This window comes from Hemiscyllium ocellatum, chromosome 32, assembly GCF_020745735.1.
Source record: "Hemiscyllium ocellatum isolate sHemOce1 chromosome 32, sHemOce1.pat.X.cur, whole genome shotgun sequence".
Lineage (NCBI taxonomy): Eukaryota > Metazoa > Chordata > Chondrichthyes > Orectolobiformes > Hemiscylliidae > Hemiscyllium > Hemiscyllium ocellatum.
In genome coordinates, this window is record NC_083432.1 from 37,700,673 (window position 1) to 37,772,761 (window position 72,089).

Sequence of the window (72,089 nt, forward strand, 5' to 3'; positions counted from 1 at the left end):
GGGATCCGTGTTGGGACCGCAGCTTTTTACAATATATGTTAATGATATAGAAGATGGTATCAGCAATAACATTAGCAAATTTGCTGATGATACAAAGCTGGGTGGCAGGGTGAAATGTGATGAGGATGTTAGGAGATTACAAGGTGACCTGGACAGGTTAGGTGAGTGGGCAGATGCATGGCAGATGCAGTTTAATGTGGATAAATGTATGGCTATCCACTTTGGTGGCAAGAACAGGAAGGCAGATTACTACCTCAATGGAATTAATTTAGGTAAAGGGGCAGTACAGAGAGATCTGGGTGTTCTTGTACACCAGTCAATGAAGGTAAACATGCAAGTACAGCAGGTAGTGAAGGAGGCTAATAGCATGCTGGCCTTCATAACCAGAGGGATTGAGTACAGAAGCAAAGAGGTGCTTCTGCAGCTGTACAGGGCCCTGGTGAGACCACACCTGGAGTACTGTGTGCAGTTCTGGTCTCCAAATTTGAGGAAAGACATTCTGGCTATTGAGGGAGCGCAGCGTAGGTTCACAAGGTCAATTCCTGGAATGGAGGGATTACCTTACACTGAAAGACTGAAGCGACTAGCTTGTATACCCTTGAGTTTAGAAGACTGAGAGGGGATTTGATTGAGACATATAAGATTATGAAAGGATTGGACACTCTGGCAGCAGGAAACATGTTTCCGCTGATGGGTGAGTGCCGAACCAGAGGACACAGCTTAAAAATATGGGGTAGACCATTTAGGACAGAGATGAGGAGAAACCTCTTCACCCAGAGAGTGGTGACTGTGTGGAATGCTCTGCCCCAGAGGGCAGTGGAGGCCCAGTCTCTGGATTCATTTAAGAAAGGGTTGGATAGAGCTCTCAAAGATAGTGGAATCAAGGGTTATGGAGATAAGGCAGGAAGCGGATACTGATTAGGAATGATCAGCCATGATCATATTGAATGGCGGTGCAGGCTCGAAGGGCTGAATGGCCTACTCCTGCACCTATTGTCTATTGTCTAATCCACTAAATTTATAGAAGCCATCAGCAATAAATGTGATGCATGTAAAAGATATCACAGCCCATAATGAGCCTCCCATTAGCAAAAGATGTTAATGGTGGCAATGGACTTAGAGGAGAAATGTGGAAAGCAAATTCATCTTGCACTTCATAGACAATGCAACTAGATTTAGTCTATCTACAATAATATGTAATAAAGAGAAAGAAATAATAATGGTCAAGATAATGGGGAGACGAATAAGGATTGGAATGAAGAACTGGCTAATATTTATCTGACAATGGGGGATTTTGCTCTTGATGAATTTAGAGGTTTCTATGAAAATTTGAACATTGTGACAATGAACAGCAGCACCAAATCCCTTCTGTACAAGAGTCCATGAAAGAAATCACATGGTAATAGATGAGGAGCTCCATAAAATCCTGGGGAACCAACCACATGGACAGTCCGTGTGAAGAACTCAATCCAAGTGGATGGGGCTACAGCCCAAGATTTCCTTCACAAATTAGTGATCACCCCTCAGTTTGGGAATCAATTACAGCTGGCTCCACTTTTTCCTGAACACTTGAATGCTGCAGGTGGAGAGAAAGGCATTCTTTCAGCCTGCGGATACTGGGAATATCCAGTGAGACCTATTGCATTGTAGAAGCCATTTAAAAACAAAACAATAAGCCAGTGGACATTGTATATCACAAATTAGAAAGACAGAAAAAGTAAAAATGTTCAGGAAAGGATAATAAATGGCAAAAAAATCAAGTAACTTACAATATGTTAAACAAATTTAGCTTCTCCAGAGGCTCTTAGTATCACAGATGACAGTGATATCACTCATATGACATCAAGAAACTGGGGCAGGCATTGGATGCTGGAAAGGCTATGAATGTTGACAAACTCTGGCAATCGTATTGAGGACCATGCTTCAGAACTTGTCATGTCCCTGTCCAAGCTATTACCCAGTAGCTGTCACCAATCTATTCACTAATGTGGAAAATTGCACAAACATGTCCTGTGTTCAAAATGCAGGACAAATGCAACCCAGGCTTTACTGCCACATCAATCTACTCTTGATTACCAGCAAAGTGATGGAAGGTGTCATCAACAGTACTATCAAGCAGCACCGACTTAGCAATAACCTGCCCAGTGATGTGCACTGTTCCTGACATCATTACAAACATTGTGCAAACATGAGTAGAAGGGCTGAATTCCAGAGGTGAGATGAGAGTGACAGCCTTTGACTCCAAGAACACATTTAACAGAAGGATGTGGCATCAAGGAGTCCTGGCTGAACTGGAGTCAATGAGAACGAGGAGGAAAACACTCCACTGATTGGTGTCATATTTGGCGCAAAGGAAAATTATTCTCCTTGCAGGAGTTTAGTCATCTCAGCTCCGTAACAGTGAGAATCCCACCACATCGCTTGTGAAACATGTAAAACCTGGGGCTGAGATGATCTCAACATTGAAATCTGCCTTGCCGGACCTCTGTCCCAATTCTGCAACACGTTTACTTTACCGAAAAAGTAATGCCTGGCTTTCTCTGATACATCTGTTGTTTTGACTACAAGAGTTTAGGTTGCAAGGTTTTCTATTGTGCAAACCAGGATCAGATTAAATATGATTCAATCATATTACAGGGCAATCTGTACTAGCTCAGATTATACCACGGGCTCCATCATCAAAGGCTGCATTGTATCGACATTTAAAGAAAGAAAACAACAGTCAAATGCCTTCAAGGAAGCATGTTATTTTTGAAAGTATCAATTTCATTTTCAATACGTTTTGACAGCATCGCAATGGAACGGCTGTTTAAAAATAAAATGGACAAAATGTGATTCCGCTCAGCTTTTCCCCATCCGCACTGGAAGGCTTGCTATTTTTGATTGCAACGACACAGCTCTCTTGAGTCCCCTGCTGGCTCTCAGGGTCGCAATGCCATAAGCAGCTATGTGTGAAATCCGTCACCTTTCCTTAAATCAGCTCCTTGTCTCGACATGGGCTGAAATTATAGTTGCTTTGAAACAAATGACAGATTGTTCAGTGGAATGAGTCTCGGGTTTAATCAGTTTTAGGCACTGAAGTCATTCATGTTTTGAAAGGTTTATGTGTTGCCTTTCGGTTCTTTATTCTTCTGAACCTTGACCACCCACCCATTTTTTAGGTTCTGTGCTTGAGGTAAAATCTGTAAACGATGCCATGAAGCTTACTGGATGCAAGCTTCTCCAATGGCGAGGCTGTCGTGACTCAAGTGTACTGAGAGGTTCGACACAAGACTAAACCTGCCTAGCGAATTCCTCACCTTGGTTCAGCCACAGTCTAAAGGATTCGTGAGAGGGACCTATGATTAGTCTTCTACAGTACCTCATACGGTTATAGCACAGATGTCCATTTTATGACCATTCTATCCCCCTATTTAGCAAACCACACCCCAAAGGCCTGGTAGATCCTTTGGAACTGTGTTGATAATTATTTCTCTTCTGTCTTCTTGAGATTTTATTGGAGTTGTAGATTTGTTCTTTGTTTTCATCTTTTGTGGATCATTCCTAACGCAGAACAATAAAACAATGCAGTGACAGAAACCTGAGGGGAGAGGGCTTTGACTTGGGTGTCACACCCATCCCCTCCATCCACTCCCAGACCATTGTGTGTTTGCAGAGGCTCCTCACTCCATTGCTTAGTGGCACAGTTAAGACAGAGCAACTTGGACAGCTCCAGTTATGAAAGGTTTGCAGCTCCTGACATTTTCCTTCAGGATAGTCAAGCTAAAGATAAGGAAACAAGTAGATTAAATATTTAGAAAAATGGTTCAATATAAACTTGTCTGAATGTGCTGGTGACTATTGCATTGCTCATGATGCCTGGGAAGCTTCATTGAACACTATAATAACAATCGTAATTACCTCTGCTTTCAAACAGAGGAATGGAATTTTTGATCTTGACACACAAAAGGACTTGATGTGTGCAAGGGAGTTAAATGTTCACATCATTAAATATTTACTTGTTGAATGTTATTATAGCTATGCTTTTATGCCATTAACTGCTTTTAGTGCCTTGATTATGCTCTGGTCTTTTAAAATTAACAGCATTTGTGTTAATGCAGATTCAGTTAAATTGCATGGAATATGCATAAAGGATAAGGAACTCTTTGATCATTTATCTTCCAGAATAATTTGGTGTTCCCTGAGACCTTGTACTGCGATTTGATATCCTCAAAGGGTCACAGATCACTTTGAATTAAACCATAGCGTCACAAAGACAGATTTGTGCAGCTTAAAACAAAGTGAGAAAATTAGACTTCTTTACAGTCGTTGGATTATATGCAGCCAAATGACAAAATTAAGTGACAATTTGAGATATAGTCAGTTCTGCTATAACGCGGAAGTTCTGATCTAGTGCAATCCTGTGTTATAAGAAAATTGTGCAGTAGCTGCACCATTTAAACCAGTGGAGTCAGAACCAATACACATTTTAAAAGTTTGTGCTTTAGAAAGTGTCCCCAATTCATCAACTGCTTTCCAGCGAATTTGAATTAATGAAACGCGTTAGAGCAGAATGACTTGTGCAAAGGACAACAGCACATCAGGAAACTTCGTAAAAGTATGGTGATGAGGTAAATCAAGATGATTGGTGCAACTTTGTGTTTTAATTTGGAAGTTGTTCAGCTTGAATTTGTATGTCTGTCAGAGTGGGAGAAAGTGGGGACTGCAGATGCTGGAGAGCAGAGTCGAAAAGTGTGGTGCTGGCTCTTCATCAGGTGCTCGAAACGTCAACTCTCCTGCTCCTCGGATGCTGTCTATCGGAGCCGTGTGAATGCTGAGTTTGGATGTTCACAACTATCCTCTGTACAGTAATGAAGAACTAATTTTTGTGGTACTCAACCATTTTGTCGAATGAGATCTAACACAGTTGCAAATCTAACTTGTTGAGGAAAGTGAAGAATTTGCCAAAGATAATTTATTGATCAGGTACTTTGCATTCAGAAGGCTAAACTTCTAGTTTCATACCTGTCAAGCTATATTCCGGAAAACTGTGGAGGCAGTTTTAGTTTGTCCCATGGGAGCTCCATGAATCTTGACTGATTCCTTGGTTACTTGAAAGTCAGAGGAAGATGATCAACAAAATCTGAAGCAGTTTTCAAGTGTTTACTCAGAGATGATCCCCAATTAAAGAAGTCCAAATGCGCAGAGCAGAATTTAAGTACTTGTTTTCTTATAGACCCTAGTCATTGCTCAGTAGCACTCTCACGTCTTAGTTACAAGGTCCCAGACTCAGTTCCATTCCAGGGTTTGAATCCAACAATCGAAGTTGACATGACCAAGGAAGTGTCTGAGGTGCCAGCCTTGGATGGGATATTAAAGCTGAGGTCTAACCTGCTTGGTGGATGTTAATCATCACTCTGCCCTTTCAAATTTTACAAAGATTACTTGGTAGACATTACTTGTTTCATTGTGGGAGTTGACTCTGCAATTGACAACTCATTTTCCTCTGTTAGAAAAGTAACTACACTTCAACAGCACCTCGTCAGTTGGAAACTGCTTTCAGCTATTTGACAGTTGGGGAAAATAACACTGTATTAGATTAGATTCCCTACAGTTGGAAACAGGGCCTTTGGCCCAACAAGTCCACACTGACCCTCCGAAGAGTAAACCACCCTCCTCTGACTAATGCACCTAGCACTATGGACAATTTAGCACGGCCAATTCACCTAACCTGCACATCTTTGGACTGTTGGAGGAAACTGGAGCACCCAAAGGAAACCTAAGCAGACACTGGGAGAATGTGCAAACTCCACACAGACAGTTGCCCGAAGCTGGAATCGAACCTGAGACCCTCGTGCTGTGGGGCAGCAGTGCTAAGCACTGAATCACCGTGCCACCCAAAATGTACATTTTACGTTTTACATTCTTAGCACTTTTGGTGCTTGATTGTCAAAAATGGTTTCAGTGAACAATACCGATTCTAATAAGTTCTGACTCAGTCACTTGGCTTAGTCAAAGGATAGCCAACGATTAACACAATCTCATTCCAAACGTCTCGATGGTCACCTATTTGTTGTGAGGATGTTTTGTAGAGTTCATGAACTGACAGGAGTGGAAAGACTGTCAGTATAACTTCAGACCTACACAGACGGTGGTTTGCGTGTGGAATGAACTTTCTGAGGAAGTGATGGATGGGGCCACAATTACAATATTTAAAAGACATTTGGATAAGTACATGAATAGGAAAGGTTTGGAGGGATATGACTCAGAAGCAGGCAGTGGGACTAGATTAGTTTGGGATTATGTTCGACATGAACTGGTTGGACAGAAGGGTCTGTTTCTGTGCTGTATGACTCTATGACACTACATACCTCTTTGGACTTTGTTCTGTGCTGCTTATTGAAGGACTTTTGGCTTTCATATTCTCAGAGAACTAAGGAATAGGTATATGAGTTTACATGAGAATTCAACATAATTCAACAGTCTACTTATGAGAGTGACAATCAAAGGCCAAATATTAATGCAGTTTATTATTTGTCTCCCTCATAAGATCAGATTGAGGCATTGCTGAAGATTTATTTGTTTTTTTATTGAATAGGTGAAAATCACAAACTGTTCTTGTAATATGTGTCCCTATACTATCCGATGTTACATATTACATAGTGAATACTGATTAAGTTATAATCATTAGAAAGGATGCAGAAGGTCGTCATTTGGTCCATCATGTTCGTGCTAGCTCTCTGAAAAAAGAAGTCATTTATTCCTTCTCCCCTTTCCTCTCCTTGGTAATTCTGCAAGCATTTCCTTTTCAGGCACTTATCCAATTCCTTTTTTGAAAGCTGCAGCTGAATGTTCTGGACCACAACCTGGGGCAATGAATTTCAGACCCTCACCGCTTGCTGACTGAAAGAAAGGGTTTCCTCATATCATTCTTGGCTGTTTTGATATTCACCATGTATCGGTGCCTTCCGATTGTCAATCTCTCTGCAGGCAGGTGGGAGTAGATAGTTTGCGATTATGGTTAGTATGAACCAGTTGGTTCGAAGGGTCTGTTTCTGTGCTCTATGACTTGATTTTAAAAGCCTTCATATTTTAGGAAGAAGATAAACAAATAAAGACAAATAAGGAGTTTGAGGTCCCGCAAAATTATAGGTTTCAGTCAGATATGGGTGATGAATGAATGAAGGATAGAAAAAGAATGGAAAATATGAAATTTAGAGGGAGTGAGAGAGGAATACAAACTAATGTTACATTGAGAAAGTGGGAAAAGATTGTAGTCTGGAGGAGAGTGAAGGATTGCCTATTTTATTTACAATCTGAGAGTGTCAAAAGGTGTGATAATAACTTTACAAAAATATAGTAGTGTTTAAGACTCGGATGAACTTGAAACTCCTCAGAGAGTGAGTATAAAGCTTTCCTCTCGTGGGTCACAAATGATATCTCAAGCCTCGACTGAAAGACCGCCTTGTAATCCACAAACAACCATTATGCTTTAATGTTACAATTAGAATTTCCCACTGCTAAGCTGCGGATTACTGAACAACAAATCTGCAGTGCTGGCATCGTGCTTACTTATACACTTGTGTAAACATTATTGTGCAACTAGGAGAAGGTCAACCTGGCCATTTGCATTAACACCACAATGGTTGCAGCCAGTACAGGAATAAAACTTAGCTTCCTTTAGCATGTATCATGTCTCTGAGAAATATCTGAACTGCTTTATTGCTATTGAAAGTCTGTGACTTAAGTAGGCAAATGCTGTCAGCATTTTGCTACGTTCAAGAGCCTGCAATAGCATCATGTGTGTCATAGAAGAGGTCATTCAGCCCATTGAGTCGATACTAGAAGAGAGGAATGGTAAAAATAATCTGGTTAAGTATCTCTTCAGGAACTTGACAGTTTATATATAAAATCAATAATTAATACCATAGAGAAATTACAGGCCAGTTACCTGAATTTGGGGTTCAGTTAAATGTCATGTACTGCTCACTTAAATCACAACACAATTCAAATTTTTTGGGTAAGAATAGACCTTGAATTTGGTTATTGCCTATCCATTGTTCTCCAGATATTCCTCCTGAGTATCTGTGACTGTCAATGCAAGTCACCTCAGTATTCATCCTGACAGATGAGACGATGCAGTTAAAAAAACAAATTTACACAATAAAGACTTTTTTTCTCCCTTTTTGCAGCCTGGTCACAAAATGCCAAGATCTCTTAAGTGCTCTGAGAAAGTAGCAAAGTGCAACAATCAATTGACATAACATTTTATTGATCAATAAACAATTACTGTTTAGATCTGAAACAATTTAAGTGAAATTGGTGAAAAGTTTGTGAAGTATTTTAACTTTTCTGTTTACATTTGGTCTATTTATACCATACTGCCATAAGTTTTAAAATTCTAAACATTTCTCTCTGGTAACAAGAATTCTAATTGTACCTTTACTTCAACATTTTATTGAGTTTATGCTGTATATTGGAAGTGTCTTAGGTTTGTCTTCAGCTTGTAAAATATCATCTAACCCCTCAATTCCAAATGTTACCCTAATTTGGATTGATCTACATACATACTGTAGATACAGTTGAAATTGTAAGTGTATAGGCATTTCTGAATATCAGGCACAATCTTAAACTTTTACCCCATCCACTACCAACTCACAGTGGCAACAGTGTGTGTACCATCTACAGGATAGCACATTCCAAACCCGTGAACTCTTGTGTGCCCTAATGAAAAAGGGCAATAGATTAATGAGAATATTAACACCTGGCAGTCTCCATCCAAGTCACACACCACCTCAACTCAGACCCATATAACTGACATGAGGTCAAAATCCTGGAAATCACTCCCTAACTGAGTGTACCCATACCACATAGACTGCAGCAGTTAAAAATGCAGCTTATCACTATATTGTTAAGCAATTAGCAATGGGTGATACGTACTAGCCTTCATAGTGAGCCTTTCATTTTAAGGAAACATTTAATTTAAAATAGGCATGTGGACATTACATGATACATAATGATAAACAGAGTACTGTATGAAGATTTTCTTCTGACGAACAGCAACTATGACATTGAGCCAGTTAACCATTGTGGAATAGTATTGTCACTTAGCCAAATCTGGGGATTACAGATCAAAAGAGTGGTCCATACATCAGGAACCTTGGGAAATACGTGATCATTGGGACATCTTAGTTTTGGTTTTGAGAGTTTGTCCAGTGCCATATATTTCCATTGCTCAATAGAATTTTACAAGTTCTGACAAATCATCTGTGAAAGAGACAATTGAAAGAGCATGATGTCTAAACAAATTTGCAGTTTAGTCGGCAGGTTTAAGCCAAAATGGCCAAGCCAGTTTCAGAAATGTTCTACCTGAGAAAGAACACGTTGATTCAAAATATTTTCCACAATTGACAGCAAGGAATAAGCAAGGAACAAGATATTCCCTGCAAAACTCCAGATCATTCACAGACTGTATAAGCTGTTTTTATGAATTGAATAACATCCTTGTGTACTTTTTCTGTGGCTTACTTGTATTGTCTGAAAAACCTATTGCCATCTATCACAGGGTTAGGAAATTAAATATTTACAAATCATTGCCCAATTAGAGTAAACTCCAGCATTCCATTGTGTGCTGTAATGCTGCATTATAGGCTTATGAAGGAGCTTTTATGTGTTATAAAATTGTTTTTACTGTAGGTTGCAAATTATGATTAGTGCCATTGACTAGTATTACAATGCGCAAGTTCTAGCCTCTAAAGACTAAGGTTTTTAAGCTAACTGAGTTGAAAGCTATCATAGATGAATCTGTACATATAGTAAGCAGTACTCATCAGGTTAAAGCAATAACTTGAATAGTTCAATAATGTCCCCAGCTTTTGACATCAAGTACTGTACTGAAATGTTGTTCATTTCGTGACCTTCAGCAATGGGAGTTTTAGCTCACCACTGGAGTCCTACAGTCAATATTTGTTGATCCACTATGAATAAACAGTACAGTTTAAAATCAGTCTAAATCCTCAGAATCAATGGAGATCAGAGTGGCTTCAGTTAAATATAGACCATTAACAATTTCAATTTTGGCTAGAAAAGTTGATTTATTGACTTATTTCTGACTGCTTTTCTCTCACTATGTCTCCGTCTTCCATGCAAAACATTATTGTTAAGTTGAGCTGATGCTGTTATAGAGTTGGAGGATTGGAGATCATCGATTGAGATGCTACGTGTTGATTTTCTGACTTTCTCTCTGTTTCTGTGCCTCACTACCATCTGTGTGCACGAGTGTTAGTGTAGGGTGACTGGCAGCTATAGTATTGAATTAAGTTCCATTCCTCAGTGTGAACATCCTTCAAATTGAGCAGAAACATTTCTAATCAATATAGATTAGTTTAAAGAAAAAGGAGGGTAATATATCTAATAAAAGGTTTTAGACCCTCTTTTCCTTTTCCATTCTCCCTGGTCATCTACATGAATCCTGAAGAGAGTCAAATGGCCATAACCAAGCCTTGACGCAGTGCCTTTTTCCAACAAATTACTTGATCATACATATTCAAACTGGTCCAAAGGATCTCAATCCAAGTCAACTTTGAATGGCTGCACAGCTGAATTGAAGCTACTTCATTTCACCCTGGTGCCCAGTCAATGTATCCTGAATCTTGATCATGATTGACAGCAAAACAAAGAGAACTGAGGCACTCAGCAACAGAGAGTTGCATTTCACTTTGTATCAGATTTGGTTCCAATCATGATGCAGAAATCTGCTATTGATGCAGAACTAAACTTGCTTTGCTCCATTGGTCACCTTTATTCAATCAATTCTCTACGGCGTCACTGAGATTGAGGTTGTGATGCAATGGCATACATGCAGTGTTCAACCGATGTGGAATCACCTGTATCTACTCTGTAAAGTGGTTAGAGAGATGGAAAGGGGCTAGGGATTGCATATTACATTAGACTGAGTTTAAATTGCTTACCCTTTGAAACTGGGAGCTCAGAAGGCATTTCTGCTTCTTTCTTTATTTCTCTCTCTAACTTCTTTAGCCTTCTAAAAAGATGATTTTGAGTAGATCACAATATGTCGTCATCAATCAACTGTTGGAAGAGAATGATCCTTTCTAGGGTATGCTCTCCCAGTTAAATGCACTTAGACACAAACAGCCAAAGATCTTCAAAGAGTGCAATGCTTACTGTTCAATCTGACTGACCAATAGCATTTTTTTCCAAAAAGAAATTAAAATAATGAAATATTAGCACTCAGTCAATGCTGAGATTTGGAAACCAGAGATATTTCTCTTATTGATATAGTTTTGGAACATTTCAATTGTCGCATGGGACTTTATTCATTTTCAGCATAAATTCAATTTTCATACATTCTTACATATCAAGGCTTTTTTAAAAAAATGCTCATACAAATGTTATCAAAACCCAAAATGAATAGCTAATGCAAATGTTATAAATTGAATCCTTGAGGAAGCTTGTGTGACAAGATTTTGATACGAACAAATGACTGGATTACTGTTCACTTACTGATTTAACGTGTAGACGCACAACTGGAATTTCAAATCACGAGCAGGGCTATGTGAAATGTTCTCAGCATGCTTTGTGCAAGTCTAGTTTACTTGAAATTTACTTTGTCCCCTTGAACTATTTTCCACTATGATTGCTGTAATGATATTACACATGCTGCATTAGTACTCTTGCCTCTTAGTAATATAGTTCTAAGTTAATTCCTGATGAAGGGCTTTTGCCTGAAACATCAATTCACCTGCTCCTTGGATGCTACCTGACCTGCTGTGCTTTTCCAGCACCACACTCTCAACTCTAATCTCCAGCATCTGCGGTCCTCACTTTCACCTGGTTATAGGTTAAAGTCTGGCCATATTAGATTCCAGTGCTTCAGCATTAAAAATCACGCCTGATACTCCACCTTAGTACTGATGGGATCTTGCACTTTCATTGGTTCCATTTGTTGGATGAGATGTTAAATCAAGTGCCTATCTATTTCTCTGAATGCATGTTAAAATGAAAAATACACTGCCTTGTTTCAAAGGAGTAAAGGGGAGTTATCCCAATGCCTTCCCTCAATCAACATCGCAACAGCAGGTTATCTAGTCATTATCACATTGCTGGTGATGGGAGTTCACTTTGTTTCTTACATTACTGCAATTACTACACCTCAAAAACACTTCATTGGCAGTAAATAGCTTTATGACATCAGGTGGTCATGAAAATATAAATGCAGGCTTTTATTTCTTTTCTATCTTTCTTCAACTTGTATCTTCCATTAAACAGACAACAAAAGTCTGAATGAATTGGGTCAAACAGAGTCAAACTTGTAATTATCAATACTCGTGCGTGAAGTGTCTGTCATAGTGTAGGTTTATTAATGACGATTGCTGTAGCCTAACTATGTTCCACTCCCATAAATGAGTAGAAACATGGCAGTATATCATTTTATCACTTTGTCTGTCAGCACACAATCATGATTTTGTTCTGTTGTGAACATCTGAACAAGGAACAAGAGTAGGCCACTTGGCCCTTCGAGCTTGCTTCGTCATTCAATAAGGTCACAGCTGTTCTGATTTTAACCTCAACTCTACATTCCAGCATACCCCCAATAATCTTTCTTTCACTTGGTAATTAGGAATCTGTCTACCTCAGCCTTAAAAATACTCAAACATTTTGCATCTATTGCCTTTTGAGTAAAGGAATTCCAACAACTCTCAACTTTTTGAGAGAAATACATTTTCCTCATCTCTGTCTTAAATGGGTGCACCTTATTTTTAAAATAACAGCCCTTGTTCTAGATTATCCCAGAAGAGGAAATGTCCTTTCAATATCCATCTTCTCAGGATTTTGTATATTTCAATTAAGTCACCTCTGACTCTTCTGAACTCCAGAGGATACAAGCCTAGCCTGTCTAGCCTATTCTCATAAGACAGTCTGTTCATTCTAATTATTAGTTGAGTAAAGCTTTTATGAACTGCTTCCAACACATTAACATCCTTCCATAAGTGCAATGACCAGTACTGTACATAATACTGCAGACACAGTCTTGCCAATACTCTGTGTAACTGAAGCATAACCTCCCCACTCTAGTATTCAATTCCCCTCACAATAAAACATAACATTCTATTAGCTTTCCTGTTGGAATCTTTGAATAGTTTAAATCTAAAATGGAGCCATTATTTGCTACATCATTGATGTCTTGCTTTAGTAAAAGGAAAACAGATGATGCAACACAGTGAAAAAGTAACACAATGCTGTTCATTCGGCCTTCCCACCTTCAGCTGCTTCCATTACCCTCCCACCATTATAAGGTCATTATTGCACAATGATCAATGCCATTTCTCACTCTACAGATACTGAACAAGTCCACGGCTAAATACAGCAAGACTTAGACAACATCCAGGCTTGGGCTGAACAGTGGGCAAGTAAAATTTGTACCAGGCAATAACCATCTCCATGACAAAATTCAACCATTGCTCTTTGACATTCAATGGCATTACTATTGCTGAACCCTACTATGAACATCCTATGGGTTACCATTGACCAAAAGCTGAACTGGAAAATCCAGACAAATACTATGGCCACATGAGCAGCTTAGAAGCTGGGAATTCTGTGGAGAGTAGCAAACTATTTGACAGCTCAAAGCCTGTCCACAATCTGCAAGGTCCATGTGAGGAATGTGATGGAATGCTCTCCACTTGCCTGGATGAATGCATCTTCGAGAACACTCAAGTTGCTCAACACCATCCAGAATAAATCAGCCCATTTGATTCGCACAACATCTATTACCTTCAATATTCACACTCTCCACCCAAAATGCACAGTGGCAGCAGTGTGTACGATTAACAAGATTCACTGCAACAACTCACCAAGGGTCTTACAGCTTTCCAAATCCATGATTCTACCAACTTTGAAGTACAAGGGCAGGAGATGCATGGGAACAGCAGCATCTACAAGTTCCCTTCAAGCCACACATCATTCTGACTTGAAACTATATCATCATTCCTTCTGTATCTCTGTATCAAAATCCTGGAACTTGCTCACTAGCAGCACAGTGAGTGTTCCAACCCAAAATGACTGCAGTAGTTCAAGAAGATAGCTCTCCAAGAATTTCTCAAGGTCAATTAGGAATGAACAATAAATAGTGGCCGAGCCAGCAAAGTCCACGTCCCATAAATTAATTAAATAAAAAGTAATTCATCCTTTTGCACAGGATGAGTTACCTATCTTCACCTGGCTGTTGGAGGGACTATAGATTGATGGAAATTCTAATACATTGGCAGAGAGAAGTAACAGTGGGTGTTTCAGAATCAACTTAAGAATATTGCTCATTTCGAACCTAATTTCTCAAGCAATGCTTTGCTAGAGAGAGTACAGGTCAAGAAAAGACAAGTATGAGAAGACCAGGCAATTTATTAATAGCTCTTGGCACATTGATAGCAATTCTGCCAGATTAAAGTATCTTTGTTTAGATTTGTATCGCATGTGCTCTCAAGTACAGAAGTGCAGGAGTATAATGGAAAGTGTATAACATCGCCACACATGGTGCTACCTGAGGTACCAAGGTATGAAAAAAAGCTTGGATACAGAATAGTAAGAGAAATAAGAGTTAAAAAGTCAAGCATTACCTCGGAGCGCAGTAGAAAAGACATTGGTAATAGTTTGAATTAAAGTCTTTTGTAGTTTAAACTAGAACAATAAAGGAAAAAGTTAAAAGTACAAAAGTCTTTGGTGAATCTTTCACTCATCTTGCTCTGCTGCCTGTTTTAGAAGTCACTGCAGCTGAACCTGCTGCCTCTCAGATCTCTCCCGGTACCACAGGAATAAACTTGCACGCCAAATCAAGACACTGCCATGAGCCGCCGAGAGACCACCCAACACACCGTCAAGAGACCAGGCCAACATACCGCTGATAGACCAGCCAATATACCGCCGAGAGACCAGGCCAACATACCGCTGAGAGACCAGGACAACATTCCACTGAGAGACCAGGCTAACATACCGCCGAGAGACCAGGCCAACATACCACCGAGAGACCAGGCTAATACAGCGCCGGGAGACCAGGCCAATATACCACCGAGAGACCAGGACAACATACCGCTGAGAGACGAGGCCAACATACCGCCGAGATACCAGGCCAACATACCGCCGAGAGACCGGCCAACAGATCGCTGAGAGACCAGGCCAATATGCTGCCAAGAGACGAGGCCAACATACCACCGAAAAACCAGTTCAACATACTGCTAATAGACAGGCCAAAGTACCGCCACGAGACCAGGAAAACGTACCCGCTGATAGACCGGCCAACATACTGCCGAGAGACCAGGCCAACATACCGCCGAGAGACCAGGCCAATATACTGCCGAGAGACCAGGCCAATATAGCGCCAGGAGACCAGGACAACATACCACCGAGAGACCAGGTCAACATACCGCCGAGAGACCAGGCCAATATACTGCCGAGAGACTGGCCAACATACTGCCGAGTGACCAGCCAACATACCACCGAGAGACCAGGGCAACATACTGCCGAGAGACCAGGCCAACATACCACGAGAGACCAGGGCAACATACCGCCGAGAGACCAGGCCAATATAGCGCTGGAAGACTAGGACAACATACCACTGAGAGACCAGGCCAACATACCGCCGAGAGACCAGGCCAACATACTGCCGAGAGACCAGGCCAATATACTGCCGAGAGACCAGGACAACATACCGCCGAGAGACCAGGCCAACATACCGCTGATAGACCAGGCCAACATACCGCTGATAGACTGGCCAACATATCGCCGAGAGACCATGTCAACATACCGCTGAGAGAGCAGGCCAACATACCGCTGAGAGACCAGGCCAATATGCCACCAAGAGATGAGGCCAACATACCACCGAGAGATCAGGTCAACATACTGCTGATAGACCGGTCAACGTACCGCCGCGAGACCAGGCCAACGTACCCACTGATAGACCGGCCAACATACCGCCGAGAGACCAGGTCAACATACCGCCGAGAGACCAGGCTAATATACCACCGAGAGACCAGGCCAACAAATCGCCAAGAGACCAGGCCAACATGCCGCCGAGAGACCAGGCCAACATACCGCCGAGAGACCAGGCTAATATACTGCCGAGAGACCAGGCCAATATACTGCCGAGAGACCAGGCCAATGTAGCGCCAGGAGACCAGGACAACATACCGCCGAGACACCAGGCCAACATACCGCCACGAGACCAGGCCAACATACGCACTGATAGATCAGCCAACATACCGCCGAGAGACCAGGTCAACATACTGCCGAGAGACAAGGCTAATATACCACCGAGAGACCAGGCAAACATACCGCCGAGAGACCAGGCCAACATACTACCGAGAGACCAGGGCAACATACCGCCAAGAGACCAGGCCAATTTACCACTGAGAGACCAGGCCAATATACCGCTGAGAGACCTGGGCAACATACCGCTGATAGACTGGCCAACATTCCGCCGAGTGACCAGTCAACATACCGCCGAGAGACCAGTCAACTTACCACCGAGAGACCAGGGCAACATGCCACCGAGAGACCAGGCCAACATACCGCCGAGTGACCAGTCAACATACCACCGAGACACCAGTCAACATACCGTCGAGAGACCAGGGCAAAATACCGCCGAGAGACCAGGGCAACATACCGCCGAGAGACCAGTCAACATACCACTGAGAGACCAGGCCAACATTCCACCGAGAGACCAGGCCAACATACCACCGAGAGACCAGGCCAACATACCACCGAGAGACCAGGCCAACATACCACCGAGAGACCAGGCCAACATACTTCCGAGAGACCAGGCCAATATACCGGCAAGAGACCAGTCAACATATCGCCGAGGGACCAGGCCAACATACCGCTGACAGACTCGGCCATGACCCACCATGAGATGCGGGGGGGACCAGGTCATGAACCAGAATGAGCCTCTGGGACAGCAGGCCGTGACCCAGCACAAAATGCTGAGAGACCAGACTGAGAACATCTGAGAGACCAAAGAGAGAAGAAAGGAGAAAGAAAAGGGGAAAAAAGAGAAGGAAACAGAAGGTGCGGAGGAGCTCTAGTTGGAGCATCCTACTCCATCGTCACCTTGATACAATACAATCCCTAGGTGAAAGTGAGGACTGCAGATGCTGGAGATCAGAGTATAGATTAGAGTGGTGCTGGAAAACACAGCAGGTCAGGCAGCATTTGAGGAGCAGAAAAATCCGACATTTCGTGCAAAAGCCCTTCATCAATAAAATCCCTGTGAGGCTCACATTGATTTCAATAGTTGATAATGTCAGATCTGAACCCTAACAGTGATATTGAGAGTAGATCATTTCTGCTGGATCAATGTGACATTTCCTTAATTACTTCAGTTTCAATTTGGATGCTTTCTATGGCTGGCTGAAGTGGGGCGGTCATTGTCAATTATACCATTCAAGTATTTGAAACTGCAATGTAAGGACAATAGCTTTGAGAAGGGAAATTTTAATCCAAGTTGTGTCTCTGGGGCATCCGGAATAAACATAAATGGGGAAGACTATTCATCCCATCCCTCCAAATAAATGTACAACTCCCCCAGCTACAATATCCAGTGCTTGCTAGGTCTTTGACTCTATCAGCCTACCTGAAATCCATTGTGAGCACTGAGCAGTCTTTGTCTGAGAATGAAGCAGCTGATCTCAATTGAAACCGTATCTTTCAGTAGTTTGAACCTGTCCCTTTTTTCATTCTGTCCATGGTGTAAGTTGTGTCAAAGCCCCAGAGTGTTATTTTTCATATCATTTCTTTATATATCCTGTAAATGTCTTGTACATCTCCCTTAGGTTCCCGAGCCAAAGTTTCCTCATTGTTTCCAAGTCAGAATACTAGAGCAAATAATGCAATGCAGAGTCAAACTTCAACATTTCAATCATGATCCCCATCGTAAGGTTAGGGCTCGAACCTTGTGCATTCTTTCAGAAAAACAGCATAGCTAAAATGAATAGCTACTGTTGCAAATAAACTTTAGATCGTTGAGGTTTTTTTTAATGATAACTGATATTAAAAACCATCATAAATTATAGTCAGGGATGTTTTCTGTATGAATCTATTCTGTAAAGAGCAGATGATATTAATACATTAGTCTTATTAAAAGGGAAGAATATTCAGAGATTGCAACAAGGTCTAATGTCTAAGTGGAGAAAATCATTTTGTATGTCCAAGGACTAACCAGAAACTATTGATTCAGAAACTCCAAACTAGATTCATTAAAAGATTTACTATTTATTAATCCCAAGATCCTAACCAAAGGAGACCCTCTTGGCCACTTCATTATTATAATGAGGAAATGCTACTTGCAGCATGTAATGGGAGCTACAGCTGCAGTGCAGCCTGGAGGCGTCTGATTTATAGAACCTTCTAATTCTGGTTAAACATTCAATGTTTATTTTTATGTTTAATTTAACAGTCAATGAATTCTGTTCTCTAAAGTTTCTACTCTATGACCCACCTCCATACTGTCGCCTCCCCCTCCCACCCCCATGCCCTCCACTCAAGACTTGAAACTGATCATTTTTTTACCTAATGACAACATTTCAGGAATATTTCCATAATTTGTTTGATTACACAGTAATCTTAGGGTATAACATTCAGCAAAACAGTTTGCCCTTTGATTTTCCCTTTCTTTATTAAGTGAAAAATTGTTCCTAACTGTAATTCAGAAAGCGTTCCTGATCAGTACCGAACAATTCACAACAATGTTGATGTGTCTTTATTGTTTCCAGGTCTCTGTAGCAAATTGTCACGTTTTCATCTAATGGATGTTCTAATGTATTAAAAGTGTATGTTGCAAATTCTGCTTGTTAAGTGTTGACATTCTTCATTAATGACATTTGCTAACAATTATGGTTGCAAGTAATTTTGTTACGTTCAGAAAGTTTACTGTGAAACAAAATGAAAAGTGAGTCATGAAAATGGCGATTACTGGGTAGTTTTCTGCTGTGAGTCTATTCTCACCAGGAAGAGATTGAAACTGAATAACCCTACTTAACATAGAAGTTAGTAAAGAGTGAATTCATCTCAATAATCTAAATTGCATTTGAACCTGAATCCTAAAGAAAAATGCAGTTTATTAACTCAAGTATCATTCAGAAATAATGTTGTCTACCCCAAATTATGTTTTTTTTCCATTAATTTCTCCTCAGTTGAAGATACTGGGATGGGATTCTGTTTGTCATACTTAATGCAGAAACCTACACGATGAGTGTGGTAACCTGATTGACGAAGGAAATCTAAAACCTATCCTCACACAATATCCTCGTGTATATACATTGAACCAGGATTTACCAAATTGCAACAGAGCACTGGCTTATTTTCTTTTGTTGTGTCCTTTCTTATCTATAGTTAAAGCTTCTACCTTAATTGCATTAATATTTCACAATCTTTATTTCACTTTCTGTAAGTGCTGTTCATAAATAAAAGGTAATCAGTGCATCTTACCCAACTGCTTTACTCTCTTTGAGAATACCTTTAAATGATTGGTTGTTTACTCTGCTAGATGACATTGTTGTTGTTGGATATTGGGAGATCCACTTAGTTTGGCTCCAGATTCAAATCACAGTTGGGAAAGGGAAGATCAAGGGCTGGATTAGTATGGGCAGTTTATACAAAGATCAACAGTGAACACATTCACCTCTGATCACAATATCTGGGCTGACATTTAAGATTAATGAAATGTCTTGTAGTATTTTCAAACTAGTTGGCTTTCTGTGCCATTTAAATACATTTCACTATCAATAAATGAAGATGTAACATTTAACTCTACACAAAAAATGTATAGGAGCTGCCAAGTTAAAATATCGGTCAGATCAAAAATATAAAATATTGATGTATATTAAGATGTGAATTATTTGAGTCTGAGGTTAAGTAAAAGAATGTTACATTTATTCAAACTCAGCTAACAAAACACAGCCAAAAGCCAGCTCATCTTTTCAAGAATTTGATTTTTTTTTAGCACACTTGAGGGACTCATGGACTCGATCACTTTCTGGTTGGCAGAATGCAATACAGAATGAGAACTCAGCTGTCCAGCTGTGTTTGTCAGTGAATAAAGTTTTAAGAGGAAGGGGTGAAAAGATAGAGAAAGGAGAGAAACAAATCACATGGGAAAAGTCTTCCACTCCCTTAGCAGTTTTCAGGCAGCCTCCCTCGGCCACAATATTTGCCTCCTCTCTTGACAAGCTCGTAGCTGAAATCTTGCTGAGTTGAAATTCTCTTCTTTTACATGTTTAAGATTATGAAAGCTCCCTTTTCGGGAGATTATGAGGACTGAGTGATTAAATCTAAACATTTGGAAGGTTCACAAGTGTTTCTGATGTTTGAGCTCCCATCTGCACGCACTTTTATAGTTGATACAGTAAAGGCAAAATTCCACTTCAATACATTATCTCAAATCAGGCTAGCAAAATGAAGACAATGAATGGGCATAGAAGGCAGCAAATTCTGGCAAGATTGAACTACACCATAAGTTAGCAATAGCCAGACTTTGGCAACCAATTTACGTTATTGTTTGTCTCACGTAAATAGCAATTCATGGACAGAAACCCCATTACTACTAAGAACCTCTGGGTTTGCACAGTAAACTTAAATCAAACTTGCCACAGAAACTATAGGTTTGTACTTATAACAATGTGACCATTGTTAATGCAATGCCAGTCAAACTCTTTAATCTATATTCTTGAATCTCATTGCTGCAGATAATAAATTCTTCTTAGAGATATTTAAAAATCATTATTGGGGTGGCACAGTGGCTCAGTGGTTAGCACTGCTGCCTCACTGCACCAGGGTCCCAGGTTCAATTTCAGCCTCTGGTGACTGTCTGTGTGGAGTTTACACATTCTCCCCGTGTCTGCGTGGGTTTCCTCCAGGTGCTCCAGTTTCCTCCCACAGTCCAAAGATGTGCAGGTCAGGTGAATTGGCCATGCTAAATTGCCCATAGTGTTAGGTGTATTAGAGAGAAATGGGTCTGGGTGGGTTACTCTTCGCAGGGTCTGTGTGGACTTGTTGAGCCAAAGGGCCTGTTTTCACACTGTAGGGAATCTAATTATTATTATTAAATTTTTGACCTTTTTGTTTTATCTTTTTCTTTCCAGCTTTCTGTTCTCTCTTTTAATCCAATTATTCTTTCCTTCTCTTTCTTTGTCTTTCTGACCTTGATCTGACACTCATTGACCATCTTTCTTTATTGTTCCTCTTTTCTTTCTCAGTCCTTAAATTAAGATTCTGGATGTGACGTTTTCTTCGCTGTGCTGTCAGCTCCTACTTCCAGCAACTTAAAGGGCAAAAGGTTTTCAAACTGGAGGATGGAGGCAAAGGTCAAACTAATGGCACATGCTGTGAGATGTCCAACTTCAGTAAGCTTTAACGGACTGTTCTTAACTATTTTACGGTGGGATTGTTGTAAAAGTCACTCAAATTACGACAGAATTTTCCAATTTCTTCGTGCCTTTTGAGGTCTTGCCAGGTTGCTGCACCAGCAATTCAGACATTTATCCATTTTAATGTGTGTGCACCATGAAGGGAAATGGAAACTTTAAACTGCACTTGTGATGGAAATTGGAATTCTAGCTAGACTTCCAAACAACAGAGAAATCTGTGACCTTTAAAGATATGGACTGGCTCAGAAATCTTAGTTCATAGTCTGACTATATCAAGTCAGTCTTGGACAATCAAAACTGTTAATAATTGTCAGCTGGTTGACAACAAATGGACAGAAAAATGGCATTATTTGTACTTTCGTAATCTTGTGCAACTACCAAGTGACTAATGAAAGTTTAAATCAACATTGAAATATTCAACTTGATAACCAAAACCACAAAACATACAATTACAATGGATGTAAGTTTGCTCGCTGAGCTGGAAGGTTCGTTTTCAGACATTCCGTCACCGTACTAGGTAACATCATCAATGAGCCTCTGGTGAAGCACTGGTGTTACCGGCCCACTTTCTATTAATGTATTTAGGTTTCTCTAAACTCGTTAATACAATTACAAATTGTGTATACAAAACATAAAACATACAAGCATGGTACAATTGTAAGGCAAAGAAAATGTCATTTAGCCCATTGTGTCTGCTCCCCGTCTCTGAAAAAGATAACTGCTTATGGAAAAGAAAATGCCCTTTGGATCTCTAAACACTGGCATCAGGCTCAAATCATGAATATCAGGGGAAAGGTGTTGAGAAAGTCATTAGAAATAAATGTTGACAAGACCACAGGTCCTGATAGACTTTGTCCAATAGTTTCAAAAGAAGTGGCTGTTTAAATGTTAGTCCATTGGTTTTAATTTTACAAAATTCTGGAATCTAGACTCAGGAACACTCCCATGACATCAGAAAATAGCAAATGCAACTTGTCTATTCAAGAAAGAGGAGGACAAGCAGGAAACTACAGACTATTTAACACTGACATTGGGAAAGTGCATGGGAGGCTGTAACAGGTACTTCAAAAACCTCAATGCAATCAGATAGAGTTAACAAGATTTTGTGAAAGGGAAATCAAGTTTGACTAATGTATTAAACTTCTTTAAACTTTGATCTTTGAAGTAACTAGCAACATAAATAACAAGGATCCTGTATTGTATTTCAAGAAAACATTTGAGAAGCTACCACATCACGTTACTCCACAAAATAAGAGCTCATGTGGAAGTAATATATTAACATGGATAGTGAGTTAGGTAACAGGAAACAGTATAAAGATAAGTGGATCACTTTCTGGTTGGCAAGGTGTATAGTTGGTGTATACAAAGATTAGTGCCGTGTTCTCAGTGGTTGTTATGGATTAGGCCAGACCCCCTCAAAGCATTTCAAAAAATTAGCACAGACCCTAACTTTGCTAATTGTTTTAAGCAGGTGTAATGTGGATATTCCAGGAGGGTTGCAGCTGGTCAAACCACTTCGTTTTAAACAAAACAGAATTTATTTACAAGACTACTGAATGAAACACAAACAAAAGAGAACAGAATACCAAATAACTGACCTGCCCAAAAACCCAACGGAATATCCCAACTAAATGATGCTGTTCCAAATAATTGCAACAATCCCCATAAACACCCCTTGGCACAAAAGGTAAAATCAAACACAGGGTCTTACAGGAGAGATGTCAGAGAGACAGGATCTGCATGAACCTGTTTCTTTGAATCGGAGTGTCATAGAGATGTAAAGCATGGTAACAGACCCTTCGGTTCAACTGGTCCATGCTGACCAGATATGCCAACCCAATCTAGTCCCACCTGCCAGCACCCAGCCCATATCCCTTCAAACCCTTCCTATTCATGTACCTATTCAGATGCCTTTTAGATGTTGCAATCATATTAGTCTCCACCACTTCCTCTGGCAGTTCATTCCATACACGTACCACCCTCTCCCCTCTCACCCTAAACCTATGCCATCTAGTTCAGGAGTCCCCAACCCCAGGGAAGAGACAGTCACCTCAGAGCTCTTTTGTGTCACCTGACTTTGATCAATTCACCCTATCTTGAGGACATTAAATGGCTTATTGTCCTTTAAAACTTTAATTGTGATGAAATTTCAATTAACTGACAGATTTTTTTTATTCAGACTCCTAAAATTTTGTCGAATCATCTCTCAGTCCCATGTTTTAACTGACACTTGACAAACAGCAGAGTTGCTCTTTAGTTCTTTTACAAAATTTTGAAAATATCTCTCTTCCTGTTAGTGTGTCTGCTACTGCCTGCTATAGTGGGTAAATGGGGGAGAGTTCTTTCAAAAGGAGAGCCTGAGGCCCAGTAACTAACTGAGCCACTGACTGCCACCAGCTGTCTACATCCAGGAAGGTAAATTGTCCCCAGCCTCCAGCCCACTGGAAAATCTCAGTCAGCTTCTAACAATCATCTCCATGTAGCCATTAACTCGCTGAGTTGGCTACCCACCCCTCCCACCCCAACTTGGATGCAGACAGCCTTGCTCTCATAAACACTACCTATCCCTCCCATCCCACTGACAGCATTGCAACAGTGGCTCTGCATTTAGATGGAGCCTGCAGACTGGTGAGTCAAAACTCTGCTTTTACCCAAGGTCCTGGGAGAGCCTTAAAATCTGCCTCTAGAACACACTCTCCAGGCAGCCTTTTAAAAAATTGTTCATTTTCATACATTAATATGTTTTTCTTTTATTTTGTATTATTATGTATACCTATTTGACTAATCTTTCTGGGAGGGCTTGACACATCATAACAAATTATTAGGCAAATAAAATCCTCATATGCTTTTTGTTCTTTTGACAATCTGAAAGTAATGCTGCTTCTTTATTGACTCACTGACTAGTGAAAAGAGTTAGATCCTACAGACCTTATCAAATCTCTTCATAACATTGTTAAAAAAAATGGATGAGCCAAATTACAAAGACAATAATGTAACTGCAGTTCACTTCAAGTACATTAAATATTGTTCAACCCATAATAATTAAGTTGGCTTAGAAAGAATTATGTTGCCCTCATATTTAGTTTCAAAATGATATTTTCATTTGTATCTGTGGGGATAATTATTGTTTACAATCCACATTTCAAGACTAATGAGCCTACTGGTATTAATCATTCAAAGCTTTTCCCTTATCCTATGATGAGAGCAAAATAGAGGACATTGTGTTGCTATTGTTCTGATTGACTGCACTGATAATTGAGAAACAGGAGACTTATTCTGGAAAAAATATCAGATGGTGTTAGGGAGATTTAACTTTGTGGAAACCAGGTTTGTGGCAGTGCAAAAGAGGAGGAGATTTAATCACATGACCTGTTCCCATCAACGATATTAACTTACATGTACCAAACACCCTTGTCCACAACCAGCTCATTGCTCTTTTGTTTGCACAGTTCTGGTAATTTCCAACCATTTTAACATGAACCTTTGTTTATTCTCCCATGAGATATGGGTTTTGATGAGTCCAGCATTTGTTACCTATCCCTCCATGCCCTTAAACTAAGCACTAATCCAGGCCATTTTAGAGCTTGGTTCAGAGTCAGCCATGGTGCTATGGATCTGAAGTCACATGTAGGCTATACTGGGTAAGGATGACAGATTTCCTTCCCTAAAGTACATTAAAAAGTAATCAATGATGATTGTCATGGCTGAGACCAGCTTGATGTTCCAAATTGATTAATTGAATTTAATTCTACCAACTACTATTGCAGGATTTGAGTCCATTTCTGCAGAGCATGAGACAAGGCCTCTGGATTACTAGTCCACTGACATTACCACTTGGCTGCCATGTTCCTGCTATTCTGTAGCATGCTCAATGTTATTCACTGGGTGAAGAGTTCATATATGTAAATATGATCCACACTGAGTGTAGTGATTGTAATGAGGTCAACCAGGTGGACCTCACAGAATATGAGTTCCCTGACTGGGACTGTTAACCTGGTCCAATCAGGGAGCACTGGATGACAGATGTATACAGGAGTGTCAGAGATTCTGTTTACCCTGGGGGCTGTCCTTCACAAAGCTGGATATGAGACATGCATATTTGCAATTGCAGATGCATTGAGCTACCTCCTGCTGGCAGATACTCCACTGGTAGTAACGCCACCTGAAGAGTCCATAATGGTTTTAAATTTTCAGGACACACTTCCAGCCACAGCCAATAATATTAGACTTTGGATGCAGAAAGATCTGGTCCTGGCGAAACTCAAATAGCTGGTAGTGATGGGGAAAATCAAAGGACCATCACAACCTGAATTGAAACCTTTTTGAACCCAGAGAGACCAGGGCATATTATTATGGGGGGGAAGAGTGATTGTCCTGAGCAAGGTTTGCTGTCAGGTATTGGCTAAACCTCACGAGAGTCATCCAGGGGTTTCCAAGATGATGATGTTGCCAAGGGAATATGTCTGATGGCCAGGATTGGATGCTGACCTAGCTGCATTGGTGGGGCAGTGCCCAGAGTGCCAACAAAGACTGAAATAACCACCAGCAGCTCCCCCATATTCATTGGAATGGCCAGGTAAACTCTGGCCTCAGTTACAACATTAACTATGCAAAGGCTCAATGTTCTTAGTCATTGTGGATGCCCATTCAAAGTGGCTGGATGTGGGTAGAGTTCATTCATCAAACACAGGGACAATGGTAGAAAAGCTGTGAGGTCCTTTTGCAAAACACAGACTCCCAGAAGTGTTGGTCACAGAAAATGGGCCATTGTTTACCAACAGAGAATTTGAGTATTTCCTAATGTCGAATGGTACTTGACATATAAGGATAACTCCATACCATCCATCATCCAATGGTCTGGCAGGAAAATCAGTCCAAAATGGTCACCTTAAAGAAACATTCTACAGTTTCCTTCGATACCAAACTGTTTTGGTTTCAATTTGATTATTGGGCCATCCCTAGTGCAACTACAGGGATAGCTTCCGCAGAGTTGCTAATGGGGAGAAGAAGCCACATCAGGTTAAATCTGATCTTCCCAAACCTGGGTGGGGTGAGGGTGAAAGGACATCAGGATTGCCAATGCTGGACACAAGATACCGCTAAGCGAGAGAGACAGTTTACTTCAGGGGACCAAGTTTGGTGTAGGAACAATGGGATTGGCCCTGCATGGGTAAGAGACATGGTTGAGGGGAGGTCAGGTCCAGTGATGTATAACGTTTAGTTAGATGCGATGGTTCTGAACAAGCACGTGGGCCATATGAAAGCTACAAACAGGGTGGAACAAAACTTCTCTGCTTGACTGTCTTTCGGACTGTTCCAGAACTTGTGGGTTCTGGAACTTTCCATCAAGCGTTGAAGATACCTCAGAATCTGAGATGGATATTGTGGCCTTGACACCTCTGCTGCCTGAAGAGGAGAATGAATTTCTTCTGAGATACTCCAGGCACAATAGGTGAGTTACTGTGTATTGCATGCTGCCGTATGCAAAGTACAGTGAGAGGAACCTGATCCGGTCTAAAATATCCCGGGAGGAGCAATGAGAAAAAAGATCTATATCCTTGGATTCAGAGGGGAGGGATGTAGTGATTGTAATGAGGTCAGCCAGGCAGACCTCATAGAATATCAGTTCTCTGATTGCACCAGGATACCAGCTACAATCAGGGAGCCCTGGCTGACAGATATATACTGGAGTCTCAGAGTTCTCTTTATTCTGAGAGTTGGCTCTGAGGGAGTTGGATCAGTGTCGAGGTCTCTCCACATGTGAATGAACCGTGACTGTGGGATGGTAGACTGGCCTCTGTGGAGTTATTTCACTGTGCTCCAGGATAAATAGACCTTACAAAGATGATGCCGGCCTCCCTCCTCCTAACCTCCCTTTCATGCCTGGAAGTGAAAGTTTCTTCCCAACTCTCACCCTTCATGGAAAAGTCATGATGTGGAGGAGCCGGTGTTGGACTGGTATGGACCAAGTCAAAAATCACATAACACCAGGTTATAGTCTACGTCAGGTGGTTGATGAAGAAGCAGCGCTTTGAAAGCTAGTGCTTCCAAATAAACCTGTTTGATTATAACCTGGTGTTATATGATTGTTAACTTCATGGAAAAGCAAGGTGATACTTTACCAAGCTAAGTATGGTAGTGTAGTATAACCCAGGTGTTTTAGAACTTCAATGCAAGTCATCAAAAGGCATGGTTCTTAAATTGGAGCAGATGTGTTAATATTCCTTGGTTAGTTGATGACAGATTTGCCTCTGGATTACACTGGAGCTCCATATCAGATCTGAACTCACTACAACGCTGCACATGGACTGTGTCCTTCAGTTTGACATTCCATCTGCCTGTTGTCACAGCTGCACGTTAAATGTCTTACAGCACTACTTGAAGAGCAATGGGTTTATCCTGTCCCCAAGTCAACAGGCTACACATATCGAATACCAACAAAAGCTACTTCAGCTTGTTACTGTTTGTGGCATATTTCTGGAGAAGAATGCTTCTGCATTTTCCTGCGTAATACAATGTCATTCCTCCTCTAAAGGAATTCATTATTTGTTTAGTTTTTGGTCGAATGCAGTAGGGTCATGCCCTTTAAGATCGTCTTTGTTCAAGCATCTAGTCACCTATCCTAATGCTTTTCTTTGGCTCATTGCCAAAAGTTCCAAACCACAGGATTGTTATGGCCTGTGGAAGCTGTTCGGCCCCTCGTATCTGTGCAGTCTCTTCAAACTAACAACACTCCTGACGCTATTCCCTTGTCTCCTCCCTGTAACCCTACACATTCTTCCTTTTCAGATAATAATCCAAACTTATCTTAACTGAATCTGCCTCCACTACGCGCTCAGGCAGCGCATTCAATATTTTAACCAGTGTTCATAGAATTCCTACAGCCATTCATTCCATCAAGTCCACACTGCCCCTCCAAAAAGCATTCCACCCAGACCCACCCCTGTGGCCTAACTCTGTAACTCTGCATTTCCTATGTCCAACATCCCTAGCCTGCACGTCCCAGGACACTATGGGCAATTTAGCATGGCCAATCCACCTAACCTACACAACTTTGGAAGCACTAGCTTTCGGAGCACCACTCCTTCATCAGGTGGTTGAAGGAGCAGCGCTCCGAAAGCTAGCACTTCCAATTAAACCTGCGGACTATAACCTGGTGTTGTGTGATTTGTAACGTTGTCCACCCCAGTCCAACACCGGCATCTCCAAATCATGCCTACACAACTTTGGACTGTGGGAGGAAATCCACGCAGGCACAGGGAGAATGTGCAAACTCCACCGAGACAATCTCCTGAGGCTGGGAATCGAACCTGCGTCCTTAGTGCAGTGAGGCAGCAGTGCTGATCAGCGGCCACTGTGCTGCCCCTCGATGCATGAAGGATTTCTCATTATGTCCTTTTGTCAATCACTTTTATATTTGTGCCCTCTATGACCAATGAAAATGGTATTTCCCATCACCTCTGCTCAGACCCCTCATGATTTTGACTGCATCCATCAAACCTCCTCCCAACTCTTTCTTCTCCAAGGAACTCAGTCTCAACGTCTCTTATCTATCAGTGTAATTGAAGCTCCTCGTCCTTGGAATAATTATGTGAACCTTTGTTGCTCTCTCTCCTCTGTACCTTCACATCTTAGTCTGACAATAAAGTATTTGGGGATATTTTACTCACAGGTCCAGTTCAAAGACAAGTGTTTGTTGTTGTTTTACCAGTTGACCTGAGCTAGAGCTGTAGCCACTTTCAATAGAAGCATGCAATAAAAGTCATTTGAATTCAATGCAACTAACATGATGCCACTGTTGAAGAATCTAATGTTCTGAATTATCATGTGTATTGACAAAAGCTATATCGGTGTAAAGTATTGACAATTTTATTGTCTGACACTTTTTAAACCTGTTTTTAATGGATTCTAAAAGCACTGAGAGCATTCTAGCTTTCAAGTCGTAAACTGTTTCCTGGTAGCGGGGCAGGCTGTTTCTTGTTTGTTTAGTTTGCTCAGTCTTTTTAACTTTTATTAGAACAAAGAATTGGCCTTTTTTTCACACCTTTCCAAAATATTTGCAACTGTTCTGTCTGAATTTCAGCCAGGTCAGAGCTCACCTCCCTTTTAATTCGAGTAACCTTACACTTGTGTGTAGAATCACTGTAACCCACTTGCAAAGGTCAATGAGCGGGATTTTTCTGAGGTTCAGAATGATTGACAGCGATAATCCTCAGATACAGCATCATTCTCCTATTCAGGATAGCTCAGACAGATGGGACTAAATCCCCTGATGTTAAAAAAAGGACTTGCAGTTTGCTTATTCAGTTGTTTTCCAATCTTGTTAACAGTTTCTTGGTACATCTAACAACTTTCCTAATTATCTGGTTGGCTTATCTGCACCCTGTAGCCTGCCTAATTCTGCATGAGAACAAAATTGACAGTATGCCATCAGTTTCGCACACAGATCCTGGTTGTTTTGATCCCATAACTGTTGTGCGGTTCCATTATCAAAGAGTACAACAGACATAAACTCTGAACAGAAATGTTGAAAAAGGTCAGAGTTTTTTATGAACTGAAGCTGGAATGCTAAACATCACATCCAAACATGAATATTACGCCATGAAATATGAATAAAGTTGTTACTTCTGGCCCTCATCCACAAAGAATTTTTCAATTCATTTCCAATTACCTTACTTTCTCAATTTGGGAATTAGACAGGGAACTGCTCCCATGCCAATATTAAACTTGAACCAGTCCATCTATTAATAACTCAAGTGTAATCCATTGATTTCTAGAACAGACACAATGAGGTCATTGCATTGCCAGTTTTGAAAAGAACTTGATCAGCCTATTGAATGAATAATTCAGTGTGTAGAATTTGGGGATTTTTCCAGTGTTTTGTACATCATAATTCAAGATTCCAGTTGAATTTATTTGAAACCTCTCACTATTGGTCTCACTTAGATCTCTAATCCCTACAGTGAGTGATTATTCTAATTTTTATTCCAGGATCTTTACCAAATTTGCATTTTACAGAGTCTTTCATCAGAGACAGACACATTTAAGAATTTATCAGCATCTTTGGCAAGAGCTGAGCCAGCATGACGGGTGGAATGGCTAACTAAAGGATGCTACATTACTAGCTTATAATTTTTCAGTTCTCTGAGCAAAGAGAATAACACTATGACCCCTACTGTGAGTAAAGCAAGAGGGTGGAGGCCATGAGCCCAATGCAGAGAGAACACGGATTGAACCCTATGCATTTGGCACCAATCTTATCCAGGCTGGTCATAAAGCCAACCAAACCAAATTCCCCCAGACTGCTTCCTCCAAGTGTACTGTGTCAACACATACTTAAACACACATATTGTAGTCTGCAGCAATGGAAAGGGGCTACGACTTCCTTTCCATTACGTGCCTGGTGAGCAATCTCTCCCTCTCTTTCCAGCTGCCACTGAGCTGTGCTGGAAAGCTTTGCAGGTGTTTCTCAGCCTTTTCATTGCATTATCCATCAGGTCCTGGAGTTGGCCCAAACCCAGAGCTTCTAGCTCAGAGACAGAGACGCTACCCAACTGTAACACAAGACTTCCACTTCCTAATTTACTTCTTTCATAATTAGGCCTTGAACTTCTGATAAGGCAATATTTCTAATGTTAAAATAAAGTCTCTTGCCATTGCTACTATAATACCAATTGGAAAACCACAGAATTATTATGTACCAGCTTTCTAAATCAGCATTATGACTCAGTGCCATTCTCCTGTCTTTTCCCTATAACCCTGAATATTGTTTACATATATATAGCCTAATGTCCTCTTGACTGCCTCAATTAAATCTCCCTCTACTACACTTCCAGACAATGTATTCCAGAACCCAACCACTTGCTGTTTCTTACATCACATTAGCTTCTTTTACAAATTACCATATATCCATGTCCTTTTGTACATGAACCAAATTTTTATCAGATGGAACAGTTTGCACCTAATTATTCTGTTCAGTGCCTTCACGGTGTTGAAAACTACCGACAAATTTCCTCACCTGAAAAAGAGTCCCAAATTCTCCAATCTACCTAAGCTACTGAGGTTTCTCATCCCTGGAACTGTTGAAATAGATTACTTACAGTGTGGAAACAGGCCCTTCGGCCCAACAAGTCTACACCGACCCGCCGAAGCGCAACCCACCCATACCCCTACATTTACCCCTTACCTAACACTACGGGCAATTTAGCATGGCCAATTCACCTGGCCCGCACATCTTTGGACTGTGGGAGGAAACCGGAGCACCCAGAGGAAACCCACGCAGACACGGGGAGAACGTGCAAACTCCACACAGTCAGTCGCCCGGGAATTGAACCCAGGTCTCAGGCGCTGTGAGGCAGCAGTGCTAACCACTGTGCCACCGTGCCACCCACAAAGTGTTCTTGTGAACTACTTCTGCACTCTTTCCAATGCATTCATATCCTTCTTAAATAGTGGTGACCAGAACTATATACACCACTCCAGCTGAGGTCTTAGTGCCATATACAAATTCAGCATCACTTTCTTACTCCTGTACTTGATGCCTCTATTAATAAAACCGAGGGTACAGTGAGCTTAATCAACAGGTCAATACGTGTCCCATCACCATTACTGGCTTTTGGACATATGACCAGGACTCTCTGCTCCATTGTTTTTTGCTGCACCTCCATGTGCTTTCTACTAAAGTGTACTGCCTCACATTTCTCTGTATTGAACTTCATTTGCCACCTATCAGCCCACCCCACCAATTTGATGAGGACCTTTTGAAATTGTACAGCCTCCTTCTCAAGGTAAATGCTGCTGCCAAGTTTTGTACCATTTGTAAACTTTGACATTTTCCCTTGCACACCAGTATTCTCTTGGTGCAGAGCCCCTCTCTCTGGTTGAGGAGTCCCAGTTCAAGTCCCACCTTCTCCAGAGGTGTGTAATAACATCCCTGAACAGGCTAATTAGAAATATATTTTGGATTAGTGGTGCTGGAAGAGCACAGCAGTTCAGGCAGCATCCGAGGAGTAGTCTGCTCCTCGGATGCTGCCTGAACTGCTGTGCTCTTCCAACACCACTAATCCAGAATCTGGTTTCCAGCATCTGCAGTCATTTTTTTTCCTACCTGATTAGAAATATAGGTTAAATAAAAAATAGACAGTTTAGTATTGGGACTTATGTGATGCATTGATTGGTGTTGCCTAACTCTGAGCCATTCGTCCTGGGTTCAAGCCTCCCCCGCCCCACACTGGTTGTTTTTCATAACGTCTCTGATTAGAAAATATCTAGAACGGTTAGTTATCAAGCTCTTTATAGTAGAAACTGAAAAGATGCAAGAGGGTTTTTTTCTAATTTGGCAGCAGGACAGAGAGATCCCAGCCCTGAGTCTTCAAGAGAGGAGGAGAAAACAAAATTGGCGACTCACAAAGAGAGTACAATGGACAGCAGCAGTCATTTTTCTGCCCAGTTTGTCTGTACAAATTATTTCCATCTGTTGTCCAGAAATAAACAGTGGTAAATTCTTTCAAATTCCATAGGTCAGAGAATGAGCAATATACAGGAAGAAGAAAATTGGGTCCATTTAAAATGATTGATAGTCTATTCTATTGCTCATTATGATTCTCCAAATAAATTTGACAAATTCTTGGCATTTACTATATGCCTTTTGTGCCAAAATTGTAACGTCACACTCTTTGCCAAAGTAACTGTATTAAAGAATAGATGTGCGCTTTTCAGCTTATTCCTCAAACCAAGGTAGATGCATATTGAATGAATTATGGGAACAACAATGATGGGTCAATGTCATAAAAGACTGCAATGTACGTACTGCTGAACATAGCCCTTCTGTAATCCTCAACTCGGTATAAAATTATCTCGGTTCAGAATAAAATTATCTCATTAATAATTCAGCTCTTTTAGCCAGTTGTCAAAAAGGCAATCTGCAATAGATATCTGTAAAGGAAGACATCTGACCATTATCTGAAAGGCAGTGCTTTTCAAGTGTCCAATGTGGTGATTAGCCTGAGCTAGCTATTTTTTAAGCAATCTGTTCAGCAATGTTATCATTTACCTCTGAAGTAAGTGGGACTTGAACCCCAGGTCTCCCAGCCTGGAGACAGAGACTAACATACACCACAAGATCCCAAGGTTTATAAGCTAATACTTGCCAACTTAACTGAATCGTAAAAGTCACTAACAGGGAGATAACCATAAAGACGAAAAAGATTGCTATTTTAGTTGTGAAGAACAAATGACAACATCTGAACTCAATCAAGTGTCCTAAGTGTGTTTGTGCAATCAACTGCTTAATTGCAGCTCATATTGGAATTGGCCTGATAGACTCTTGTTAACTGTCTATTAATGTAGCGTCTAATTAAATGTTCATGCACTTTTAACTAAGAGGATAATATGATCCCTGGTACAGGAGGCCTGGAAGAAAAAGTGGATAATATGTTGAAGACTCTTGTGGCATAGTGGTAGTGACCCCGCTTCTTAGCTAGAAATTCCAGGACCATATCCCACCTGTCATGGAGATGTATTGAGACAAACTATTTAATAATAGTGTGTCACTTGGTGCCAGAGCATCATGGGTTAAAGTGCTTGGCTAGTAAACAGTAGATACTAAGTTTGAATTCCAGTGGCACCTTCTGACATGGAGAAACGTTACAATCTTTGTTTGTGGTATGGTGGTCGTGTCCCCACCTCTGGGCTGGAAGGCTTTGTGTTCAAATCCTATCTACCCTAGAAGTGTGTTATAACATATCCAAATAGGTTGATTTTAAAAAATGTATTGAATTGGTGTGTCATGAGTTAGTTAAGTGTTGTTGTTCATTGTGAGACTATTGGATAGATTGATAAGCCTCATACAGGAAGCTTCAAGCTGCGTGGGAAATGTAGACTGCTTATTCATCATGGGTTCAGGTTTGAGTAGCTGTTGGAGACACTGGAAAGGGATTGGCATTTCCAACGTATATTCAAAGGTTGATCCCATGTAGAAAAATACTGGTTTCTTTTTAAAAACATAAAAGATAGGATTAGGAGCAGGCCATTCAACCCTTCAAGCATGTTCTACTATTCCATATGATCATAGCTGACCCTCAACCTCAACCCCACATTCACACTTTCTGTATATACCCTTTGAATATCTAAAAATTTATCAATAACTTTCTTGAATATTATCCGTAACCTGATCTCCACATCCTTCTTATTAGTGAATTCCACAGGTTGACCACCCTCTGAGGGAAGAAATGTTTTCTCATCTCAGTTCTAAATGGCCTATTGCATCATCTGAGACTGTGACCCCCAGTTCCAGTCTCCCTGCACGTTGTCTGTCCAGCTCTGTTAGAATTTTATTTGTTTCAATTAGATCTCCTCTCATTCTTCTAAACTCTAGTATAGTGGAGGAGCAAATTGCTGCAGATGTTGGAATCTGTACTGAAAACAAAAATGCTGGACATCACTGTGTGTCAGGCAGCATCTAGGGCAAGAGAGCAAGCTAACATTTCAAGTCTAGATGACTCTTCAACTCTGATGAAGAGTTTCTGGACTCGAAATGTTAGCTTGCTCCTTCTCCACAGGTGCTGCCTGTGATTTCCAATATTTTTCGTTTTCAGTCTTGTGAGTACAAGTCATCTCTCCTCATATATATTTTTATATTAAAATATTTTAGTTGTTAGTACAGAATTAATTAGAAGTTATAATTGAATGAGATTAGGCTGCAAAAGTTTCACTGCGGTAGAGATTAAAAAATTATTATTTTGATCAGTGGAGTCAACAACTCGAGCCTATAAGTTGGAGAGCATTATTTAAAAGAGGTAGAGAATTTGGTTGGATTTTACATAGAGGATTGTAATGACACTAGATGAATTCAATAATGGAAAATAATTCAATGTAGTTTTAAAAACTATGTGGATATATACTTGAAAAAGCAATATATAGAAGGGAATGGGGAAAAATGGGAAAAATGAGATTATCAATGACATTCAAAGAGTTTCCTTCTGCCTGGTGCATTTCCATAATTGTATGATTCTAGATGTTTAGAATCTGGAAGAATCATGAGAACTTGACCAAGTTGGTGAATCTTCAGTGGCAATGTCATGTTGAATGAAAGGATCTCACAAAATTAGTAAGTTGCATGATGACTGCAGTAATTAAAGAGTGGTAAAGGGAGTTTTGGTCACCTTTTTGGAAACACCCACTAGCATGGCAATTTTATGTTTTGTACTACATACAAATTTGAAATGTGGAGTACAACATTTTTCATATCATGACAGCAAATTCCCCTCATGTTGCTCACAGTAAATTAGAGAATATACTGAAATGTGTGACCTCTGAAATGTAGTAGCTAAAGTGTTACAGTGGGGGACTGGAGTGGCACGTCATACAAAACTTTTATATACTATATCTATTTTCTCATTGACTTCTCCAGAGGGTAGTGCTATACTTGTGGACAATGCTAAATTAGTGAAGTTTGATGGTACAATTAAAAGGGCTAAATTTAAATAGATAATTGACTGAAGATACTATTTAGTTTATAATTTTCACTATAGAAATGAAAAATAAATAAAAAAGGAAAATGAGACTGAATTATCTGCAAATTTGAATACCTCGGGTTTGGAAATTGATGGGCAGAGCAAAAATTTGGTAAATGGTGTTGCTACATCGCAGCATAAGTACTGTTTACATATTTCATTCTGTAAAGTTCTTACTCACAGAATTCTATTCCTGTTCTCCTGAGAAAACAAATCTAATATGACAACATTATAAGATATGTTATGTGGCCAGTCTGGTTACTGATTTATATGACTGTCTGTTATGATGGAAATCCAATTTAATTACCTTGCCACATGAAAACACATCACTCTTTCCTCAAAAAGATGAACAGTTTATGTTTAAACCTCCTCATCCAGTTTTTGACCAAGGGAATTTTCAACTGAATATAGTATATGCATATTTTGGTCTGACACTTTGCAGTATATTGTATGGACAAGGTTACTTGGACACTTAATTCCAAAAGGATTCCTTGGGATAGAATGGTGTATTTTCATTTCTGATATCCCTCAGGATAGGATAAGGTCTATCCTTAGGATGGAATCTTCTGATTTGTTCAGTTGTCAGGACAAGGGAGAATCAGATTGCAAGTAATGGGCACCGAGAATATGAAATGGGCTCTGTCTTTGTAAATGTCCGATAGGTTTGAGGTTCTCCTAGTGCGTGAATGAAAGTGGTGGCTGTGAGTTGCGTGAGAAAACTGACCATAGCACTGTGGTACAAGAAGCCATTCATAAGTAAGAATGTAGCTATGATAGGGGACAACATAGTTAGGGGGATTGATCTGGATCTAAGCAGCCAAGAGTGAGTATCCAGATGGATGTGGTGCCTGTATGGCACCAGGATTTGGGTCATCTGCTCTGGGCTGGAGAGGAATTTGCAGTGGGGATGGGAAGATCCAGTGGTTGTTGTCCATGTAGGTAGCAATGACATAAATATGACTAGAAAATAAGTTCTGCTGAGGAGGTATAAAGCAACTAGGGATAAGTTAGAATACAGAACCTCAAAGGTACTAATTTCTGAATTGCTACTTGAGTCATCAGCCAATAAGTATTGGATCAGTAGGATTAGAGAAAGAAATGCACAGCTCAAAGATAGGTGAGGTGGAAGTGGGTTTTGATTTCTCCGGTACTGTGAAAAGTGAGAGCTGTACCATTTGAAACGGCCTACATCTGAACAGTATTGGGTCTGGGGTTCTGATGAATTGTGTAATTTGGATGGTATAAAGAACTTTAAACTAAATAATGAGGGCAAAGGATCACGTAGGAGAGCATAAAGCAGAATAAAGGAAAATAAGAAAGTAGCAGAGCAAGGCAACAATTTCGGGAATAATTATCAGAATGTGACAGGCAGAAACGCAATTTACAAACATAAGAGTGCATCAGCAGATAAGACTAGAAATTGCAAAACATGTTTTCAAAATTTAGATTTTAAAGCTCTGTATGTGAATGTGTGCAGCATCTATAACAAAACAGATGAACAAGACATTGTTGAAATGTGACCCAGGCTAGGGCTTGAGGGATATTTGACACATCAATGACAGAAAGCTAGGAAATTTGGTGAAGTAGCTTTGTTAATTAAAGATGACAATCATTCAGTATTGAGAGATAACGAGAGGGGAAAGATATAAAAGAGACCTACAGGGCAACTTTTTCACACAGAGGTGTGGTACGGGCATGGAATGAGCTGCCAGAGGAAGTGGTGGAGGCTGGTACACTTGCAACAGTTAAGAGGCATTTGGATGGATATCTGAATAGGAAGGGTTTGGAGGGATATGGGCCGGGTGCTGGCAGGTGGGACTAGATGGGGTTGGAATATCTGGTCAGCATGGATGGGTTGGACTGAAGGGTCTGTATCCATGCTGTACATCTCTATGACTCTATGCCAAATCAGCTTGGTTCAAGATATGAAATCAGAAGTGTAGGAGATCCCTTGTGGGAGTAATTCATTGGGCCACCAGCAACAATTGAACACAGGAAGAAATAAATAGAAGAGGCAAGAGATGTACCACAACAATCACGGGTGATTTTAAATTACAGTTGGCTTAGTAGAATCAAATTGGCAAAGGTAGCCTAGAAAATGAGTGTTCAGGTCAATTTCTTAGGGCAGTGCATTCAAGAGCTAATTGGGGAGCAAGTTTTCCTAGAGCTAATTATGTGCAGTGAGACAGAATTAATCAATAGCCTCAGGGTAAAGGAGCCTCTTGGTAACAGTGATCACAATACAATAGAATTTCATATTCCGTTTGAAAGGGAGAAGTTTGAGTCCATCACTACTGATTTTAAGCCTAACTAAAAGTAATTAAAGGTTTGAACGCAGAATTTACTGTGGTAAAATCGAAAACTGGCTTTAAAACATAGGACAAGCAGAAGGTTGGAAGAACGCAGCATGCCAGGCAACAATAGGTGGTGGAGAAGTCAACATTTCAGATGTAATTCACCCTCAATCCTGAAGAAGGGTTACACCCGAAATGTTGACTTCTCCACCTCCTGATGCTGCCTGGCTTGCTGTGCTCCTCCAGCCTTCTGCTCGGCTGTCTTGGATTCCAGCATATGCAGTTTTTTCTCTCTTAAAAGCTAGGACAGCAAGAGTTTTACGGCCAATTTCCAAGAGGATATTTAATAATCCTCAGCCAAGATTTATTCAAATGAAAAAGAAAGGCTTTTTGAGAAGTATGTATCATCCGTAGCTAAATGAAGAAGTTAAGGATAGTCTTAAATTGCAAAAAAACACAGTACAAATTTTAAAATAAAAGGAAGGTCAGATGATTTGACAGACCTTAAGAACTAGTAAAGAATAGCTAAAAAGATAATAAAGATGTGGAAACAGAGTATGAGAGAAAGGTAGCTAGTAATGAAAAGAGTAAATAAAGCTACTGCGAGGTCTGTACACAAGGAGTCTGGTAAACAGAGAGCAGCATATTATGGGCCAGTTTACCAAACATATGAAATAAAGTAGTTGTTATTAAGGGGGTTATTGTCAGATACTAAAGAAAATCACCATGTGATGGGACAGAGCCAGCAAGGCTTTATGAAATGAAAGTTATGATTAACTGATCAATTGAAAGTTTTTGTGAAGTAACATTCATGGTGAATTGAGGGGATTCAGTAGATATGGAGGGCTTGAATTTCCAAAAGGCATTTGATTAGATGTGACAACTAAACTCACAGCAAAAGAAAAGATCACTAGTGTAGGCAGTAAAATAATTGCATGGATAAAGGTTTGTATGATTAACAGAAGGCAGACAGTCAGAATAATTCAGTCTTTTTTCAGTTTACAAGCTGAAACTAATGGATTGCCACAGGGATCAGTGGTGGGTCCTCAACTATTTGCAATCTTTATCATCAATTTAGTTGAAGGGAACAAATAATAGCTAATTTTACTGATGCCAATATGTTCGGTAGGAAAGTAAGTACTCAATAAGAGATGATTCTGCAAAGGAATATTGTTGGGTGAAGTGAGTGGGCAAAAATGGGGCAGATGGAGTAAAAATTGAATTAAAAACAAAGAATTGTAGATGCATGAAATCAAAAACAAAAACTGAAATTGCTGGAAAGGTTTAGCATGTTTTGCAGCATCTGTGGAGAGAAAAGAGAGTTAACATTTTGGATCGAGTGATCCTTCAAGGGTGTCACTCAATCCAAAATGTTAACTTTGCTTACTCTTCACAGATGCTGCCAGACCTGGTGAGCTTTTCCAGAAATTTCAGTTTTATGTTCTGGTTTACAGCATCCACAGTACTATCAGTTTTTATATAGATATATTTTTTGATAGACAAGGAAATTAAGGGACATGGAGGGCAGGAAAGTGGAGTTGAGACCGTAACCAGTCAACTATGATCTGACTGAAAGTGGGTTCACAGGGCCAAATGGCCTTCTCCTGATCCAACGTTTTAGGTTTGTATGTGGAACCCTGAGAAAATAAAAGCTAATGGTGGTTTTCAAGTTTGCCGTAAATATGTCCTTGACAAATGGAGACAACACTTGTTTAAGGTTTGTGCGAAGATTTGTAGCTCGGGTGCTTGTTGTAGTGGTTCTGTTCGCCGAGCTGGAAGTTTTTGTTGCAAACGTTTCGTCCCCTGGCTAGGCGACATCATCAGTGCTTTGGAGCCTCCTGCGAAGCGCTTCTTTGATGTTTCTTCCGGTATTTATAGTGGTCTGTCCTTGTTGCTTCCGGGTGTCAGTTTCAGCTGTCCGCTGTAGTGGTTGGTATATTGGGTCCAGGTCGATGTGTTTGTTGATGGAGTTTGTGGATGAATGCCATGCCTCTAGGAATTCCCTGGCTGTTCTCTGTCTGGCTTGCCCTATGATAGTAGTGTTTTCCCAGTCGAATTCATGTTGCTTGTTGTCTGAGTGTGTGGCTACTAGGGATAGCTGGTCGTGTCGTTTCGTGGCTAGTTGATGTTCATGTATGCGGATTGTTAGCTGTCTTCCTGTTTGTCCTATATAGTGTTTTGTGCAGTCCTTGCATGGTATTTTGTAAACTACATTAGTTTTGCCCATGTTGGGTATTGGCTCCTTTGTTCTAGTAAGTTGTTGTCTGAGCGTGGCTGTTGGTTTGTGTGCCGTTATGAGTCCTAAGGGTCGCAGTAGTCTGGCTGTCAGTTCTGAAACGTTCCTGATGTATGGTAGTGTGGCTAGTCCTTTTGGTTGTGGCATGTCCTCGTTCCGTGGTCTATCTCTTAGGCATCTGTTGATAAAGTTGATAAAGGGTACACAGGAAAACAACACACACAGACCAAGTCCTAAACTATGAAAGTAACCACCCCAACACACACAAACAAAGCTGCATCAGGACACTATTCAAAAGAGCCACAACACACTGCAGTACACCAGAACTGCGAAAAGAGGAAGAGGAACACCTATACAAGGTATTCACCAAAAACGGATACCCGCGCAACTTTATCAACAGATGCCTAAGAGATAGACCACGGAACGAGGACATGCCACAACCAAAAGGACTAGCCACACTACCATACATCAGGAGCATTTCAGAACTGACAGCCAGACTACTATGACCCTTAGGACTCATAGCACACAAACCAACAGCCACGCTCAGACAACAACTTACTAGAACAAACGAGCCAATACCCAACATGAGCAAAACTAATGTAGTTTACAAAATACCATGCAAGGACTGCACAAAACACTATATAGGACAAACAGGAAGACAGCTAACAATCCGCATACATGAACATCAACTAGCCACGAAACAACACGACCAGCTATCCCTAGTAGCCACACACTCAGACAACAAGCAACATGAATTCGACTGGGAAAACACTACTATCATAGGGCAAGCCAGACAGAGAACAGCCAGGGAATTCCTAGAGGCATGGCATTCATCCACAAACTCCATCAACAAACACATCGACCTGGAGTAAAAAATGAGATCTGCAGATGCTGGAGATCACAGCTGCAAATGTGTTGCTGGTCAAAGCACAGCAGGCCAGGCAGCATCTCAGGAATAGAGAATTTGACGTTTCGAGCATAAGCCCTTCATCAGGAATAAGAGAGAGAGAGCCAAGCAGGCTAAGATAAAAGGTAGGGAGGAGGGACTAGGGGGAGGGGCGATGGAGGTGGGATAGGTGGAAGGAGGTCAAGGTGAGGGTGATAGGCCGGAGTGGGGTGGGGGCGGAGAGGTCAGGAAGAGGATTGCAGGTTAGAAGGGCGGTGCTGAGTTGAGGGAACCGACTGAGACAAGGTGGGGGGAGGGGAAATGAGGAAGCTGGAGAAATCTGAATTCATACCTTGTGGTTGGAGGGTTCCCAGGCGGAAGATGAGGCGCTCCTCCTCCAGCCGTCGTGTAGTTGTGTTCTGCCGGTGGAGGAGTCCAAGGACCTGCATGTCCTCGGTGGAGTGGGAGGGGGAGTTAAAGTGTTGAGCCACGGGGTGATTGGGTTGGTTGGTTCGGGCGGCCCAGAGGTGTTCTCTGAAGCGTTCCGCAAGTAAGCGGCCTGCCTCACCAATATAGAGGAGGCCACATCGGGTGCAGCGGATGCAATAGATGATGTGTGTGGAGGTACAGGTGAACTTGTGGCGGATATGGAAGGATCCCTTGGGGCCTTGGAGGGAAGTGAGTGTGGAGGTGTGGGCGCAAGTTTTACATTTCCTGCGGTTGCAGGGGAAGGTGCCGGGGGTGGAGGTTGGGTTGGTGGGGGGGTGTGGATCTGACAAGGGAGTCACGAAGGGAGTGGTCCTTGCGGAATGCTGATAGGGGAGGGGAGGGAAATATATCCTTGGTGGTGGGGTCCGTTTGGAGGTGGCGGAAATGGCGGCGGATGATACGTTGTATGCGCAGGTTGGTGGGGTGGTAGGTGAGAACCAGTGGGGTTCTGTCTTGGTGGCGGTTGGAGGAGCGGGGCTCAAGGGCGGAGGAGCGGGAAGTGGAGGAGATGCGGTGGAGGGCATCGTTGATCACGTCTGGGGGGAATCTGCGGTCCTTGAAGAACGAGGCCATCTGGGCTGTGCGGTGTTGGAATTGGTCCTCCTGGGAGCAGATGCGGCGGAGACGAAGGAATTGGGAATATGGGATGGCGTTTTTACAGGGGGCAGGGTGGGAGGAGGTGTAGTCCAGGTAGCTGTGGGAGTCAGTCGGTTTATAATAGATGTCTGTGTTGAGTCGGTCGCCCGAGATAGAAATGGAAAGGTCTAGGAAGGGGAGGGAGGAGTCTGAGACAGTCCAGGTGAATTTCAGGTCGGGATGGAAGGTGTTAGTAAAGTTGATGAACTGTTCAACCTCCTCGTGGGAGCACGAGGCAGCGCCGATACAGTCATCGATGTAACGGAGGAAAAGGTGGGGGGTGGTGCCAGTGTAGTTGCAGAAGATGGACTGTTCCACATATCCTACGAAGAGGTATCGACCTGGACCCAATATACTAACCACTACAGCGGACAGCTGAAACTGACACCCGGAAGCGACAAGGACAGACCACTATAAATACCGGAAGAAACATCAAAGAAGCGCTTCGCAGGAGGCTCCAAAGCACTGATGATGTCTCCTAGCCAGGGGGCGAAATGTTTGCAACAAAAACTTCCAGCTCGGCGAACAGAACCACAACAACAACACTTGTTTGTTTCCAGAGAACTAAGAATAGTTCCTTCTTCTGTAATTAGTGCATCTTCTTCCACTGGTCCAATGCTACAGAAGTAGCAGACCATACATTCTGGGCATCCAGTACCAGCATCAATCTTCCAAGTCAAGTATATGCTTTGTTGATGTACTATCTGAATGAATAGAACATGGTTCAGCAGGGTGGCAGAAATCCCTATAGTTTAAGTTAAATTTGCAAAGTACCAGAGTAAGTTTTCCATTTCCCACATTTTTATGTTCAGGACCAACCTGCACTGTGTTGCAATTATTATTGTGCTGTGGACATGTGCAAGAAGAAATAAGTGAATAGAAACATAACATGACGTAACTAAGAAGTTGGGAATTATTGAAAGTGATTGATCTCTCTGATGTGGTGTAGCGGTATGGTAAATGGATCACTACTTAGTTCATTCCCCAACTGACTTTGATGGGAAAAGCCAGAATGAGTAAATAATGATACAATTTGGAAACAGTTTCAGACAGTTATTGACCTGAATAAATTAAAATGTGCAATGAAAAACAGAAAGATGTATTATTGATCCAAGGATGCATTCTTTCTAGTGAAGTCTATGAAGATAATTATAGTGTTTTTGTCTGTATGAGCTTTTGTCTGCACTCACCATAGACAATAGCTCAACAGTTTTATCGACGTGGCTGGAATTTGACAGTGGCCAAGAGAAAAAGTGAAGCTTGGATTTCCAAAGAAATGTGTTGAGAAACTTCTGCTTTATTTGTTAACTCTAATCTACCATGGTTGAAGTCAGGAAACCAGCAGGAAAATTGCTGAAGCATAAAGCGTGTAATGAGAAAAGACTATTTGACCTATCATCCAGAAGTCTTTTTAAGAGAATCAGCCAGAATTATGTGATAAATCTTCTCACGGCTGACATAAGTCACCCCTCACATCACATCTTCACTAATCTTTTCCTGAGGCCAGGAACTATTGCATGTCCTTCATCCATATGTGAGAAAGAAAATGTTTTTTTTAAGAATGAGCTGCATTCACATCTAGTTCAATAGGAGTTTAATAAACCAATTCAGTTCAATAGTCTTAGCAAAATTTATCCCAAGGATGGCCATGCTTTGTGCAGGTTTTTTAGGCTTGTGAGGGAGAAAAATGACTATAAATAAAATGTCCAAAGGAAGTGCTGCACCAAATCCAGGTGTATAACCTTTTTGTTTTGCATCCAATGAATATGTTTGGTCTAAAGTTGAGTCCATAGAAGTGTGCAGAATTCTGCTGCAAATTGCACCAGTTGCCATTTTGGGAAAAGGCATGTTTGAAGTGTGCATCAATCAGCGGCATGTAGCCTGCTTAGACCACGTTGCCAGTGGGGCATATTCTGCTCATTTGATGCAAGGTTTGTCATTTTGGAGCTCAAAACTCCAGCTAAGGCCATCATTTAACTATGGACACATGTTCAGCAGCAGAAAGGACCACACCGGAGCTGATTAAGATGTCCCCAAACAGTGTTAGATACTTTACCTAAGACTTTTAGAGAGGGATGAACCTTGCTTGGGGTTGAAGGATTTTCCTCATCTTTAATCTTTAACACTTGATTTACTCAAATCATTTCTGAAACATCACATTGGTTATTTTGATGGACAACTATCTGCAAATATCCTTCTTCAAATTCCTAGCCTTTATCTATTTTTGGACTTTTCAACCAGAATGCTTCCTGTGTATCCTCATGACTTTGGCTTTGAGAAAACCTCTTTCAGTTTTATCTTCCCCAATAAATACTTCAGTTCCGTCACTCTCTCCAATTTGGACCAGTCATGTTTGTCAAACTGATTAAAAACATATTTATTGTGAATACCGGCACCTCCACATCATCAACGTTATTGTGAGGAGAGGATGAACAAAGCATACATTATATTCTAAATGTCAATTTCTTGTTGAAGCACACTGGACTAATATAACTTTGTGATATGATTAAGAAATCAAATTTTAGATCCAACATGCTGCCTAGTTACTCATGTTGACATCAGCATTGCATTGAATGGAGCCATTTAGTGAGTATAACACTCAGATATTTTCCATTGCTGAGGGACATCTGTCTATGTGCAACAGTATTTATTATTCCATGTACCAATAGATATTGTCTTACACTTATACTGAATCACTTCTTGGCTCATCTCCTTGAGTTGTTAAGATCTGTTGGAATATTAGCAACTCCCCTGGTACTGATCATCTGACTGCATAACTTGGTGTCATCAACCACTTCATATCAAATCCTAGCTTTAAAATGTTGCCAACTGTCAGACATGTTCCCTATAACTGGTGATTACCAGTGCTTTCCATCAGATTGTGACTTTGCATTAAATTCTCTTAAGGTTGCAAAGTCAACGAAAGGAGCAGCTGTCTAGATTTGTTGAAGTGTTGAAAGTCTTTATGACGTGTTACAAGAAGCACACAAGTTGACCCTGAGTCGTTTCACTTTCTGCATCAATTAAAGGTTGGTGAAAACTCTTAACCATTTAGAGAAGTACAGAATTAGCAATGTAATCTTGTTCAAGCTGTAAGGTATCTTCATTCTGGAGTTTAGTTTGTTTTCAGAGCTGGCACTGGTGAAAATTACAAACTACACTTTAAAGAAATTTATGTTCAATCCGAACTATCGTTTTAATTCCAGTCCTTTTCTTTTGCTCTTCTAGACTGTTGACGGTGAGTGAGTTGGTTATTTGGTTGCTTCAGTGTCCCAGTCATGAACCTTGCTAATATTAAGAGATCACATCGAGTGGTTCACCTTTTATTCCCTCTATTTTCATTCTTATGAGAAAAGTCAGTAGTGTCTACGTTATACTCCACTGAGAGAATTTGCCTTTTGTAGATCAAAAGTGTGAATGACATCTTATTGTTCCAATCAGCTGTGCCACTGGGCTAGTTCTTCATAACAATAATAATAACCTGAGTTTTACTTAAAGGCATTGATTGGACCTGCATGTACCACACTTTTAGGCAATACATTCCAGACCTTGATGGTGCTCAAAAGAATTTCACCTCTTATCACCATTGCTTCCTTTGCAAAATATGTTAAATTTATGCTCTCTGATTCTCGATCTTTCCACCAGTTGGAACAGTTTTGTTTAACTAATCTACTATATCACTCCCCTCATTATTTTGAACATCTCTACCATATCTCTTCTCCACCTAATCTTTTCTAAGGAAAGAAGTCCAACATCTATCTCCATAGCTGGAAATCCTCATTCCTGCAGACCTTGTGATTCTATAGTGAATGCAATCTGTAATTGAGCTAATCCTCAGTTATAGCTCATCCCTATTTCCTCTGGAGTTGTAAGGAACAATTCTGGTGGAACAGAATCAATGGATCAAATGGCCGAGTTCTTCTATATTTTATGGGAATAGGTCATTTCTAAATTTCCAGCCCCAGACAGTGTCTAAATTCCATTGGGTCCAGGTGATCCCAACAGCAGTTTACCTTTCAATTCATCATAAAGTTGAAGTAGAAATGAGTGTTAGTTTAAATAGAAATAGGAAGCAATCTCTTCAATCACCCACTCGACAAATCAGGATTCTTTTCAACTGTGCACAGATCATACAGATCTTGCCAGTTGACAGCACATAGAGAAAATTGCAGACATTGGTTTTTGCTCTGATGGTGGGGAAACTTTCTTTTTGGAAAGTCTGTCACTATTCTTATTGAAAGTAACTCCAAAAAATACTCTCTCTTTATTGACCTCTTGCAGTCCCAGAGATTTTAACCTGAAGTTTTACAATACTTGTATCTGAGTGCTGCTGAAGAAAGACTAATTTTGCCAAAGTTTTGTCTTGAAGTCATTAAAATTCAGAATAAATAATAATGTACAGGGAAAGTAATTTTTAAATTACATGAGAAGAGACTGCTGATAGGTTGGCAAGTGGGGTTTGATTGATATAGGCATAACTATGGAAACGTACCAGTTAAATGATTACAGGCAGTAAACTGCCAAGATTTTTTTCCGTTATACCCAAGTTTTGTACCGCCCAACAGCAAATGTTTATATGATTGTAATTTGATTCATTTTGTTCATTTGCTTTGCTCAGTTTCAGAAGTGACATCATGTACAGTTGGTCGAGCTACTAAGCTATGTGTAATGCAATTACGCTTCAGAATGCTGACAACATCTTAGAATAAACTAGGTAATCAAACAGTCACTAGAGTATTTTATATCAACAAATGTCAGTTGGAAGGGTCTGTGAGGATTTATAAGATTGTGCTGTCATACCCCCAATAGAATGCTGACAGTTTTAAAGGAAGGTTTCTACTTTGATACATGTAATGTAACAGGTATAAATTTAATGGTGAAAAGCACCAACTTTAATTACCACTTTACAAGACAGAACATTACTTAAAGCTTAATACTACTTTTGTATCATTCTTCCATGTCTTCAAAATAATAATGAAGAAAGGAAACATAGATGGAAAGAATGTTTGAAAGAACAGACAATATCAATATGGTAAATCTGCTAGATTATGTTTTCAGTTCACACACAAAGAGATTTTCTGATTAGATTTTTTTAAAAAAAAGTACCTCAACTGGATATGGGTCCAAATGCAACAGACATATCTTTGAAGTTGGATATGCTTTCAGTTATGGAGTCATAGAGTCATAGAGACACAGAGTCATGGAGATGTACAGCATGGAAACAGACCCTTTCGTTCAACCCGTCCATGCCGACCAGATATCCCAACCCAATCTAGTCCCACCTGCTAGCACCTGGCCCATATCCCTCCAAACCCTTCCTATTCATATACCCATCCCAATGCCTCTTAAATGTTGCAGTTGTACAGCCTCCACCACTTTCTCTGGCAGCTCATTCCATACACGCACCGCCCTCTGCCTGAAAAAGTTGCCCCTTAGATCTCTTTTATATCTTCCCCCTCTCACCCTAAACCTATGCCCTCCACCATTCAATAAGATCATAGCTGTTCTGTTTGTGTTACAAATTCCACATTTTCATCTCCCACCTGATCAGCTATGATTCCCTTGCCTAACAAGAATCTATCCGCATCTGCCTGAAATATATTCAATGGAATTGTTTCTATCGTTTTCTGAGGCAGAGGGTTCCAAAGTCATACAACCCTCATCTCTGTTCAAAAAGGGGTCAACCCTAATTTTCATTTGGTGTCCCCTAGTTCTAGACTTGCTCACAAAAGGATTGTTTCTGTGTCCATCTTGCTAAGACCACTCAGCGTCTTTTAAACCTCAACCAAATCACATCTCACTTTTCTAAACTCCAAGGGAATAAACCCAGCCTGTCCAACCTTTCTTCATAGGGCAACCTGATCATTTTGCTGATCATCCAACTTGAGAAAAGAAATAATCATACTAGACATCAGAATCTACAAAGTGAGCAATAAAGAAAATTGAACTGATAAAAATAAGAAGATCAAAGTCATTTTCTCTTGCTCGTGCTCTCTCTCTCTCAAAAATGCATCATAACGTTACCCACCTCCCTTGAAATATCTCAGGAGTATTGATAGACACTGTCTGCTCCTTCACCAAGGATACCTGGCACAAATCTTAATTGATTTTGATACATGTCCCATCTTCTGACCTGCCACTTTTCTTTAACTAACTATGCTTTTTCTTTGATATTAATAGAATCAAAGAGTCATAGAGGTCTACCGCATGGAAACCCTTTGGCCCAATTTACCCATGCCGCTAGTTATAAAACTAGTTTTCACAATTTAAACTAGTTCAATTAGCCTTCATTTGATCCATATCCCTCCATACCTATACTATCCATGTACCTGTCTAAATGTTTCTTAAATGACGAAATTGTATTCGCTTCCATCACTACCTCTGGCAGCCTGTTATAGACACTCAACACCCTCAGTGTGCAAAAATTGCCATTCTGGACTCGTTTGTATCTCTCCCCTGTCATCTTAAACCTATGACCTTGAGTTTTAGACTCCCCTACTCAGGGGAAAAGCTATTAGCTATCCACTTTATCAATACCTCTCATAATTTTATATACCTCTGCAAGGTCACCTCTTAGTTTCCTACGCTCCAGTGAAAAGAGTCCCGGCCTATCTGATCTCTTCTTATAATTCAAACCTTCCGCTCCAGGCAACTTTAACATTTCAAGTTAAACAGAAAGCTGAGTTCATTCCTTACATTATTTATTGCTCATTGGAATGTATCTATTCTGTATATTCTGAAATAGTCCCTTAAATGTCTCATGAATAATTGGATTCTTAATTCTTACCTTCAAGAAATCTTGTAATTTTTCTCCATCATTTTGATGTAGTTCACTATACTTTAATTGATGTGTGATAGCTATAAGGTGAAAAAGAAATAAAAATGTTGTTGTGACTAATCAAGTAAAGGTTAAAAAGAGGGATCCAGTCTCCCCCTCTTCACATGATCATAACATAATGTACAAGATTCAAGCCCCTTGACTTGTTTTCATTGCATTTGGGTTAGCCAAGGTAATTTTAAGGTGAGGTATGGAACAATGAAAAAGCGGGATGGAAGATGTTAGCTTTTGTTTTGAAAGAAATACAAACTTTCTAAGGATTGTATTCACAATAAAAGCTGTCTTAAATGCCATAACGGATCTCTTTTCATCGTACAAATCCTTCCAAAATGTCTCTTGTATGTAATAAGATTGGGACGGTTTCCTGGTCAGCTGCATTCAATGTAGCATGGTGTTCTTCAATTTATAGGCCTCTGGTGACAGGCTAGGAAATGTTCCAGAAAATGTGAGGTAGAAAAACAGGTGTAAATGTGTGTATTTGCATGCCTCCTGTGTCTCTAAGTGTGGGAGGTTTCTAAGTCCATCAACATTATTGCAAACTAGTTTGCAAACAATTTTCTTCATCTGCTCTCAATGTGCATTGTCTTGATTGTATTTTGTTTTGATGTCTTTCAAAACAATTCCTACGTATCGTGCTGTTCAGAATATTCCCTGTTTCACAGTAACACACCAAATTATGACTTTGTTTTTTGTAGATCATTCAACATTCCATTTGGTGTTCCAGCGTTTTCACAGTGAAGATAAGTCAAATGCTACAAAGCAATGTTTAGGTATTGCATACTTTTTAGTGTCACCAAGCCTACTCGATCAATGAGTGGGGACAACGTAAACTTCCTCTGAGGCATCAGAAAGGACTTGAAACAAATCATTTGGCATCCTGCAAAACTTTGCCAAATAAAACTTCATTGATTATCAATTATTTACCAGTTACTTATCTCTTTTGTGTCATTCTTCCTGACAATATGGAAACATAATTTGCATTTTTACCTGATAAAAAGGGCAGGAAAAGCAGTGATTTACCAATTTTTCTTTCACAGCAGGTCAGGCAGCATCCAAGGAACAGATGCTGCCTGACCTGCTGCGCTTTTCCAGCAACACATTTTCAGCTCTGATCTCCAGCATCTGCAGACCTCACTTTCTCCTCAATTTTTCTTTCAGCCTAGTCTATAGTATTCATTAAAATGAAATAAAGAACTATGATCTGAAGCAAAAATAGACACTGGAGAAACTCAGCAGGTCTGGCAAAATCTGTGGAGAGAAAGCAGAGTTAACATTTCAGGTCCAATGACACTTCTTCAGTTCTTAATTTTAAATTGCACCAGATAATCATTGTGACAGAAGACATTTGGCCATTTAAAATCTGATTGAAGATTTGTAGCTCGGGTATCCGTTGTTGTGGTTCTGCTTGCCGAGCTGGAAGTTTTTGCTGCAAACGTTTCGTTCCCTGGCTAGGGAACATCATCAGTGCGGTGGGAGCCTCGTGTTTGCAAGAACAAACCAATATAAATACCGGAAGAAACATCAAAGCAGCGCTTCACACGAGGCTCCCACCGCACTGATGATGTTCCCTAGACAGGGAACGAAACGTTTGCAGCAAAAACTTCCAGCTCGGCGAGCAGAACCACAACAACATTTGGCCATGTTCTAGGAAATCGACCCAGTTTGCTTCCAATCCAATGTCATTATTGCATCTAGTTAGATCATTGCTAACTTGTCAGGGAAAAAGCAAATTGGAATTTTCATGGGTTACACAATGGCACTACAAGAAGATAAAAACTGTATGATGTTAAAATCACCACTCGAGTATTTTGAGCAACTTCAATTTGAAAGACTTACACTGTTGGTTTGTACAGTGTTATGACACGGTGGTGAACCCCTCTGATACTTAAACCCAAACATCCAGAAAAGCTCACCTCACCTCATAACATATTAAAATACGAATGACAGAAAACTCCCAAATTCCACGACTTAAAGAAAATAATATTAATTTATTTTTAACTCTAAAAGTGAACATTAAGCAACAACTATTCGCAACTCTAAGCCCTCCTTTCTCTTAACTGCTTACTATCTGCCTCCAACTCTACAACAATATACTGTTCCAATAAGACACTTATTAAAATTTCATCAGCTTAATTTCAAAACCACACAGTTGCTGTCTTCTCCTGTGTCTTTTTCCGCCTAAGATGTCCCTGGGTTGTTGTCTTTCTTTTTACTGCAAATGTGTTTCATATGAAAAAGTATCTTTGAGAGAGAGTGTTTTCTAATTCCTTGGCGTACAAGATGTTAGATCTCCAGGCGTTTCTATTTCGATGGCCATTGCTGTCTCTTAAAGGTACAGTACATACCTTCAACTTCATAACAACTGTTTGAATATAACTTCCAAGTGCTCTTATGATGTTATAATAGTATCCCTCCCATTAGATCAGGAGTCCGAGGTTCAAGTCCCACCTGCCCCAGAAGTGTTTCACTACATATCTAAACAGGTTGATTCAAAATATCTAGAAATACCTTCCATCCATAATGAGAGATCAGAATTGTAAAATTCCTTCAAAGGATTACATGATATCATTCATCGTGCAATATCAGGTTCAGTAGTGTAGAATTTTAACTCTTTACCTTCTGTATAACTGACATTTTGTATACCACTGAGGCTGAACTGGAAGGCAGCATTTGGTCTCCTAAATTTCAAGACTAATGGGTTGAGATTGTATTGTTTGTGACAGCATATTTAAAGTTGATGGATGAATTCTTACATTGTGCTGCTGGACAAGGGAACTTCATGTCAGTGTAATCACATACTAATTCCACAGAGCTGGATTTTACCTTATACATTTTCAACATCCAATGCAAATTTTGTCTAGAAACCAGCTCTAAATCTGCCTGACAGAGAAACATGAAGACTCACTCCCATTTTGAGTGATTCTAGGGGGTGGAATTCATGCCACATTTCTAATGCTGAACATAGACTTAGCTCTCTTCCTCAAATGATCGAGTTTTGTTATTATCCCCTGTTCTGCTTGTGCTAATGTTGACACTAAATTAAGTTTAGATTTCCTATGGATTATTACGGCACAGCACTGTGGCTGTCACAACCTGAAGTGGGACAGGAACATGGATCTTCTAGCCCAGAGGTGAGAGTATTACCACTATGCCATAAGACCAGCGCCTCCATCCTCCACCTCCTCAAAAGAATGAAAAATATTCTGGTGGCTTCTACTTCTCCTTGGCTATTTGATAGTAGCAGCTGCATAGAGGAGACACTGGATTGTTTATTAAAGCATTTGAGATGATTAAAAAGATTTATAGGTCAGACAAAGGCAATCTTGAGGCTTTTGTTGTAGGTGGGGTTAGGTTGAGGTCTCACCTGCTCCATTTCAGAATATATTCATTAGAAAATATCTAGTAAGAGCAAGCATTCACTTTGGCGCTAGAGTGCAGAACATACATAAAACAAAGAATTGCAGATGCAGGAGATCTGAAACAAATTGAAGATTGTTTCTAACCTTTTTTTCTGCACTCAAAAATGGAAATTGCTGTGGAGAAACTCAGCAGGTTTGGCAGCATCTGTGGGAAGAAAGCAGAATTAATGTTTCAGGTCCAGTGGCTCTCATGACCTGCTGATTTTCTCCTGCAATTTCCATTTTTTAGGTGCAGTAAAAAAGGTAAGAAACAATCTTCAATTATGTGCTGGGCTGCTCAGAGGTGATGCCTGGAGAAACCTCCTCACACAATGTGGTGTGGGAACCTGTGATTTTCAATTCTTTTGTTAGGTTAAAGGTAGTACGAAGTTTTGAGCCCAAGTACGTAGGTAGAGTTACAATACAGATTAGGCAAAAGTGAGGACTGCAGATGCTAGAAACCAGAGTTTAGATCAGAGTGGTGCTGGAAAAGCACAGCAGGTCAGGCAGCATCCGAGCTCCAATAGAATTGAATGTTGGGTCAGGTACTCGAGACGGAATGGCCCATTCCTTTTCCCAGGTCAAAGGGTGATTGAAGTATTTTGAACTCTCCTGCTTCAGAATTTTAAAAAGGTTAAAAGTTGGGCTGACAAAGAGTCAGATTTTCCTCTCGCAGTTTAAAAGACTTTGACTTCCTTTAGGCTTTGCTTTATCTTTGTCAGCTTTTGGATGGAGCTTTTGCCTGCATTGTGTAACAATTTGTGATCCAGTCAACTCCACCTGTAGGTTCAGATATGGTGGTGATCACAGAGCACCTTCTGTGCATTCTTGTCCTACTTAGTCCCTTCTCCCCACCATCTCACCTTGAGACATTCCCATTGCCCGCAGTGTTGTAGTGGAAGGGAAATAATTAAGTAAGATTGTCAGAGCCCATGAGGTATGAGGGGAATTAAAACATGGAAAGAGGAGCAGATCAGAAATAGTTCCTATGCAACAAAGGAGGTTTCTTTCTGCCCTATTAAACATGTGAACCTGCAGTGCTCATTGCTTGACCGTGCTGGGCCATTATAATGAGGCATTCAATTCTACTGCTGGGGTTGCAGCTGGCAGAGAGGAAAGCAGTGCCCCATTATCTGCATCATTGAGATGCTTAACCATTTGAAGCAGGAGTTTAGAGCACCCTGCCCCATCCAGCCAAAAAATGTGAGGCGTGTGTGCCACTGAGTTATCACACAACTCTGGGCATTTTTGCTTCTTCGAGTGCCCAGTAAATGGGCACTAATGAAAGGGTTTGAGAAAATAAACATCCCCCCCTTGCAATTGTCAGTCTTGGCATCACAGGGTCTAAATTATACGCTGCTTGTCTGTCTTTTCTTTTCCCTAGGTTTTAGAAGCTTTGCTGGCAGCTTTCACAGCAGTGGCTTTTTCTTTCTCCGTTGAACTAACGTTGAAATAATGTTGTGAAAACCACCCACAATTTTGCATTCCAGCAGTTTCCCTTAGTTGACAGGCCTGTCCAATAACAACATTCGGCAGATAGTGAAAATCCAGTTTGGAATCTATTATTTTTTTGTTGTATTCGTGAATGAATGAGACTTGAAGCCTTTCCATCATCCATTCTATTTCACCTCCCGATGGCACAAACCTCAGACTGTTAATTCTTGAACGAAAACTGAAAACAGGTCCATCCACATTGCCTATGTTATGTGTTTGACTTGGACATTCTATTAGACTATTCCAATTGCTTATCGTTTGCAATGACTTTGAGTTCAGAAGTAAAATCTAAGACTCTGTGAGATTCAACTGAAGGTATCAATTGGATAAAATGAGAGAGATAAGAGTGGATTTTTGGAAGAGGAGACTGAGGGGCATTTTGACTGAACTAAGACATGTACTGGATCATAAATAGAGTGTCATTGTATCGATAAGCATAAAACCAGGTATTATGACTTATGGCTTATAACTTATAACATATAGACTTATGAATTAGGAGCAATAGTAGTCCACTATATTCCTTGAGCCTGCTTCACCATTCAAGAAGATCATGGCTGTTCTGATTACTCCACATTCTCACCTTCTCCTTATAACCTTTCACCCCCTTACTTATCAAGAATCTATCCACCTCTATCTCAAAAACATCCAAAGGCTGTTTCCATCACTTTTGGGGAAGAGAGTTCCAAAGATTTTCAAACCTCTGAGAAAACAAGTTCCATATCACTGTTTCAAATGGACAACCCCTTGTTGTAAAACAATGAACTTTTGTTCTGGACAAGATGCAACATCTTCTCCACATCTAACCTGTCAAGGTCCCTCAGGATCTTGAATGCTTTAATAAAGTCACCTCTTACTATTCTATACTTCAGTGAGTGCAAGCCAATCCCATCCTGATGGGCAGAGGGGGTGGGGTGGCCTTGTTGGGAAGGGTGGATATTCAGTCCCTTACGCGGGGGGACCTAGAGTCAGGGATGTAGAGTCAGTGTGGATAGAGCTACAAAATACTAAGGGTAAAAAGACCCTCTTGGGAGTCATCTACAGACCCCCAAACGGTAGTCTGGATGTCGGATGTAAGATGAATCAGGAGCTGAAATTGGCCTGTCGCAAAGATGTTACTACATTTGTTGTGGGGGATTTTAACATGCAGGTAGACTGGGAGAATCAGGATGGTATTGGATCTCAAGAAAGAGACTTTGTGGAGTGCCGCAGAGATGGATTCTTAGAGCAGCTGGTGCTGGAGCCGACCAGGGAGAAGGCAATTCTGAATCTGGTATTGTGTAACGAACCAGAATTGGTCAGAGACCTCGAAGTGAAGGAGCTATTTGGGAAGTAGTGACCATAATACATTAAGCTTCAATCTGCAATTTGAGAGGGAGAGGGTACAGTCGGAAGTGACAGTACTTCTGTTGAATAAAGGGAACTACGGAGCTACGAGGGAGGAGCTAGCCAAAGTTCAATGGTGCAATACCTTAGCAGGGATGACCGTGGAGGAACAATGGCGGATATTTCTGTGTACAATGCAGAGGTTGCAGGATCAGTTCATTCCTAAAAGGAAGAAAGATTCCAGGAGGAGGCATGGGTGGCTGTGGCTGATGAGGGAAGTTAAGAAACATATAAAGTTAAAAGAGAAAAAGTATAACATAGCAAAGATAAGTGGGAAAACTGAGGACAGGGAAGCTTTTAAAGAACAACAGAGGATTACTAAGAAGGAAATACGCAGAGGGAAAATGAGGTATGAAGGTAAACAGGCCAATAATATAAAGGAGGATAGTAAAAGCTTTTTTAAGTATGTGCAAGGCAAAAAAATGTTAGGACTAAAATTGGACCCTTGAAGACAGAAACAGGGGAATATATTATGGGGAAAAAAGAAATGGCAGAAGAATTAAATGGGTACTTCAGATCTGTGTTCACTGGGGAAGACACAAGCAATCTCCCTGAGGTAACAGTGGCTGAAGGACCTGAACTTAAGGGAATCTATATTTGCCAGGATTTGGTGTTGGAGAGACTGTTAGGTCTGAAGGTTGATAAGTCTCCGGGGCCTGATGGTCTACATCCCAGGGTACTGAAGGAGGTGGCTCGGGAAATCATGGATGCGTTGGTGATTATTTTCCAGAGTTCAATAGATTCGGGGTCAGTTCCTGAGGATTGGAGGGTGGCTAATGTTATACCACTTTTTAAGAAAGGTGGGAGAGAGAAAACAAGAAATTATAGATCAGTTAGTCTGACCTTAGTGGTGGGAAAGATGCGGGTGTCTATTATAAAGGATGAAATTACGGCACATCTGGATAGTAGTAACAGGATAGGATAGAGTCAGCATGGATTTATGAAGGGGAAATCGTGCTTGACTAATCTTCTTGAATTTTTTGAGGATGTAACTCTGAAGATGGACGAGGGAGATCCAGTAGATGTAGTGTACCTGGACTTTCAGAAAGCTTTTGATAAAGTCCCACACAGGAGGTTAGTGAGCAAAATTAGGGCACATGGTATTGGGGGAAAAGTACTAGATTGGATTGAAAATTGGTTGGCTGATAGGAAACAAAGGGTAGTGATAAACGGCTCCATTTCGGAATGGCAGGCAGTGACCAGTGGGGTACCGCAGGGATCCGTGCTGGGACCGCAGCTTTTTACAATATATGTTAAAGATATAGAAGATGGTATCAGCAATAAATTTGCTGATGATACAAAGCTGGGTGGCAGGGTGAAATGTGATGAGGATGTTAGGAGATTACAGGGTGACCTGGACAAGTTAGGTGAGTGGGCAGATGCATGGCAGATACAGTTTAATGTGGATAAATGTATGATTATCCACTTTGGTGGCAAGAACAGGAAGGCAGATTACTACCTCAATGGAATCAATTTAGGTAAAGGGACAGTACAGAGAGATCTGGGTGTTTTTGTATACCAGTCAATGAAGGCAAGCATGCAGGTACAGTAGGTAGTGAAGAAGCCTAATAGCATGCTGGCTTTCATAACAAGAGGAATTGAATATAGAAGCAAAGAGGTGCTTCTGCAGCTGTACAGGGCCCTGGTGAGACCACACCTGGAGTACTGTGTGCAGTTCTGGTCTCCAAATTTGAGGAAAGACATTCTGGCTATTGAGGGAGTGCAGCGTAGGTTCACGAGGTCAATTCCTGGAATGGCAGGATTACCTTACACTGAAAGACTGAAGCGACTGGACTTGTATACCGTTGAGTTTAGAAGACTGAGAGGGGATCTGATTGAGACATATAAGATTATGAAAGGATTGGACACTCTGGCAGCAGGAAACATGTTTCCGCTGATGGGTGAGTGCCAAACCAGAGGACACAGCTTAAAAATGCGGGGTAGACCATTTAGGACAGAGATGAGGAGAAACTTCTTCACCCAGAGAGTGGTGGCTGTGTGGAATGCTCTGCCCCAGAGGGCAGTGGAGGCCCAGTCTCTGGATTCATTTAAGAAAGAGTTGGATAGAGCTCTCAAGGATAGTAGAATCAAGGGTTATGGAGATAAGGCAAGAAGAGGATACTAATTAGGAATGATCAGCCATGATCATATTGAATGGCAGTGCAGGCTCGGAGGACTGAATGGCCTACTCCTGCACCTATTGTCTATTGTCTATTGTCTATTGTCATCCAATTGTCCTCTCTCGGTAATCTGCCCAGTCCAGATTAGCCTAGTCAATGTTGCTGAAACTATCTCCAAATCATTTAAATCTTTCTTAAATAATTAAACCAATGCCATTAGCAATACCTCTCAACGTGGTCTCAACTTATATAATTAAAGTAAACCCACTTTACTTTTGTATTCGGTTCCTCTTGCAATAAACAATAACATTCTAATAACTTTCCTGATGGGATCAAAGTGACTGCAAGGAGTTCATCAAGGAGTTAAGTTTAATAAAGTCTGGAAGTCAGAGGGAAGAGAATGGAGGGGGTTAAGTAAAGAGTAACCCTGAATGACTCACAAGAAGCCAAAGTCACACAGATAACATCAATTTTGGAAACAGACATGACTAATAGTTGCAATTCAGATTATGATGCGATGACTTTTCAACATGAGAATTGTTGATATGCGAGTGCACAAAGTGGCAGGGCACACAACACTCACAAGTAAGGAATTATCCCATCGATGTCATTTATAACTTTTGAAAAAAACAGCAGGGTTGAAATAATTTGCCAGTTCTGACGCAGTCACTGGGGTGCTAATGTGCTTGAAAGCAACCGTAATATCTTTCTGTGGTGTATAATGTCATTAGAATCCTTCACCCATGGTGTAACCTTGTCACACTGCCTCTCAGCTGTTCCATGTTACACTGTGTATAGGATTTCCAGACAAATCTTTTCTCAGTAAGCCCCCTGCCCAAAAGAATCTAACACTTTGCCATGTACACCGTCACACTTACAGTGAAATTCTGAAATATTTCCAAAAGCAGCAGAAACTCTTCAAAAGGGAAACGTTAGCTGTTGAATTTCAAACTCAGTTTCAAAGATAATTGGAAAAGTGAAGCTTCTCTAGACACTTTCTGATGTGTCCTGTGCAAAAGTCAGTTCGTAATGATATAGATTAAGACTATGTGAACGTCTGGAAAGGGAGGGCATATCCTGTGTGAATGGCTGACTCTATTGCAAATAATTACTTCCATTTCATTCCACATTTCTTCAGAAGTTGATTAACATTAGTCTCTAACTCTTCAGCAGACTAAACTATCATGCACAGCTTCTTCCTGTCTATTCTATGCAAGCTGCCCATAATTTTGAAAAATATGTTCAGTTCTCCTCTTGGCCTCTTTCTCTCTAACTTCAATCTATCCTCATACCTGAAGTTTCCCTGTTCCTGAAATCACTCATAGAATCCCTACAGAGTGGAAACAGGCCCTTCGGGCCAACAAATCCACACCGACCCTCTGAAGAGTAATCCAACTAGACCCATTCCCCTACTCTATTACTCCTCATTTACCCCTGACTAATGTGCCTCACCTACACGTCCCTGAACACTATGGGCAATTTATCATGGTCAATTCACCTGACCTGCACATCTTTGGATTGTGGGAGAAAACTGGGAGCACCCAGAGGAACCCACACAGACACAGAGAGAATGCGAAAACTCCACACAGTCACCTGAGGCGGGAATTGAACTGAGCTCCCTGGTGATGTGAGGCAGCAGGGCTAACCACTGAACCACTGTGCCACCCCACAATTCTTGTAAGTTGCTTCTGCGCTCTCACCAGTGTATCTTTCCTATAATGGAGTTTCCTGAACCATATGCAACGCTCCAGCCAAGGTCTAATAAGTGTCTTATACATATTCGACATCACCTCCTTGTTCTTGTACTCTATGCCTCAGTTATTAAAGCCAAGCAGACTTGTACATCCTGCCATCTCTGATGATCTATGAATATATACCTCTTGGTCCCTCTGCTCCTGCACCCCCCAGACTATTGTACATTTATTTTGTATTGTCTTTCACTGTTCTTCCTAACAAATTATATCACCTCATGTTTCTTTGCATTGAACCTGACCTACCACATATCCACCTAACTCCATAACCTGTGCAGAAGCATTTTATACCCTATAATGTTTAATATTTATTTCTTTTGTGGAGTAAGGGAGAATGGGTGAACCCATCTGCCAATAGCTGCCATCAATACCATGACAAATGAAAGAAAACACCATTTTGATGATCTTTTGGATTTTTACCTGAGTCTGCAAATCCACTGCAATTCTGCAGAAACCAAATGTAAAAGATCGAACATTGGGAACCCGCTCTGTTTTAACAGCCAACCATGATAAAAAGTTCTTAAATAATAAATAGCAAAATGAAAGCTCTGTTAGCTGTTTGGGAATGGAGATGGAATTTGACACAACTAAATGTTTCAGTCCCTAAAGCATCATCTTAGATTTCCTCTTTGACTTGTCAAAAGCTGGCAAAACCCAGGGCCTGTACTCTGTGCCCATGAGCAGCACTATGTCTGACATTGTTAATATTTTATAGATCTGGACGCATTGGATTTTAAATGAGCCAATGTCCTTTTAGGAAAGAGAAGACATCCACTAATTGACAGAATACTGCAAGAATAGTCATCAGTAGGACACCGGATTCTCAGCCTCCCTGGGATTCGGCGATTTGCTGTCCAACACAGGTCAGCAATCTGCAAACTTTACATTCATTTTATAGCATGGAACCTGAGTGCCAATCTTCCAAAGCTGTGCTTTAATGCAACCACAATCAGTCGATGGCCTAAAAGGTGTAATACCTGGCTGCATGTCGTCCACTCATTTGACGAACCGAGGAAAAACTTCAGTGATACCCCAAGGCCTCACTGGTGAAGTGCGGCATTCCTACGGACACCTGGGAATCATTGGCCCAAGCCCATCCAAAGTGGAGGAAGAGCATTCGGGAAGACATCAAGCACCTTGCGACATGCTGCTGGGAACGAGCGGAAGCCAGTGGAAAACCTCATAGGCAGCGCGCTGCCACACCAGTGGCCAACCTACCCATTCCCCCAACCACCTTCTGCCCCAAGTGTAACAGAGCCTGCAGAAGCTGCTTTGGTCTGTCCAGCCACCTAGACATTCATCCCAAGGTTGGAAGAGAGTCATGTTTATCTGGCGGGGACGGCCAATGGTTGAATAAATGAATCAAAACATCACACATTACTTCAACTCCATATTATTGATGTTATGAGTATGGGTGGGGGAGGGGTGGTAGTCTTGCACTGATTCAAGTGGAAGTGAAGAAATATTTATAATTTCTTTTCTAATAAAAGTGGCTAGCACTGTGAATTATTAACCATGCATTGAGAAGAGACCTTATAAATGATGATCAATGCTTCCACCTAGTCTGTGTAGTAAAAGTGGACACCCTATATATCCAGCTTGAAGAATTATGAAGTAATGTACTGGTGATTTGCCTGAACATGTGAGCTGTCATCATGTTCCACCAATAACTTCAACAAAGAGGCCTCGCACTGAACCTGGGAGTTCATGTTATTCTGAGAAACTATCATCATAAATCTTAGAGCTCAAACATTTCTGTCAGAGGATCTTTACATGCAATTCATCTTTTTAATCCTGGGTCATCTGTTTAAATGCACTGGTACTTCATTATCAGGGCAGCAAGTTCCAAGATAAATCAATACTTTTTTCAAATTTTCTCCATCTCTATTCTGTCAGGCATTTTCTCTCTCTTTTATAGATAAATGTAATATATATATATGTAATATATAAAAGGGGCTTGCATTCAGTTAGCACCTTTTGTGATCACAGGACATCCCAAAGTGCTCTAAAATTACTACTTTATTTTGTAGTGGAGTCACTGTTACATCCGTAATTTGGGGAAAGTGGCCAATTTACACAGTAGGCTCCCACAAATAACAATGTATTATAGGCTAGCTTCACTATTTATAGTGATGTTATTGAGGAATAGATATTGGCTGGACAAAGGGGAGGATAATTTTCTCTCTCCAGGATAATGCCATGGGATTTTTATGTCCATCTGATGTTTCATTTTCTAGAGGTGGGGTCTGATTGTGTTTCAAATGAGTCTTCTGCTGTTACTATTCATTTCAACAAGGACTTTGTAGTGATATATTTTCTATTGATACAGATAGAATACCAGAGGTGTTTAGATACACCCTCTGATAGATTGTTCACCTGTCATATGACTATCATCAATATATGACAATGTCTTAGATTCATGCTGTTAAGCCATTAATCTAGAGGCCCAAAATCTCTCACAATATTAAAACCTGAGTGCTCTATGATCATGTGGAATCTGCGGAGTCTCATTTGCCAGCATTTGGCTCATTTCCCTCTTAAACCCTTTCAATTCATTATTGAGTCAAGAACCTATCAACACTGCCTTCAAAATACTCAATGACACCATGAGCACTGCTCTCTGGATAAGAATTCCAAATGGTACTATATTAATTTAGGATATCTGGTTGACATGGATGAGTTGGACCCAAGAGTCTGTACATCGCTCTGACTCTGTGACTAATATTGTTCCCTTCCCTTCTCCTCAGGTTTCATTTATCAATTATTGTATCACAGTACTGCCAAATTAAGCTATGCCACAAAACCGATAAACATCATAAACACAAGATACAAATATCTTTGTTATTCTTCTATACAAAATGCTGGTGCGGCCACACTTGGAATATCATGTACAGTTCTGGTCGCCCCATTACAGGAAGGATGTGGAAGCATTGGAAAAAGTGCAGAGGAGATTTACCAGGATGTTGCCTGATCTGGAGGGAAGGTCTTATGAGGAAGGGCTGAGAGACTTGGGTCTGTTCTCATTGGAAAGGCTAAGAGAGAATTTGATAGAGATATACAAGATGATCAGAGGATTAGATAGGGTAGACAGTGAAATACTTTTTCCTAGGATGATGACGTCAGCATGTACGAGAGGGCATAAATACAAATTGAGGGGTGTTGTAAGACAGATGTCAGAGGAAAGTTCTTTACGCAGAGAGTAGTAAGGGTGTGGAATGTCCTAGCTGCTAATGTAGTCAACTTAGCCACATTAGTGAGATTTAAACAATCCTTAGATAAGCACATGGATGATGATGGGATAATGTAGGGGGACGAGCTGAGAGTAGTTCACAGGTCTGCGCAACATCGAGGGCCGAAGGGCCTGTTCTATGTTCTATGTTCTTGGGCTGTATAGAGTGGTACTATACATCCAGATCTGCCCTCCAGCCAAGGTTGACAATGTATTGCTAGATTAGAGTTACAAACTTCCCTGTTGAGATTGGAAGCAGCAACATAGGCTGTAATACTATTATATCTTCAATTATGTTATTAAAAGCTTCAACTGGTGGCACAATCAAGCATTTTGCCCATTATTTATGTCTTTTTTTTCTTGGTGGCTTAAAATTGTAGGTTTTATCATGGAATATTTAAACGCATAATGAGTGACTAGAACAAGGGGCCACATTTAAAAATAAGAGATTTTCCATTCAAGTTGGAGATGAAGCAAATTTGTTTTCCTCTGAGTCTGTGTAATTCTCAGCCCAGAGAGCAGTGTTCATGGTGTCAGTGAGTAATTTGAAGGCGTTGTTTGATATGTACCTGACTAACAAATAAAGTCAAAGAGGTAAAGAGTCTTAACAGGAAAGTTAGCCACAATCCAATCCAACCTTCCCGAGCAGTAGAACATGCTCATGGGGTTGGATGGCCTGATCCTGCTCCAGATACATAGTCCACATGAAGCCATTCAACTCATCATGTCTGTGCCAGCCTTATACTGGAGGACTTTCAGAACTGATCCTATTACCTTTCCCTCTATCTCATTTTATTATTCATTTGTGAAATTTTTATCCCCCCCTAATTGCTAGTTAAAAGTCATCCACATTACTGGAGTCCAATGTAGACCAGCCCAGACCAGATCAGAATGATGGATTTCCTTCCCCGAAGGCATTTTGAGCCAGCTGAGCTTTCACGGCAGCCAGAAGCATGGTCACCCTTACACTAGCTTTTAATTCCAGATTTTAAAAAAAATTCAAATATCACCATCTGCCAAGGTATTATTCGGATCCATGTCCCCAGAACATTGGCTGGAGTTCTGGATTACTAGTCAAGTGACATTACCACTATGCCATCACCTCCCTGTCACATATATATATATATATATATATATTTCAAATGTTTATCTGTCTGTTATTCGCATTCAACGTCCAATGTTAAACTTCTGAGAAATTCCTCATTGTAGAAGTTGGAATGTTCTGGTGATAAAATGCATCTGAAAACAAAGAATATTGACAGGTTACCACAACAAGGCAGGTTTGCTGTTAAGCTGTGCTCTAATAACATAACATGAATAGGATCATTGGGATTATGTAAGTAAGCAGCTCATGTTAGTTGACAGAACCTTTGTGTATTTATAAAACTCAGTTCACATACAATTCACCATCATTGAATCACGCATTTTACCTTTTAATAAACTACCCTCTTTTTCATTCTCATTATAGAAAAGATAAAATGTTGCATGAGGGGAAAGGGGAAAGACAGCAAAATAACATCAGACAATAATGTAATGTGAAGCATAATCTTTCAAACCTGTCATTTGACTAAATTGCAATAACATTCTCCTTTCTCCTTTTCTCTGAACAAGAAAGAAGGACAGATTGGTCAATTTTCGGTGCTTTATTGGTTTTAGGTAAAATGTTCTTTAATAACTGGCAGTATTTATGTGAATGCTACTCTCAAAATAGCATCCTAATCATCAAGCTTCCTTGTGTTTGCCTTGAGTACATTATGCTGTTTCTGTATTCTTTTGTGCCTTCAAGATAAGAGAGATCATTGCAAACAGCTGGTCTATAATATACTGCAATAAATGTACGATAAAATATTATCCATCACTTCAGCTTACCACTGAGCTTCCCCCAGTGCAGCCGGATGGAGTTTCAGAAAAGTACAGGGGCAAGATTTAGGGCAAATTGACCCTCCTGTAATGCAAAGTTGAAGAAAAATTGCCTGAAATATTTTCAATAATCCTGGTTTTCAGATGATGGCTTGGCTCGTGTGAAAGGTTTGTAATTATGATTTTGCACAGCCGAGTGAGCAGAGACCTCCTTGTGAGAGATGGAATGAGGTGATAAATATTCTATGTTATGACGTATGAAAATGCAGAAGTCAATCGTACTTGGAGGGGGCAATTGTTGTTTTTATGAGTTTAGTAACACACTATGGGGAAAGAACACAGATACAGTAACAGGCATATCCTTATTATGCATCGTTCTAAGGCAGTAAAATGAAATGGATTGACAACAAAGAGCATTGCAATTTAATTATCAGTATAAGTTGCTCTGCTGAGGTTTGCAGGCTGTTTGTTCTCAGTAACATTTTCTTCCTTTGAGATATTCCTTGATTTTGTTCAAAGATTATGGAATGCCAACTGCACAGAAGCAGACCATTCAGGCTGCCATGTTTCAGCTATCTTCCTGCAAGAGAAGCTGACCCCATTTCCCCTCCTATATCTTTTCCTAATAGCCCTGCAGTTTGTACTTTCCTTCAGATAATTCTCCAATTCTCTGTTAAAGGTCTGGATTGAATTGACCTCCACCATACTCACAGGCAGTGCATTCTAAACCCTGACCACTTATTATGCAAAGTGGAGTGCCACAAGGATCGGTGCTGGGCCCTCTACTTTTTGTCATTTACATAAATGATTTGGATGCGAGCATAAGAGGTACAGTTAGTAAGTTTGCAGATTACACCAAAATTGGAGGTGTAGTGAACAGCGAAGAGGGTTACGTCAGATTACAACAGGATCTGGACCAGATGGGCCAGTGGGCTGAGAAGTGGCAGATGGAGTTTAATTCAGATAAATGCGAGGTGCTGCATTTTGGGAAAGCAAATCTTAGCAGGACTTATACACTTAATAGTCAGGTCCGAGGGAGTGTTGCTGAACAAAGATACCTTGGAGTGCAGGTTCATAGCTCCTTGAAAGTGGAGTCGCAGGTAGTTAGGATAATGAAGGCGTTTGATATGTTTTCCTTTATTGGTCAGAATATTAAGTACAGGAGTTGGGAGGTCATGTTGCAGCTGTATAGGACATTGGTTAGACCACTGTTGGAATATTGCATGCAATTCTGGTGTCCTTCCTATTGGAAAGATGTTGTGAAACTTGAAAGGGTTCAGAAAAGATTTACAAGGATGTTGCCAGGGTTGGAGGATCTGAGCTACAGGGAATGGCTGAACAGGCTGGGGCTGTTCTCCCTGGAGCATCAGAGGCTAAGGGGTGACCTTATAGTGGTTTACAAAATTATGAGGGGCATGGATTGGATAAATAGGCAAAGTTTTTTCCCTGGGTTCAGGGAGTCCACAACTAGAGGGCATAGGTTTAGGGTGAGAGGGAAAAGTTATAAAAAAGACCTAAGGGGCAACTTTTTCACGCAGAGGGTGGTATGTGTATGGAATGAGCTGCCAGAGGATGTGGTGGAGGCTGGTACAATTGCAACATTTAAGAGGCATTTGGATGGGTATATGAATAGGAAGGGTTTGGAGGGATATGGACCGGGTGCTGGCAGGTGGGACTAGATTGGGTTGGGATATCTGGTCGACATGGATGGGTTGGACCGAAGGGTCTGTTTCCATGCTGTACATCTCTATGACTCTATGTCACCGACGCTTATTTTACTTAAATATGTGTCTCATATTCCCCATCCATCCACCAATTCCCTCTCAACTCTGCCCAGATCCCTCATGATTTTGAACCACTCGAACAAAACTTCACTTAATCTTCTCTTCTTCATCTTCTCCAATATACCCTCATCCCTGGAGTCATTCTTGCAATAAGTGTAGAGCCCAGAACTGGACATGATACTTTACTTGAGGCTGAACCAATAGTTTATTCACAATCTTATCACCCAGAGGGTTGTGAATCTGTAGAATTCCATGCCCAGCGGTGTAGTTGAGACTTCTCCATTGATTGTTTTTAAAGCTAAGATAGATATTTTTTTGAACAGTGAAGGAGTTAAGGGTTATGGTGAGACAGCGGGTCAGTGGAGCTGAGGCCACAAAAAGATCAGCCATGACTTTATTGAAAGGCAGAGCGGGCTCGAAGGGCCAGATGGCCTACTCCCACTCCTAGTTCTTGCGTTCTTATCTTCTCTTCGCTCTATACTCCATGTCTTTATTTCCACACCTTGTGCGTTTTATTAGCGGGTTTCTCAGCCTGCTCCATTACTTTTAATGATTTGTGGTGCTACACCTCGTGGTCCAACTGTTCTGCATCTTCTTTATGTCCCTGTCCCCTTAATGTTCCCCTCCTCATTATTCCAACTGTAATAAACCACTCGTACTCCAACTTAAATTTGCGTGATTTTCCTCCAGCATTCTGTTTCCTGACAGGATAATTCCACTGGCGACTGTAGCTCTGCAGTGCCTTAGGCACGTGGGTGTTGCCCATAGTAGAGCCAAGACAGTGAGTGATGGCGACTTGTTCCACCATGAAAAGTTCCACGATAAAAAGCCCTGTGTTTTAATCCTACCAGAAGTCCAATCTGCATGTTTCAACAGCAGTCTGCGTATACAGTGAACTGTAGTCCGTCCACAGAAATGTATTATTTGGCTCATTTTCAGTTATTGAGACTATATTCCACAAAAGGCACCGGGATGTCTACATATTTATTGTTTCTGCAGTTTGCCATTGTGATGATTTCAGTCACATTCCTGCAATCCTACCGTAGCCCAAGGGAGAGTGTTGGCCTCAAATCCCCACAGAGCTGTAACATATATTTTTACTCCATCTGCCAAATGATAACTTGACATTAAGGACCTGTAATGGCCCTAAGATTGAGCATTCACTTAAAAAAATTGCTTCACGATCCACGTTAAATTTTTTAAAAGTTCCTTGTAGATCAATCTATTGCAATGCCTTAGATGAAGGGACTGAGTGTAATTTATCCAAGTTTGCTGAAGATACAAAGCTAGGTGGGCATTTTAGCTGAGTGGATGACAGATTCAGCAACAGGATATAGTCAGTAAATGGGGTGAGTAGGTGGAAGGGGAAATGTGAGGCTATTTACTTTGGTATGAAGAATGGAAAAGCAATACATTTACTGGATTAGATTCCCTACAGTGTGGAAACAGGCCTTTGGGCCCCACAAGCCCATGCTAACCCTTCAAAGAGTAACCCACCCAGACTCATATTAAATGTATTATTTGGCTCATTTTCAGTTATTGAAACTATAATCCACAAAAGGCACCGGGATGTCTATATATTTATTGTTTCTGCAGTTTGCCATTGTGATGATTTCAGTCACATTCCTGCAATCCTACCGTAGCCCAAGGGATGGTGTTGGCCTCAAATCCCCACAGAGCTGTAACATTTTTACTCCATCTGCCAAATGATAACTTGACATTAAGGACCTGTAATGGAGATAAGGCAGGAAGCGGATACTGATAAGGAATGATCAGCCATGATCATATTGAATGGCGGTGCAGGCTCGAAGGGCTGAATGGGTTACTCCTGCACCTATTGTCTATTGTCTATTGTCTAAATGGCGACAAACTATTAAATGTTAATCTTCAGCATTTCAGATGTTCTTATACATACATGATGGATAAGAAGTCATTAGAGAGGGAACGTCAGCATATTTCAGAGCTAAACATTGAAGGGAAGCAAACTGCTCTGTAAGGTGGAAAAGAAACAAAAACAAGTGGGACTAAAGTGACAACACAACCTTACCGATGTGTTACAAACCCTATTGTTATGATATTAGTAAACATGGACTATTCATATTCAGCTTCCATCATCTGATTTACCTATCTAAGACATACATGGATCAAATTAACTTTTGAAAAGAGCAAATACTGACTTAAAATGGCTGCTGTGATCATCTGACGAGGTTGAACTAAGCTCATGAAACCATCCATAAGCAAGGATCAATCTGAGCAAAAACTGACATTATTTTCAGTTAAAAATCCACGCAACTCCAGGTTATAGTCCAAGAGGTTAACTTGGAAGCACTAGCTTTTGGAGCACTGCTCCCTCATCAGGTAGCTGTGGAGCAGGATCACAAGACATTGAATTTGTAGCAAAAGGTTACAGTGTCACACAACTGAAATGATATATTGAACAAAACTAGATGTCTGTTAAGTCTTTCATCTTTTAGAGTGGGTAGCAGGTTTTGGTTCATTAATATGTCAATCCCAGAACTACTTTTAAGCCACATTCTCAAGATAACTTAAGGTTTTATATAAAAAGGTGATATCTCAGCTCAGACAATGCATTAAAGGTGTGAGGTTAGAGTCTGTCTGTATCTCAATCTTGAGTCAGACTGGTTCTATTTCCAAAGTGGAATTTATAAAATATTACATGGATTGACTGGTGCACAATCAGCAGGCAGGGTGAGGAGGGTGGAAAAAAAGAACTATCCCTCCTCAACTGGTCATAATGCTATAATTGCCTGATGTTATAGCAAGAACTGGTTAGATAATACAATGGATCATTTTCAGGGAAGTTATTAAAACACTCGAAGAGCAAAAGGGCACATTAATGAAAATTTAGTGGGAAGCCTAGGAAATAACTTTACAAGAAAAAGGTTACTTATTTCTCAGTTTTCTTTTGAAGAGGCTTTATAAGCAGGACGTTAGCATGTCTTTTTCTCTTTGCAGGTGCTGGAAGATTTAGAGTGCTTCCAACATTTAGTTCCATATTTGCAATTTTCATTCACTTTACTAACCTTTCCACATTTTCTGGCTTTATTTATATTTGCTCAGGTTTAATGGATTAAAAGATCTATTTCTAATCCCTAGGCTTTGATGACGAGAGGCAGCAATCTTTAAGCATAATGTTTTGGAAGCTGTAAGCTGACCCATATTACGTTTCTTCATTTTTTATTCATAATGAAAGCACAAAGCTTTGTATATTTTCAGATGTTGCCATTATGATTTGGAAAGTAACTCAACATTTAAGTGTTTTTTTTTCTTTCATGGAGGATGGACATCACCGGTTAAGCAGCTCTTGTTGCCCATTGCTAATTGCCCTTGGGAAGATGGTAGTGAGCTGCCTTCTTGAACCACGATAGTTCATGTGGTATTACGAATGGAATTCCACAATTTTTAGCTGTAAACAGAAAAGGAATGGTGATATTGTTTCGAGTCAGGATGATGTGTGACTTAGAGGGGCATTCGCAGGTAATGGTGTTCCCATACCCCTTGGCCTTCTAGACAGTAAAGATATGGAAAGTGCTGTTAAAGGGGGCTTGACTATCTTCAAACATACATTCACCCATCTATGGCTCAACTAAGACTGAAAAGAGTTCCTGACAATTTTGATTTACAAAGTCTCAAATCTCTGTCATAAAAAACTATTATTCCACTTCAAGATGTGAGTTCAAATCAGCTCAAAGATAGAAGATTATCATGAGCTAGATTTCGAAAGCTATTAAGGATCAAAAGAAAATACCTCCCTGAGCACTTCAATCCAGTTACTAACATGTATTATTCCCCCAACATAAACTACTGTACATTTATCATCTGCCATGACAATCGCTACATTTAGAAGACCAAAGAGATAGCTTAGAAAAATTGAGATGTCAACCAATTGTGTACAGATCAAACAAAATCTTGACTATGGCCATTAGTTTGTGGAAGTGGGATAGAAAGTGGATCATACCATAAACATATTGTCTAAACCAAACAGACTAAAATATCATCACTCACATCTCTTTACTACTTTCACATCCATTACTGGTCCTGCAGTTGTAAGTGATTGAAAATTCCTCTCTGCAATGCCTATATGCCATTGGTGAGGCCTGTTCTGGACTACTATGTCCCGTTCAGGTCTCCCTGTTACAGGAAGAATGGAGAGAGTTCAGAAGACATTTACCAGGATGTTGCTAGGACTGAAGAGATTGAGTTACAAGCTGAGGCTGAATAGGCTGGGACATTTTTCACTAGAATATAGGAGGTTGAGAGGTGACCTTATAGAGGTTTATAAAATCATGAGGGATATAGATAGGTGAATGACAGATGTCTTTTCTGTAGACTTCAAGATGAGGGGGCATATTTTCAAGGAGAGAGGAGAAACATTTAAAAATGAAATGAGGGACTTTTCTTAAACAGAGAATGGTTCCTGTGTGGAATGAACTTCCAGAGGAGATGATAGATGCAGGTACAGTTACAGCATTTAAAAGATATTTCAATAAGTACTTAAATAAGAGATATTTGGAGAGATTTGGACCAAGCGTAGGTGGGACTAGTTTAGCTTGGGATAATGGGTCAGCATTATTTTTCCCATCTATCTGCTCCACCCCCGACATATCACCTTCTCCCTCACCTTCATCTCCCTATCATCCCTCTCCAAACTTACCTCCTTCCCATTTATCTCTCAGCTCACCCCCCCAACCCACAAGCCTCATTTCTGATGAAGGCCTTATGCCTGAAACGTTGATTCTCCTGCTCCTCAGATGTTGCCTGACCCGCTGTGCTTTCCCAGCAACACACTCTCGGCTCTGATGTCCAGCATCTGCAGTCCTCACTTTCTCTATTTGATTTACAAAGGCATGGCCATGGAGACTGCGCCAGTTAAATGATGACTGACATCTAGCTGCTAAGATTTATTTAAATTTCAGCTAAGCATGTTGATTCTGATTGGCCAAGGCATTGCTGTGAGAAATGAATTAAATAAAGACTCCAACCTGTTGAGTTGAAACATGCTCAATGTTCCTTGCAGAGAGAAGGGGCAGGGCCATGTTTATTAAGATAGCTTCCAGTAAGTACCATGGTGCCACACTGTAAGCCTGATTGTCTTAAATTGGCTGTTAGCTTGATTCTTCATCTCTTTATTGTTAAAGCAAGTGACTCTTCTTGGGGCTCACTGGTGGTTAATTCTCTATTACTGTTAGCCAAAGAGTACGTTATAACCAGTATTGAAATGAAGATTGGTGAGACCACATAATTCAACCATGGGTTTGAAGCACTTTGTTCTGTCGCAGATACAACACTTACCTATGGAAACTCTACTCCATTGATTGTATTTAACTGTTCAAGAAGAACAACAACTTCAGCTCCCTTTTCCATATATTTCTCTCTTGCTTTTCAAATCTGTTGTCATAAACTTGGCTGAGACCAATAACTTGAAAAAAAATCAAACTTCCAGTTGACAGCTGAAAAGGATAACATGACAAGATTTCCCACTTTAAGATTTATACTGCAACAAAAGACAGAAACACGACTTGCTAAACACTATATTTGTAGACAACCTACACTATAACCCAGAAAATTGAACATTCCCCATTTTCTTTTAGCGTGCCGAAAACAAATCAGAAATATCCTTCATAGGTCCTTTATGTAAATGTTCTGTTCTTCAAGAACCAATCCAAGGTTACTTTTGATGGTTTACTTGGTATAGAGACAGTGGATGGTTAGGAGTGAGTGAAGGAAAATATTGCCAGTAATTGTGA